This window comes from Amphiura filiformis, chromosome 4 (assembly GCF_039555335.1).
Source record: "Amphiura filiformis chromosome 4, Afil_fr2py, whole genome shotgun sequence".
NCBI lineage: Eukaryota > Metazoa > Echinodermata > Ophiuroidea > Amphilepidida > Amphiuridae > Amphiura > Amphiura filiformis.
In genome coordinates this window covers 47,803,489-47,873,656 of record NC_092631.1, presented here as the reverse complement: position 1 = coordinate 47,873,656, position 70,168 = coordinate 47,803,489, and the positions used below count along the sequence as shown (strand labels likewise).

Below are 70,168 nucleotides of genomic sequence, written 5' to 3'. Positions count from 1 at the left end.
TAGACGTGTGCATTGCCATAACGCTTAGCGTGTACACGCACACGCGCGCAGAAGTCATTGTAGCGCGTCAGGAGTCATTGTGAGTTATTAATGACCGTGCAATTAGTGCGCGGTCAGGCAATCAATATCTTTTGATTGGATCGCACTTGCTGCGTATATTAATGAGGTTATGAATGACAGACAGAACAGAATTTACATGAATAAATTTTATCCTTGACTAATTCTCTAAGGAACTTGAACCAAAAGCGTGGGCTTCCTCTTTAACTGATAACACCTATTTTTTAATAATTATTATTATTGCATAAGATTAGATCACAAATACACAAACACCTAGACTAAAAATTGTGATTTGCTGTTACCCCATCTTGAAACAAAATCTGTTGAAAAGCCAGAATGGCATGATGGTTTGTCAACAACATTTTGCATATTGCGCTATTCCAGTTGAAATCCATACACCCTCTATGGAGGACATGACCTTAATCTTCCACTCAGGGGGAGTAAATCTCAAATGGGGTTACGTGAATGGGTGACTCCATTTGAAATTTATACCACCTTGTGTGGGAGATTAAGGTCATGTCTTCCATAGAGGGTGTTTGGATTTCAACTGGAATAGCACATGAAAACATGTGATATCATCAACAAGGACGCTAAGACAACTCACTGAACATGCATTTTAATTTAAATAATTCGGAATGAAACAACATAATTATTCACAAATAGGTTTTTATCATAAAAGGGCAGGATGCACTTGTATTCAAAGACCAAATATACACTTTTAAATTCACTGCATGAGGATATTGGTTTATAGGCACATGTGTGTGTGATATGTACAACATTATTTAGGACATTCTAAATTTGCAATACAGACAACTGGTACCTTAATATCTCAATTGTTCCAACATTTTTGTAAATCTGGAAACGATATTTCTTGCAATATGAAGATGAAAATTCATATGAGAACCAGAATAATATCAGATCATGTAGAAAATGTGTTTTATACTAAAGTTGCAACAACAACCTGTTGTCTTCAATTGGTTTATTCCAGTTGAATACCACACACCCCCTATACAAGACCTGACTTCAATCTTTCAAACAGGGAGTGTGAATTTCAGATGGGGTTACCTGAATGGGTGACTCCATTTAAAATCTACACCCCCTGTGTGGTTAACGTTATGTCTTCCATAGGGGTGTACAGATTTCAACTGGAATGTCTCATTGTGTGTAAGAAAACAAGTTACTTGTTAGATCAGTCTAACATTTTAAATATTCCAGCTTTGTTATCCCAATTGGTCTTAACAAGATCTCTGTGCAATTAGCTTCTAATGAGGCCCATACACATTCAATCTTATTGATCAATATCAAAGACCCTAGATACAAGAGTGGATACAAAATCTAGCATTGAACACGCACAATGGTAGATTTTGTCACTCCTGCATCTAGGGTTCCCAATATTGATTAATATTTTGATCGTGTATGGGCCGCAAGGGTTTCAAATCTCGCCCCATATACTTGGTACAATGATATAATATTACATTATTCATTCTATTATATACAGTCATTTACTTCTTTTGACAAAATGACAAACATAATTTGACATTGACAGACACTAATCACTCAAATCTTTTAAAGCCAATCTAAGGATTGAAAACTGATACAAAAATGGGACTGGATGCTGTTTAAAAACTAATTTGCATTGTCACTGCAGAAAATTTGCATACACTGCAATAAACATGCTCTTTTGAAAAATGAAACCACAACATAAAATTCGCAAACATGACAACCCAGTAATGTATGCTCTAAATGAATCAAAGAGCTTAGACCCAAAGGTCTGTATGCACAAAAGAGTTAGACCGGGTCTAAAGTTAGACCTGGTCTAAGTGGCATTTAGTTCCATCAGGAATGGTCCTTTACTCTTATTTCCTTCCTAGAGTAGCTAGCAAGATTTAAATGCAAAGTTCAAAAATATTACAAAATAACTTAAGCAAATGTAAAGAAAAATGTCCTTTCACTGGGGACTAAATTCCACTTAGACCAGGTCTAACGTTAGACCCAGTCTAACTCTTTTGTGCATACAGACCAAAGAGAACAGACTCAGAATTGCCCTGTGTGTAACCATGGTAACACTACTGCAAATTATCGATATTGGTTTGTCTCACATGGGGACCAAAATAGTGTCCTGATATCAAAAGATAACTTGTGCCTTTAAGCTTGAGCATTACAAAGGTTTGCATGGGCATACAACACAAACAAGCATACACTTCAAATCAAGTATACTGAAAGCATGTATGGTAAACTATGCCCGGTGTATAACACTCTTTTGCCCTCCGTGAGAAACACACAAACATGGTGGAGCTGGTTCTCTGTGGGACTTATCTCTTTGCCAGGAATACAAAGACCTACATAACCCATTAATGTTAAGTCAAAACCTATACCTACTGTACTGACTCGAGTATAGTCCCACCCCGATTTTGGGTGAACATTTTTCAAAATTGGGGGCTGGGACTATACTCGAATTTCAAATTTTTTTTTTTTTTTAAGCAACACCTAGACCTAAATGCTGGGATCATTCATGGTTGATTTTTTTTTAAATCAACCATGAATGATCCTAGCATTTAGAAAATTTGGGGGTGGGACTTTACTCAAAGATGGGACTATACTCGCGTCAGTACGGTAATATAATTTGAAGACAATTTTGTGGGTACACCCAGATATAAAACCAAAGGTGACTAAATAAACATATCATATACAAATGTGCAAAGTCTACAGGAGTTCTGAGACTGTGTTTGTTGCATATTCATGGGGACATATTGCTATGTGCCTAATACTGTACTTTTACAGGGTTGGGAATCTGTGTGTGTAGGCAGAGAAATCGGAAAACATTTCAAATTTGTCTTGCACACATGGACAAATAGAGGTTATCCACTTCACTCATGTGTGACTTCTAACAAAAGGCACTGATTCCCGTAGTATTCCTCATTCAAACCAATTCAATACACGACCTCGGAGTTACTTGCGTGACTTCGGCGGGCTATTTTGAAACAGTCATGGTTGCACACGCAGGTACTTCTTTTGAAAGTCCTAAACAAGGTATAGCTGTCGCTGATAGGATATGCAGCTTATAGAACACGGATAACCTCTATTGGTTCTCACTTATATGGATAAGGGAGAACATTCAAGTGTCTGAGGTATCTATTCACTTATTCACACGTGGACAGAAGAAAATGAAGAAATTGGTTAACAATTAACAATAATAATGTCCAATTTAAGTTCAATATAAATAGCATCACTCTATTATAGCTGGTTACAGCCATCAAAATAATTGTATATCATTGTCAATTTTTGCGTAATGCCTAATATCAGTCTACTCTATATTGTTGGGTCTATTACATTTAGTGTTTTTCTATTGAACATACAGTATAATAAAGAGTCATTTCAGTTAGAGAATAAACTGGAATATTCCTGCTCACCGTGATTTTCTACTGGGCTAAATACCGGGTAAATACCCGATGCCGCTGATGTCATTTGCATATTTTCCGGTTGCCATCCCCCCACATCGTGATTAAACCATTCAAAGCTTCAGTACTCCACTGCACTGGCGAACCGGAATACAGAGGCTGTGGTTTTCTATTGACAAAAGCCGGCTCTCCTCTCCAGAAAAAATCCTAGTTTTGGAAGGATAAATGCTGGCGAAATAGTGGAGAAAATTTTGCCGGCATTCGCGGCCATATACCGGAGGACGGCATATTCCACTGGTAATCTTCAATCCCCAAACCGGATAAAAGCTGGCTTTTTACTCCAATAGAAAAACGCTGATAGTGACATATTGTGTTTGAACAATACACCAATTTTGTAATGGGATGTATCGCTCAATTTGATACCTCATTATTGTGGGAGTAACAGAACTGCAAAGGTTATTCATTGGTATGTGAAAATAGCTACATGCAAGTTTTAATACCTTTTGTCCAATACATCAACTACACATCACTCTGTGTACATAAATCCCTTTATAACAACAGGATTTGGCACCAATGAATTGGTTTTTGTATACAAGTAGTGGCATATTCAGTATCCGTCACTATGTGATAACGCGAAATATGTGCCACAAACATTTCCTGGAATATGTGTATCACATACCAAAGGATAGTGAATATACCACTATGAAAAAAATTACACCATTACATCATTTGTCAAATTAATTATCTACTAGTAGTAGTAAGAGTATGAGCGGCGCGAGCCGCGAATATTCTTACAAACTAGTAGCACCCACCAAAATGCTCTTATAAGTAGGGGTTGTGCTGTTACAGCCATCTGTTTTGGTCTAAAAGTTGTCATCTACTCCAATTTGTTTATCTATAAACCTGTCACCAACTCAGTGAACTGCAATTCCTTTTACCTTTGACAAGAGTTGATCAAGGGTCTGATGGAGCAAGGTACATGGTCATTTTATGTGTCTAGATTTATAGACTGCGTTTGACAGTTTCTTGTTGTGTGACAACCTTAATTACTTCCTATAGGGCCTACATTATTTTTCCTGTTTGCCTTGCTTTCTTTACTTCTTCCTTACTTTCTTCCTTATCTTCTTTCCTATCTTTTTTCTTACTTTCATTATTTCTTTCCTTGTTCCCATTTATTTATTTCCTTTCATCCTCCCTTTCTGTTTTCTTTCATTTTTCTGTCTTTCCGTACTTCTTTTTACCTTCCTTTCAATTTCTTTCTTTCTTTCTTTCATTCTTTCTTTCTTTCTTTCCTTTTCTTTTCTTTTCTTTCCTTCTTTCATTCTTTCTTTCTTTCTTTCTTTCTTTCTTTCTTTCTTTCTTTCTTTCTTTTTTTCCTTTTATTTTCCTTTCTTTCATTCTTTTTTTTTTTTTTTTTTATTCTTTCTTTCTTTCATTCTTTCTTTCTTTCTTTCATTCTTTCTTTCTTTCTTTCTTTTTTCCTTTTATTCTTCCTTTCTTTCACTCTTTTTGTTTTGTTTTCGTTTTTTTTTATTCTTTCTTTCCTTCTTTCATTCTTTCTTTTCTTCTTTGTTTTTTCATTATTTTTCCTTCAAAATCCAAACTATTAAAGAGTATCTTAGCTCATAGATTTTAAATATACTTAGCTTTAAAACTATGTCCTTCTCATTGAGATGTTTCAAACATCAGTCAAATATGGTACATATCTCTTGTCACTACTACTATAATTAAAAGGTGAAAATGATCTGGTTTAGTTTTGTATGTGAGGTGAAGGTCAGAGTAGTTGTCTTTGGAAATTCAAAATAAGGGTATTGGTCCCTGGGAATTGGTTTTACACCCACCTATGTTTACAACATCAATCTGTCTCAAAAATCTGTTATCGGTCAAGTATGCTACATATCTGTTGTCACTTACTACTATAATTGAAAGTGTTCTCTAATTGAAAGTTCTCTTTCATGCAGTTCATATTGCATTGTACAATTTAAATATGGGAAATTATAGCACTGCTGGAAAAGGGTACGGTGTGCTACTAGTCAATTAGGCGATTTGGGGCTTGGGACTTCGTAAATTTGAAAAGCCTGCTAGTTTATATACACTGGAAAAATGACCAAAAATCACAATAATGTTAGTATGTGATACACCTGACGATATAATAAACCACTTCATATACCGTATTCATTCCAATAACCACCCATGCCCCTATAAGCGCCCACCCAGCGACTTTGCAACAAACATGTCAATATGAAATTATTAACCGCCCATCCAATGTTGTCAAAATACTTCCAGTAAGCTTACCTGTCAAGTGACTTTACATGCATCATGTGGGAAATTGAGCATCAAACGTATCCAAAATGTGCACCAAAATTAAATTATGACCCTATTTCATAGTCGGCAGATGTATAGATATTACAAATACTTTACAATAACCACCTGCAAATGCTTTTAAAAGGCCATGTTTGAGGTGATTTTTTGCCGGCAGTCGCCATCTTTACTCACAGTTAGTGCGCCCTCAAAAAAATGGTGACATATGGACACATTTTATGAGGGCACACTAACTGTGAGTAACTAAATACTTTCAGATGGTGATTGATGACTAAAACAATGTAAAAAATAAGCGCCCACCCAAAATGACTTTGTTAAGCACCCTGGGCGCTTATTGGAATAAATACGGTACATGTATCCATGAAGTGTCTCATGACATTTTCCACACATGACGGGTAGCAACCATAGCAGAAATTGATTGGTACCATTACAAAATTGGTAAAATCACCTCTGCAATCATATAATACAAATGGATACATACATTTGGGTGTATTACAGTTGGGTGTATTTCTAAAATAATTGAATTGATATGTATTAATAGACGTAGATACTTGGAAAATTAACATGTACTCATATTTATACAATCATAAACCAAAAAAATGATACATCCACAGCAACATGGAAATGCACCAAATATGTATAAATCATTTCTCACAAATATTATCCTGCCTTAGATATACAGCAACCAAGTCATTTCTTGTGAATGTTTCAAGCTAAGCGCGTTAACACTGCAAAGGTCGTGTATACACACATCAGGTCAACCGGTCAACTATGGGATGAAAACAAAACTCGACCCGCGGATGACCGCCGGTTCCGTCCGGTTGGAGCCGGTTTGTATTGTTCTACACAATGGAACGCGGTTCATGGAATGCTGGCCGAGTTTTGATTTCATCCCTAAGGATATACATCAAAATAGATTGCATTATATGTTGCTTTATTATTACCAAAGTAACTTATTGCTTTGCGAATGGGTTAACGCATAGTGGTTCAAGGCAATAATGGTTTTCAATTTACTACTGTTTTACACTGCTTACTAGTATATAGCACTATCATACAATCACACATGCATGAATTAGATCATGAATATAGCTAAGCAGAGTACCTGGTTTAGACCAAATCACTTTTATGCTTTATGTTTAATAGCTCTAAAGCCTGTGTGCACATTATTCATAAATGTAACAAATTTCCTTATAAACTACACACAATAGACTTTTCAGGGTCGAGGAATTAATGCGGGAAACACCAATCATGCACAGACCATCACAACATAGTCAACTAATTAATTTCTGGCGATTTGAAGGAATATTCTGTCATGCAGTGGACACCACATTCAATAAGCCCTTTCGCAATTTCTTAAAACTTGGACTGCACATCAACATCCGGGTGCGTTTGAGAGATAAACAACTCAATCTCCTCCATTGACGAAGCGTGTGATGAACCGCGCCTGGAAGAGATTCCCTGATGATTTTGCTTTCCCGCATTCACACTAGCAGTTTCTCGCTAGCTCATCAATACTTTCATTGTCTTCTGCAAGTGTTCAGAAAACATTAAAACCAAACAATTTGCAAAAAACATGTAGGAAGTGTTTCTTACAAAGTGCAAAGCTCACCCTCATTGAAATAATGTGGCGAGTCCTCAATGTTTATCTTCCGAGCATATTACCCACAATGCACTGAAACTGCAAAAGGGCTTAAATACACTGCATCAAGTAAGAGCAATACCAGGCGGCGGATGACATGATCGAGCCGGCAACTCGTGAAACCGCCCGGCCATATGGCATTTTCCAATATAGTCGGTTAGTTTTGTGGGGTTCATTATCGAACCCCAACGGTTTTAGCTTGTATTTATACTATTTATCAACATAGGCCGATTTGTTTGTGATATTTCAAGTGTTTAAAAATTTCAAAATAATCCCATTCAATTACACGGTTGACGATGAAAATTTACTGAATTTAGAGAATGCAATGCGGCCACCACCTGAGCAATACGGTACATGATTGGTGTAAACAATCATACCATGCCATGCACTCATCAAGTGAAGATTGCTGGCATGACTTCAAATCAACACCAGCGGTGTATAAACCCCATCTAGCACAACCATTTTATGTCTTGTGAGAGGGCACCATGGCAAAGCATATGATTACTGGCTAGTATAAACTCAGGGTTATGGGTTCGAACCCCAGCAATGTCATGGTGTTGTTCACTAAAAACCCCCTTACCTCTATTTTCTCTCCAGACAGATATACAATTGTTGAGTGCTGGGAATGAGTGGTCAACCCCCACAGAAAAAGGAGATTGGCACTTAGGCCTTCAAGCATTACTCCTGAACGACCCTTCACCTTTCCACGTATCAATGCTTACCATAGAGGAAAGAGATAAACAGAGAAAGTACCACCAGTCAAAGTCCCTGTGTATTGTATATGGTGAGTTCTCGCATATTCATGAGGGCCGATTGTTCGATCGTGCCGTGTCTAACAATCACGCCAGCGCTGCGTGCCTTCGAGTATACGCGATAGAGCGTTGCGTGCTTTCGCGAATACGCGATAGACCATGAACATACGCGGTAATTGCGTAGCAGTCTCGCCTGTCGCATTTCATGGAACAATCGGCCCTCATTATCAGATGAGGCGGAGACTTTGACTGGTGGTACGCGCTCTGTAGTCCTTTGTGATGCTTACACAAGCAGGTGAAAGATATTTCAAGCAGAATAGCACATAAGAATAATGGTTGCATTGATGTTTTTGTAAGGCTTTATGGTATATGATTACCTCACACATTTCTGTATTCATCCTTGTTGAATGGGTTATTCCAGTTGAAATCTACACTCCCCCTGTGGAAGATTTTGGAAACACCTTCCACAGGGGGAGTAAGTTTTTCAAATGTAATTCGTCAGAGTTAATTATTTTGAAACTCATACTCCCCCTGTATATGGTTTTACCTACATCTTCCACAACTAGAGTGAGTATTTCAAATGGAAGTTACCCAATTGCCTATTCTATTCGAAACTTATACTGCCTCTGTGGAAGACTTTTGCTAAATCTTCCAAAGGGGTAGTGTGGATTTTAAATGGATTAGCCCAATCAAGCTGATCACCAGTGGCTCCCAGGTGTGGGGTCACTAGATAGACCAACCCAGGAGCATGGCCAAAAACAACATGTGGATCTACGTCACACCAACAGTTTGAAATCGGATTCCAACTATTTCTCAAAATCTTGCCTTAGCACCTCCCTGTCCATTAATGCTTAAACAGGAAGCCCCACTTGACCAGTTCACCACAGAAGAACTGCCTTACACCTGTTACTTTGATGACAGACAGAACAGAATTTACATGGATAAATTTCAACCTTGACTAATTCCCTAAGGAACTTGAACCAAAAGTGGGGCTTCCACTTTAACCCTGAACGAAACCATACTCATATGGACAGGCTTGTTGTTATTGCAGCATGGAATCAAAGAGATCAAATCCAAAGAATACCAACTCAGAATTGCCATGTGTGTAACACTATTGCAAATCCACCAACTTGGTTTGTCACGCATGGAGACTAAAATAGTGTACCTCCTGCATTTACTGGCATAAACCCGATGTCCAACAATACTTTGTGTTTCAAGATTGAGTGTTACAAAAGTTAGTGCCTGTATAATTAAAGACAGAGATAAATGCAATTTATCGCGTCTGATGTCACTGTCAATTACGATCCTTGATTGGTTTACACAGGTTAATCAGCGCGTAAAAGGAAGACCGGTCTATCTGGTGCTGATCGGAGAAAAGGAATAGCAGCAAATGGCGAAAAATTTCGTACTTTTACAAGGCAAAAAGCAGCTTTTCTAGGGATTGTGGACATGGTGCCTTCACCAAAGAAAGTTTCTTACTATAAAGCCCTTTTGAGATGGTTTGCATGTAATCCGCGTTCAGCAAGTCATCATCACGACACTTGTAAACAAACTGTGCTCAAGTTTGATTGACAGGTGACGTCAGACGCGATAAATTGTCTTTATCTTTGTCTTTCATTATAGCACTTTCCACAACAATCATGCACTTGAAATCAAAAGTTTATCGGCGAATTAATCCAGAAGTACACTATTTTGCCCTCCATGAGCGACATGCAAACATGGCAGAGTCGGTACTCTTTGGATCCAATCTCTTTGCATAGGATGCAAAGATGCAAAGAATGATAGGAGAAAATCCACTTTGGATTTCTAGCTATGATTAGGATTGGATTGCAGACTACACATGTTATACAAGATTCATCTATATTGTCCCACTGTCTGCAAAACTATTCTGTTAGAGGTACCACATCCATACATATTACTCCATACATAGTACTTTAATCAAACTATCCGATTCTCGATCATCTGAGCTCAAATGATAGGCACAGATATTTGCATCCAGCGTAATATCTAAGGACGATACACTATCGAGTAGGTGTGATCGTTTGAAAACTGACCAACCACATTCTTCGTATAGGGCTGCTGCTAGGCTAGGTTGCGATTGTGATTTGTACGCAGAAGGTATGTGCTCTCATGATCGAGAATTAAATATTTTGATTGTAGTGAACTGATGGTATTATACCAGGATACACATATTAGTACACAATTCCATATCCTGAAAACATCACATTATATAGCATTGTAATTTACACATACTGATGAATACCTGTTGATTATAAACCATCCCTATAGATGAGTTGACTTCTGACGTCAATGCCTGGCAGTATGCGCATGCATCATCACAATTTCCATTGTTTTTTGCCTGGCAGTATGCATGCGCACACATCTTATTTTGTTCAGGGCTTGTGTTTTTAAATCTCCCGCCACATCACAATAAGGCTATTGAACAATGTAGTGGTTGCATGCGGTTCACTCAAGCATATCGATATACCAGTCCCTTGCCTTTGTTGATAAACATTGAGGTCAACTCATCTATATAGTGGCCTGCATAATTTGCAGAGCGCAGGCAGCAACAATGCTGATACTATCGCCCTCTATAGTTATTACAATACAAAAGGTCCGGTTTACAGTTACCTGGGATTCATCAGTATGCGGTGATCAACGTGATATATTGGGCTATTCCATTTGAAAACCACAACCCTTTGTGGAAGATTTTGAAATTCCAATCATATTCAACGGCTGAAATTATTCCAGCTCCAAGCATTTTCATCTATAAAAAAATGCTTAAGCCTAATTGTGTGGAAGTTTTCAGAATTACAGACAAAATTGTCTACTTTTAGGCCACATTGTGCAATATTCAAATGTCAACAACTTTCAACTGGAATTTAACCCCCTAAGCACTACCTGCCGATATAATATTGCCTCTGATTGGTCAATTACATGATATCTTCATTTTAATCACCAATCAGAATGGAGCTTTGGAAATAATTCACCCCAATTTTTTTTTTGTGGTGAAATTATTCTAACAATGTTGCTGATTGGTCCAATTGATAATGAAATTTTCTTGTTAACCAATCCGCAGGTAGTTCTCATGGGGTTTATATAAAATTAGCAAAATTTTCAGCTGGATTGAACATAGACTCAACTGGAATTGAGATGGCAGTGAAATGTTCCACAGGGGGTGTAGATCGTAAATGGAATAGCCCCTTCTGAAGATGTTAACCTGGTCCATGTACAATGGCCTAAAATCTGCCTTGTATGTAAAAATCTGGAAAGTTTTTCCCAACTTTCCTAATAAAAATTAATTAATACTTTGAATTATATAGCACACAAATAATAACATCCTTAAATGCATAGTTTGAAACAAGTTTAAGCTGTAACAGGTAAGCTGCTCCTGAAAAATAAATACTAAATATAACTTTACACATATTTCATACATTACAGCACATTATATTTTTGGTTAGTACTTTACACTGTACAAATACTGCATGTAAAAGTAACTCGCATAGCATGTATGCGTTTTTAAATATTTTAGCATCAAAGCAGATTGTAGGTTTGTGTATTGGAATACAAACAACTTGCACACAATTCATTCAAGTTACAGAACATCTTGGTTTGCACCTCAAGGTTGTTCCTTAACTGTACCTGCCTGCAAGACAGAGGCAAGTTTTTTCACTTTAGACAGATAAAATTTCAAGTACTGCCAATTTGGTGGTTAAAAATTATGTCTGTCATGTGGAGCACACATAGGACAATAGTCTCACACATGTCACATATACCCGGTTGAGTCCCTGAATATGACCCAACTTGACCCAATGTTGACTAAGATGAAATTTACACAAAAGCACAAATATGATTGCAAAAATGAAAGAAACACAAGATAATTATCCATTGGAAAGCTCAGAACACTTCATCAGACCTGCTCACATGAAAGACAACCCCAGGATGAAAACATACAGGAACCCAGTTGTTTCGTGTTATGGAAACGGTTGTCACATGACATATATATGATACATTACAAAGAAAGGTACCTAATGACAGCTAGGTCATATACACTAGTTCAATATTGCTATCCATAAGTACAATGGAGTCAGAACAGGTACAAGTCAAAGAATTTTGTTGTTATTACAAAGACACAATGTCACATTTTTCAAACGACGGGCCCTTATCCACAGTTGTAGGCGAGACAAACATTGATGTGGAATGGGCAAAATTGGTAAAGAACAACCAAGACAATTATCCCTTCTATTGTGGGGTTTATGGTGGGATTGATGTACTTTTGACTGGCCTTATGAACAAATGATGCATATTATGCAGCAGAGAAAATGTACCTTTCATTGCAACATATACACAAAGACATTATACCCAAAGAGTACCAACTTAAATTTGCTCCATTTGTAATGCTATGGTAAATCCGCCATATTGGTTGTCGCTCATGAAGAGCAAAAAAATAGTGTACCTCCGGCATTTATTGGCAACAACCCAAAATCAAACTACAGGTTGCATCTTTCTTTACGCTTGCACGTTACAAAGTTTTGTGTATAGAGGACACACACACACTATTTTGCCCATCGCTGAGCAACATGTAAACATGGCGGAGTCAGTACTCTTTGGTTCTACCTCATTGCATAAGACATATGCTAGTTGACATTCTCTATAGCAAATATTTGCTGTGTATCACATTGCCATCAATGAGACAACTGCCATGGCAACACTTTCAACTGGCAAATGCCATGGCAACATTTTCAACTTTCAACTGCCATGGCCACTGGAAGGAAAATAGGAATTACACAAAAGAGAAATAATAAAACATAACATGGTTTAAATGAAAATACCTCCAACACAAAAACTCCTCTTACTTATAAACCTTGCAACCAAAACCACACAGCACATTTCCAATGATAAAAATATAAGAGCAAAAGAGATGCTGATTCATCGGCAACCATCCATCACGACACATGTTCCCCAAGTTGTGTATGACACAATATTCCACTTAAAATGATAACTGCTCTTAGAGAGTTCAAATGTCTGGTAGTGTTATGTGCCTTCCCTGCTGATGTACATATGTGCTAGGTACAGTTGTTTAAGATCTACTGGTTGGAAATCTGGAAATAAGAAAAGATAAATAGTAGTTGCACACATTATGCATAAAATGAAATTGTTTGTTTTGTTTGTTTGTCCTAACAAATAGAAAATAATTATACGGTTCTATCTGATACCGTTATTATTCATTTTTATTGTCTTGTTGCAAATATACTCAAATCACACAAAATATGCATATTGATCCTAACGCTTGAAGGGCTTTTTGGTGATTGGAAAGGAAAGAAGGGAGGAATAAATAGAGAAAACAAACAAAGAAGTTATTTGCTCTGGGTGGGATTCGAACTCCAGACCCCTTACATGCCAAGCACTAGGTCACCGACACTTAGCCATGAGAGAGACTGGAACAACCTTTTCCATAATATAACGGACATCACTAGCTCTGAACAGTTCAAACAAGCACTTCAAAGCTCCTTCAAAGCCAAGGAAATCAACATAAGAGACTAAAACAGAAGAAGAAGAAATTGAACAGTTAGGATATTCAAACTGATGCATGTCCTTTCGTTATGCTTCTTGAGAAATTTGAGTGATTTGATTGACACTGTGACGTCTGACCAATGAATTCGGCATGATCACCACCTACTACAATAGTGTATGTAAATTGTTTACAGAACTGATATTGACAATACAACAATAATTTAGAGTTTAAGATTTTTGGCACCATCTATTCACTACTTGCACGGTTCAGCCATTATGCACAATGTGCGAGAGCCTCGAACTGGCAGCACACATGAATGAACCGAACCAGTCATATTACATTGTGTGTAAAGTTATGCAATTATTCCTTTCATGTGATGTCAGTTTGAGGCTCCCCTTGCACATAGTATACAAATATTAACTGTCTATGAGTGTGATGGTGAAATATAATCACGAGGTGAAAGATGGATTGTTCCATTCCACGAGCCGGGCGGCGAGTGGAATGGAACAATACATCTTTCACCGAGTGATTATATTTCACCATTACACAAATTTAAGACAGTTAATATTTGTTTTATATCACTCATGCATAAATTCTATTACTAAAATACTATTTAAGGTAGGAAATACATTTTTCATCAACATAACACCATGTTTTGCCGTGATATACTTCACATTTTGGGGTCCACCCCATAATTAAATCGGCGAGTCCAAGAGTCAGCGCCGGCTTGGCGCAGGCGCACTCTGGCAGAGCACTATGATAGTAAAGACTATCACACGGAGAGGGTGATGGTAAAAATGATAAATGGTAATCAACCAATGAACTGTCTAGAATTTATGTATGAGTGATATAATACATATAATGGCGGAACCGTGCAAGTAGTGAATAGTGGACATAATAAAAATAAGTGATACACTTCTGCAGTGCAGAATCAGCCCTGGACGCAGTGCCGTGACCAGTACCCGCCGGGCGCGCTTCGCGCGGCCTCATAGTCCGAGGAACTGAGCCAGTTCTATGCAGAATCTGTTCAACTTAGCGCTTGTAACCAAAAAGGGAATTTTGAGAACTGATTCAGACCTACAAATTTTAGCACTAAAGAAGATGAGAGTCATGAGACCTGTTCCACAAAATGAGAGGAGAGTTGCACATCTTTATTTTTGAGTTATGCCAGATTCATAATCTCTGGATCATATGTGACGTGTCATGTCAAAAGCAAACACTTTTGGGCAGGATCGTAAATGGAGAAATAGCCAAAAATCTGCCGGGTGATTTTTTTCACAATTTGGGTTTGTTCTTGCGAATTTGTGATATTATTAATGTTAAAAATATTGTCTGATAGTTTCAGACCAGAATATAACTGGCATCTTGTATTTTTTGAGACATTTTTCAAGGTAATTCCTACTCTCAACATTGTCAATAATATTTTAAAGGCCGATATCTCAATTTCCAATTTTATATTACCATAACTTACAAACTCATTATCTTCGCTTAGGAATGTCCGATTTCATTGGGGAAAATGGCGTTATGGAGCAAAATATCTCTATATTTAAGATATGTAAAAACCTCAAAATTTATAACCTGCCCAAAAGTGTCTGCTTTTGACATGACACGTCACATATGCTTTAAAATGATATATAAAATGATATATACAGCGGTTCAAAAATCAAGAATTCAAAGAAGAATTCTTTCCGTTCATTTTGTGAGAACAGACCTGTCTCAAATTGGATGGACCTGGCCCAGTGATATCAAAACCTTACTTACTTTGTAGAGCTGGATGTTCGCCCCTTTCTACATATTCCACTATATTATATGAACTACCTGTAAAATTAAAAGAATGAAGAAATTATGGAATGTCACATAAACAGGGCAGGGTATATATTTCCTTACTATTTTCACTACTCGCACAGTATTTTAGACATTCTTTGTTAGGGCTCATATTGAAATACCCTACCACGCTTTCACACAGAAAGAAGGCAGGCTTCCCCTCGCTAAGCGCGCGCCTCAGGAAAGCTCGGTCATAAACCGGATGGATTATATGCATCAGTGATACACCCTGCCTTTTGAAGTGGTCTGGTGACAAGGATTATAATAAAAGTTTATCAAAGACTGGCAATTTTATTGATTGTTGAACTAATTGAACTAATCGGCTCATCGCACAACCCAGGAAAGCGCGCTCCTAATTTAAGTGGCTAATTGCAGTGTTACAATGTATAATCACACAGGATTTTAACAAAAGAAGGCTAGCACAGGAAAGCTGCAGGATGGCGCACACCTTCCTGTGTAAGGGAATTTCAATATGAGCCCTTAAACATGATATGCTTTCTATGAATCTACTTGGGTTGCTTATGTTATAATTCAAATATTTTGCTCCTTCAGAGCAGTACAACAGCTCTTCCAGGTACACTACTATACTTTGATCAGCTCTTACGTGGCAGGAATTATTATGCTTTTATCACTACGCCAAAGTAGACCCACGTTAAGAGTGATATACTTGATTTGCCTGGTCTATATTTAAAGAAAGTAGACAAAGTATAGTACTTCAATTAATAATTTGTAATACTTCTGGCGAGATGTCACAAGACCATTCTCCAAATAAAATGTATTGATATTAATCCATGCGATGTTATATGACCCGCCGATTCTGAGCTGATCAAACTGTAGATTCCTATTGTTGCCTCCCACAGGTACACTGATGCCGCACTCTCAAGTACATACATTGGAATCACATACAGTACACATTGTCGTTGGGCAGGAAAACCTCATACGTGCTTGTGGCCCCTGAACATGTATTTTTAAAACAAAACTGCCAAGAGGTTAAATAAGAGGTTTTGCTTTAAACATATTCAGGGGCCAATGACACATGAGTTTTTTCCGGCCCAAAGATGACATACTGGTCTTAGATTGGTACTACACTGGTACTTCCGAGTAGCCCCAAAGTAGCTGGGCGGCATTGTATCTCTGGGACCGACAGCAATAGGAATCTGGTACAGTCACAGAATTAAAACCAGAGAACCAGGACTCGACCGCCATCTTGATACAGGCATGGATCAAAAATTGGGGGTATTCGGTTTCCCTCGGAATGCGCTCGAGGCATTCGTGTCATAAAAGCGTGACATGGATGATGGGCGCATTTGAGAGACGCACTTGATGCGACCTGCACGCGAGTACCAAGACGCTTCAGATGAGGCGCAGAATTGTTTTCGTTAGTCTCCGCACATCGTCGGCAAGGACCCGAATACCCCCAATTTTCTCCCCATAGCTGATGGCGCGATTGTATGTGGCGGTATAGAGAGTCCCGGTTCTCCTTCTCCAATTCTGTGGGTACAGTAGTGAACACATGTACACATTCCTACCATTAATTACCACACACATTTCATACACCTTATTAAAAAGACACTAACCTTTTTTGGAATTTCTTGATTCACTAAGTTGTCTTTCTGTTTTCTTCCATGCTATATTAAAAAGAAAACATAATAATTTCAATATCAAGTAGTAACTGCCTTTTTAAAAAACTAAACATTACTTTATTTAAAGATTTCCTGTCTACCTAACACTAACATTCAATATTTTAATTCCTAGGCAAGTTTTTATAAACCCTTGGCATTGTAACTTATTGTAAAAGATGGTCTCAGGAGCAAATGGCAAAAGGCAAAGCCGTCCTATTTAAAAAAATTTACACAAAAGTACACAAAGTCTATGCACTATAACCCCCTTATTTATTTATTTTCCGGCTGCCGAATTTTCTTATTTTTTTGTGAATGTGAAACAATAATTGAAAAATAACACTTTGATGTTTTGCAAAAGTTCATGCTACAAATCATATACTTGAAAACCTGCTTGCTTTATTGTTGTTTTGGTTATGTACGTGAATACAAAAGTGTTGTTTCAGCCCTCTTTACAACATATTAACTCAAGAACCACAGGACCTACAAAAGTATATTTGAATTCTTCTATACACTCACTATGAAATGAAATGATCAATGCAACTTTTGCCAAAGCTCACTACCATTCGCAAGATGCTGTGAACTACCAAATCGCAACAGTTTAAAATAGTTGCTACAATCTTAACACTTTACTTTCATTCCTAGGACATTCATTAATCTGATCAATCCACATCATATAACCTGTTTACACAGTCAGATATACAGGTAGTTTAATCAGACAAGTTTAATGAAGGCCAAGGGTGACTACATGTACATTTAATAGGCCAAGAAAAATAAAAGGTCTGTTTGCTCTTTTAGCTCTAAATTTATTTGAGGTGGTACATGTAGGTCAATCTATTTTTTTTTAAGATCCAAAGTATTCCGTGGTATCTACGTACAGACAAAAATATGAATCAAATACTGGACTCACCAACGATTTTTTCAGTAACGTTGCGACCGTTCACGGGTCTTCATCAGACTAACAGAGACTTGACTGATGGTTTGGTCACGTGATGGTAATCGTCGTCGCAACGTTACTGAAAAAATCGTTGGTGAGTTCAGTATTTGATTCATATTTTTGTCTATTTTATACTACTGGATGACTCAAAACATTCATAATCTTGTATCTACGTACAGTTTGACATGGACCATTTGGTCAATGACAAACACTCAAAGTTACTAATTGCAGGCACAGGTTGTTGTGTAAGACTTTCAGCGAAGAGTTCTAGGTCTTGGTCAATAACACAGCAACTTTAAAAGAATGTACATGAACTGTATGACAAGAAATATAGCATTTGTTTTCAATATTGATAGGTTTGAACGCGAATTACTAGTTGGGAGATAAATTCGGAAAAATAATGCACGCGCGGCTTGCGCGCCCCGAAGGGGGGAGTGCATTAGACGCATCAACATTAGCGCAAGTGCATTATTTTGTCTAATTTCTCGAACAACAAGTAATACACGCTCATTAACATATTTCATACACGAGAAGAATAAACATGTGATTTTTGCTGTTTTTATAACAAAATTATCACTAAAAATATTGGAAAATAGAACCAAATATAAATGCACCAACCCTCCCGAAAAATGAATCAAACATATGTGACGCGAACGTGTGCGAAAGCACTGTGCATAGTACACGGAGTGCACATTATACACAATCCATGCATGTTTTGGATTTTTCTAACGCTTGCTCTGATTGGTTCTCGCTATCTGAGAGTGTATGAAACAGCATTCATTGACAATAGGTGAATATATGGGGTCCACACCTTTTAAGATCTAAATTTCACCAATGTTTATGTTTAGTGGTGCAAACTCCATCAAAATGTTAAAAGTTACATTTCCACTTTTCAAAAATTCAAAGGGCACAAAAGGGCAATCAAAACTTTTTTAGGCCTTATATCAACCCACTGGGACTTAACTCTTGAAAGCCACAACTTCTTATCTTTGGTCTGTGCAAATGATAAACACATCCCACTACCTGTATAAACACCAGCACTCACTAACTTGTGTGGATTTCTGATGAATGTGTTTGCACTTTTAAGAGATGGTCAACTGTGCAAAATTTACAAACTTCTTACAATATAAATATTTTTTGTTTGACAAAACCAAGTGAATTTTTACTCACTCACTACAATATTTCGTCCTTCACATTGGCGGACTTCATCAGGTATGACTGATATGGTCATCTGATCCACTTTCTTACAATATTTTATACAGATATATTAAGGGGGTACTACACCCATGTGGTAAATTTGTGACTATTTTTGCATTTTTCTCAAAAAACAATTACACACTGGTAACAAAAGTTATGTATATTATTGGGGCAAGGAATCCAATTACTACACTGAAATTTCAGTGACTCAAGACAAGCGGTTCAGTATTTATGATAGGAAGCGAGGTACATCCTAGTGGTACCTTATTTCTGATCATAAATAACAAACCGCTTGTCTTGGGTCACTGAAATTCCAGTGTAGTAATTGATTCCTTGCCCCTATAATATACATAACTTTTGTTACCACTGTATTATTAGTTTTTGAGAAAAGTGCAAAAATATACACAAATTTATCGAGGGGTGTAGTACCCCCTTAAAGTGACGATTGATGAAATATCAAGTATCCATGAAAACTATTTATTTTTATATTTAAACAATTGGCTAAAATATCAAACAAAATAAATAAACCAAACATAAAATATTTGAATCCTTGTTCTGTTTCTGATTGTGCGAGTGTTTGAAAGCATTTTAAAAATGGACCAGACTCTTCCACCTGTTGATATACATGTACCTTACCTTCTTCTAACATTCTAACAACTTCTAGATGTGATTCACTAAATCTACTGGCAGGTACTGCATTGTGAGATCTCTTCCCATTGATGTGACTATTAAACACTGGTCTGGGTGATATTTGGGCACTGAGAAAAGACACACACACAGATCAATCATAAGTTGAAATTTAAAACATTTATACATGTTTGATTATATGAATCGGATCAAGTTCTCTTCCACAGTGTTACACAGATACTGTCACTTGTGTTCCCTAATCACAGGCCTAAAGTGTCCCTAAAAGTGACCAATTATGGCAAATGTGGGCTCGTTACCCTGGTAACGAAACACCAGAGATTTCGCAAACTATTCGTTGGTTACAATGTTTTATATAAATTGAAAGGAAAGAAAAGAAAAGAAAAGAAAAGAAAAGAAAAGAAAAGAAAAGAAAAGAAAAGAAAAGAAAAGAAAAGAAAAGAAAAGAAAAGAAAAGAAAAGAAAAAGAAAAGGAAGAAAGAAAGAAAGAAAGAAAGAAAAAGAAAGAAAGAAAGAAAGAAAGAAAGAAAGAAAGAAAGAAAGAAAGAAAGAAAGAAAGAAAGAAAGAAAGGAAGGAAGGAAGGAAGGAAGGAAGGAAGGAAGGAAGGAAGAAAGAAAGAAAGGAAACGAGATCTGATTATGTTAGCCTGCGACCATGAAAGCATGCACAGCCAGCAGTGACAAATGAATCTGTGAGAACCGGAAGTGATCCCTTAATTACCTTTGACCCATAAAAATATTACATAGTGCTTAGGATGTCATAAGGAATATTCCTGGTGAATTTCAGCTTAATCGAACTTATACATGGATTTTGATTTTTTTTAAATTTATGATTGACCTTTTGACCCCCCTTAATGACCTTTGACCTCAATGAATAAAAAACCTTATGTACATCGACAAAATGCATTGTTCCAATTTTAATTAAAAAATTCTACTATGTTTAGTTGTCGAGATAAAAATTCTTGCCCGGACTTATTTAGCTAAAAACAGGAAGTGACCCCTTAATGACCTTTGACCCCCAAAATAAAAATACCATGCATACATCAGGTAACACTGATTCATGTATGATGATTATATTACTCTGGTCTGTTTACATTTTGAGATAAAAATGTTTTTAACTTTTTTGATAATTTTGGTTTTTGACCGGAAGTAACCCCTTAATGACCTTTGACTCCAAAACTGTAGGCATCCTAAAGATCCTAGCTAGTAGCGATGCATGTGTGCTAATGGCGACTCTCTGCTATGTAATTTGTAAAGACAGTGATTTTTTGAATATTTTTTACAAATTTTTCAGACTTTTACCGGAAGTGACCCCTTAATGACCTTTGATCCCAATTCTGTGAACAACTTTTAGACACTGGATATAGATGATGCATGTGTGTAAGTGACGTCACGATGCTATGTAATATGTGGGAGGAGTAGCATTTTTAGTGAAAATCCAAGTTTTGGCCATTGACCGGAAGTGGATGACATTTGACCGGAAGGAGATCATGTGACATCTGTGGCACCACCAAACGGTTCTACTGACCAAGTATGGTCAACATGTCTGAAAGCATGTGGCTACGATGGCTGATCATAGTGTTGACAGAAGAAGAAGAAGAAGAAAGAACGCGGTAAAAACAATGCACAGCACCAAGAGCGGCTGTGCAAAAAGAAAGAAACTATATAATGAATCATTTTGAGCAGGTATTTTGCAATCCTGAACATTTTCTTTCAGGCAGGTTGGTTCTGGGGGTAATTTGATTTACCCATTAATTTCCTGCTTCATTTCATTTCTATGTTCTCATTTCCTCAATTGATTGTAATCTCAACTAGCCATTCCTATGCCTACATCCCTTGAAGAGGTAGTTGCCAATTAGCCAATCCCAAGTATGACCTTCAGGAATCAGCACCATGATCACAATGCCATGTGTCACAAACAATACACTCACTGAATAACAAATGAACCAGTAGTCAACAAATTCAATGCTTCAATCAAAGATCTTTTTACTTAAATGTATTGTTTTCTTTGTTCATTTTCACACTTCTTTGAACATGTACAAATGTACATGGCTAAACAAAATGTTATAAAATAGGAAATGCATTCATCAGAAGTTTTATCACTTGATTTGATTGGTCATCATTTGATTGATTGATTGGTCATCACTTGATTGATTGATATATTGACTATTTGTTATTGATTGATTGAATGCTTGATAACTAACTGTTAATGGAAATTTTGACATCAGCACCTTTAACATAATTACAAGGTCAGTGCGAACATAATTAGTACATGCATAGGTCTGGGATTTGCAACTGGTAGCGGTCACAACACTTGTGGTGGACTGTTGTATTCCAAACAGTGCAGAGCAGCTAAATAAGGGGAAGAGATGTTTGTGTACCTTGACTAATCAAGAAATCATGTTTAAGGAGAGCCATTCTAAGCCATAAAAATGCAAAACTCCAAGGGGTGCTGGTACAGATCCACTGAAAAGGGCCCTTTTTAGGGGGGTACTTACTATTATCGAATACAGAGGTGTAAGAATTCCGGATATTCCCAGGATTGGATGATGATAATTCGTCATAAAAAGAGCCAAAAACAAGCCCCCTTGCACTTCCGGAAATTTGGCGAGGTCCTCGCCTTTGGCTTGCATGTTTTTCAGGGAGTGGATCGTTACCTCACTTACACCTCTGCAAATAACCTTTTGAACTTACCTCATTGTGCCATTCACAAGTTCTTCTCTATCTGAACTTGTGTCAATTTGTTGCGGCAATGCTGTATGCAGAATGAAATAAATAGATCACAAAAATCAATAAGATTGTGCAAATTTTGAACACAACTTTTGGCCAAAAATAAGTGTCTACAGCTGTGGCGTATCATACAAAACCCGATGTACCGTATTCATTCCAATAAGAGCCCAGTGTGCCCAAAAAGTCATTTTGGGTGGGCGCTTATTTTTTACATGGTTTACCTAATTTTTTCCTAACAGGAGTTTATTAGAGACAAATCGATGTACGTTATAAAACAAAAGGGTCCTGAGACGTTCTAGTAGCTTTTTTGATGCAGAAAATGTATTGTAAGTTTACACATGGTCTGGGACTTCTAATCCCCCAGCTATTTAACTGTATCAACGTCTATCCGTCACTTCAACATTAATGGTAGCCCTTCAGCAAATTGAAAATACCCTGGTTGGGCGCTTATTGGGGCATGGGCACTTATTGGAACGAATACGGTACAATAAGCAGGGGTTTTTTCACCTAAAACAGTGGTATGCAGGATTTTTTTTTAGGTCCTTCGCTGCATTTTTGGGCAGAGATAAACACTAGATCCTCTGCTTTGGGTAAAATATTAGACTTGTCATTAAACTTAGGTGGAAATGGGGCTTTAAACTTGCAGGGGACAATATTAGCTTGTAGTACAGTGTCTCACTGTCTATAGGCCTATATCACAACTCACTACTCAGTGACAATAGGAGCAGAATTTTTTCGGGATGGGGGGGGGGGGGGGGATTGAATATATGGGGGTGGGGCAAAATTAATGAATTTTGCGCAAAATTGCCGCAAAATGTGGAAATTTATGTAAATTTGGGTACTTTTCCTCAAAACTGGGGGAAAAATAGGGGGGACAAAGTAAAACAATGAGGCGAATGATGTCGCGTGTTATATGAGACGATAGATGCATGACAGCAGCTAAAAACAATACCTTTATTCTTATTCTTAAACATTTCAATGAAAATAAATATATTAATCATTGTTACCAAATTTAAATCAAATTAAATCCTACAGTTGATTTTATGAAGCACTATAAATCAATTTAAAACCCTTCCAAATTGTGCAGAATGGGTGAAGTTTCATGTGTATCTTGTAATTCAAAGTACCAAAAATCATGATTGTACATAAATGTCCACTCCTTTACAGCATTATTCTATCTGCAATATATTTTTGTAGTTTGGTACCATGTTTTTAAATTACATTTTTAATAGCTCAAGGTGCAACTATTGTAGGGATAAGAAACAATTTTTGAAATTCACTATAGATCTTTTTCTTTTGCCACATCATAAAATGTCCCCTCCTTTTCGGTTTATAATACAAAATCATGACTTTGTCTTAGAATTTTATATACATATGTATTCCCACACTGATAGAGTGGTGAAAACTAATGAAATTCATAATAGGAACTGCTAATGATAATTAAGTGTGATTTGTGGAGAAATAATGTGTTATTCCAATTTTAAGATTTCAGCGTGTCAAAAAAATGTGTCCCCTCCTTTACCATCAATGGTTTTTGCATTTAATTCAAATAATATTGTCTTTGTTTGAACTAAAGAAAGGTGAACCTAGGAATATGGGTTGGATACAAACAGACATAAAAATAGCAAAATCCACTTGGTCAATGTTATTATTTTAATTTTATGCTCCAAATAGTCAACAAAAATATGTAAAGGTGGGGACATTTTTTGACACATTTTCCTCATATCTCAAAAACGCAAGGTAGTATGACCACCAAACTTGGCATGAGACAAGATACTAACCCACTGCTTCATGTAAATGCATATAAATTTTACTTGTTTTGGTAAACTTGCAAGTAACTTCTCTTAGTCAAATTCAATATTTGAACCATTTCCATCAGTTAACATGATTCTGCGAAAAATTGATGCTTAAATAATATACAATCTGTATATATCATTTGAAAGCTATATTTGTCAGCAATTAATATTAGACAACTTTGGAGTTGAAAAAAGGGAGCATCAAATCAGTGTAATGCTGTTTGTAAACTTTGGTATTTAGCCATTTTCCTTCATATATCCAATTAAAAAATAATATTAAAAAAAAACCAGTGGTTAAATGGCTAAATAATCATTAGAACTTGAAAATTTAATATATTTAAACCACTTTAACATTTAAAACAATCACATTAAGATACTCTGATTTTGAACCCTCGTGAAACCCACTTGTGTACCCTGATTGTGAAACAGCCCAAACGCGTTTGGAAATGCATGAAACGCTAGCTGTTGAAAAACGAGGATTCGCTGTATGCCTGGTCGAGCACCCTCACAGACCCGAACGTAGTGAGGGTGCTTGGTATATCCGCCATGTTTCAAATCCATGGATGGCCAGCATAATGTCCCGCAAATTTAAGCTCTATGAGAAGCCTATTTTGATTGCAAAATGAGAACACAGAGTGGCTTATCTTTAACCCACATTTTCAATCTCTCATGCCAGAGGTTAAAATAAAACGATCCCTAACTAATTATCAAAAGATCGTAAATTTAATTTCTTGAAACGTGCCGGCGAAACGATTTGTTTACAAGTAACAATCCTTGTTCCGACACCGATACCGTTCATTCGGCTTCATTCGGCAAACCACGTGATCACTCAGGTGAACTAGGATTGGACGATAGATTGCATTAAATTTTATCCAGGTTACCGGGCCATGCATAATGGCGATACTCGCGTCTTGGAAATATTTTTCAACCATGTTGCAAAATGATCGGAAATACACCATCAAGGCGACTCGATCGGTAAGCATCATTGAAACTAAGCAATATTTAGTATATTTCTTCTTTTGATTTTTTCGATAAAATTGTAGTTTACAGTTTTGATTAGTTTGATGAGAGTGGATTTCAAAACCAGTCCACTAGTAGACGTTGTAATTGACAGTTTGACATTTCTGCGGAGGATAATGTGAATCCATGATAAGATGTGGCGATCAATTTCACGATTAAAATCTTTCCTTTGGGGCGATTTCCATTTCTTGCTATCATTTAAAGGCTGAAAGCATCAATACTAAAGATAGGCCATCAGTTAGGTATGCTAGGTGAATTCAAATTTGCCATCAAACTGCATCATTTTATATATCAAATTAAAGCCCTTGAGTAAACAAAGCCAAAACTGAAAACCTTTTTTTTCATAGCACTTTCCGTAGCAAAGGTACATCTTGTCAAAGATTGACTTTCATCAAACAAAAACAATGTCAAAAAGATTCAGCTAGCAAAATTCCCCAAAACGGCATTTCGGGGCTGTTTCTAGATCTTAATCTCATGACATGATGATAGCAGCTTTTTTTAATGGAACTGCTATCAAAATCCCTCTAAAATTCCATGTGCGAGTGACTTATCACCATAAAAAATCATATATTTGGGTCAATTCCAAGTGAAGTATTATAGAAAACATATTTATGTAGGTTTCTTTCTTCGGCCAGTTGTTTTAAATTTCTATGTAAAAATGCATTGACATTGTCGGCGAATTTGGCTGACTAGCAAATGTGTTTGCCTGGCATACCAGAGAAGATGTAATAAAGAGGAGGTTGATCAAGCTATCCTCAAACAGAATATGTGTGAGACCGCTCACTCAAAGTAAATGATGAATCACCCTATTTAGCTGCTTTACAATAGAATACCACAATAGGGTTTGAACCGGGATGGGTGTGATACACAAGCTGCAGCTAACTGCTTTTAGGGATAGGTCAGTGTGTGCATGTCATAATGCCATACACACCATGCATGCAGACCCTGTCATCTTGTCAGATTTCAGATAAAATATGACTGAAGTTCCATGGCAAATTATAATTTTTGCTACTTGTTGCCACTTTCAGACTCTATTATTTATGATAAAGAATGTTATCAATTATCAGAATATCTTTATTAGGTTGGCAGGAAATGACAGGAAAATACATAAAATAATAAAATAGAAATGATCAACAATCATCACCTCTCTAAAAAATCCTAAAAATTCTTCTTTAGAAATTTATATATTTACAAAAAACGGTGGATTTGGGGGGAAATTTTACAGCACTCGATTTCTTTCTTGTATTATCCACATGTGGTATCCCATCCAAGCAGCAGGTCCTTAGCACACGCGTTTCATACTTTTTAACAATTTCTCTATAGAAACATTGGAAATATTTTCAATTCTGAAGTGAAAATTGGTCAACCATGGGCGGTCACACACATAACATCATAGGATATTTCAAGTGGATGTCTAACTACTTGAGAATAAAGGACTATGAATAGATGCGACAGGATTACCTACGGGATTATCTCAAGGATATAATTCCGTTGACCCTCCTCTTTATTACATCTTCTCTGGGCATACCTACATCAGTCGCTTGTGCAGATATGTTAACATTGGATTCCATTTCTTGTTTTATTGTTCACTGTATGGAAAAGCCTGTTCTGTCTTATCTTGTATTGGTTGTATTTCCGACGCATAGATTCGCTGTACTATCAGTATCATGACTATCACGGCAATTTTTGGCACAAAGATATAGGGATGATGACGCTGTGTATGGGTTCCCTTAGACTCGCTGAGTCTCATGGACGCCGTTCCTATGTCCATCAGACTCGTATTTCCCATTTTGGATGTCAATGGGAAATACACACTTAACGCTTTGCGCCGGTTAAAAACTTAAAAAAAAAAATCTTTAAAATTTTATCAATGTATATAAAAGTGGTACCAACCTTATTGTGCTTGCTAATTTAAGACTCGGTTGAAACAAAATTAAGGATCGAATGCATTTTAGTGTCCAAAAGGCAAAATTATCGTCAAAGTTCTGCGAAATCGGCACCCTTGCGAAGGGTTCAGAATTGAATCGAAGCGAAAATATCCGATCTTTGCGATCAAACACACAACATTACAACTTTAAACATACTATTGGCAAAAGACATTATTGCCAAACAATACAGAATAGAAAATTTGACATCATTTTCTCAAAATATTGAAAAAATTTGCTCACTAGACATCGAAAAAGTACGCAATCCAATTCCCGTTCAAACGCGTGGGAAACTGAAAGTGCGATAATCGTGACTAGGTTCCCTGTACTACTAATTAAGTACTATGCAGTTTCCATGCATGCAATGCATTGGCATGTGGATTGTGGTGATCATGACATGATGAGTATCAAGCATGCTGTTTTACTTTGATTTTCTTACCTCTGCGATTTTGAACGTTAAACTTGCTGGGTCCCTTGGCCAATTTGTACATGTTTACAAATTCCACATTAGCTACGGCGAAAGCATCCGCTGTTGGACGTACTCACGTTATTATGGAATTTCTATGCGACACACGATTTTCGATCGCAATTTCGAAATGTGACTTGTGTTTCTAAAACAAAAAATAATTTGGATAAACTACTTGTGTAAGTAAGATGTTATTTTCTTTCAGAGTACAAACTTCAATCTTAAATTGCTCAAGTTATAAAAAAAGATACACTAGTTGTATGTTAATACCAAGTATATCTAGTTTTATTGTGATTATTTTAACACGAATGTTGAAGTTCTAGAATCCATACCCGCACGAATTCCCTTTAAATCATTACGCATAAGGTTGACATTATAGGGGCGGTTAGTATCAAAAAGTGTATGCAGAATGTAAACTCAATGTAAAATGAGTACAGGGGATCTATAAATCAGAAAATAACGTGATATTATTGTGAAAGAATATTGTATAAAATCAATTCTACTTACATATAAAGTGTACACCGCTCATGTAATTATTTTTGTAACTGTTATGCAAGAAATTACTTTAAATGGTATAAATATTTAAATTTTTACTATTATTTGTTTGTAGCACTGCTGGTGTAGTGGTATCATGCAAGATTCCCATTCTTGCGACCCGGGTTCGATTCCCGGGCAGTGCACACTTTTTTGGCTTCCTCATTAAAAAAGTCTAACAATTTTGGCGTTGTGTATTTCGTTTTGAAAAATAATTATTATCTTACCGCATTTTGTTTTTTTATTTGAGGAACCCAGAAAAATTATATTTTCAAACAAAAATGATGACATTTTTCAAAAGATTTGTTTCTCATTTTCTTACAGCAATCAAATATTGTAGTAGGATATCACTGAATAATACCTTGATTCCTTGAAAATCATGTAAATTGCCCTAAAACCTCTAATTCCCATATCCAACATACTTTCACTGTACTGATTTGACAAGTTTATGAGTTGAAGAAGATATTTATAAGTTAATACTCATATGAGTGGTTTTATTCAAATTGACTACTATGCTTCAACGTGTCTCATTGCTTTAATATAATTTTTGTTGAACCATGAAATGGTCTCAGCCTATATTATTCTTTGTTACTTCCTTGCTTCCTTAATCAGCAACCTTTTGGTCTTAAATGGACACTGCCAAGAAGCCTAGACCTCAGAGTGGTGTCATAAGTAAAGAATATATGGCCTATTATAAAAATATTTTCCCATCCGAAACCCGGGTCATTCATATGGGTCCTTTTCATATCTTGTTAAAAATTTATTGTTTAATAAATTTGTCATTTTCATTAGTAAATATTTTTGCTAAATAAAAGGCTTTTATAAAACATAACTGAATCCTAATCATTTAGTAAGTTCTAACTGGCAATAAAAGTCCAATTTTAAAGTATTTGCCCTATGTTTGAAAATATAGGGCCAAAAACATGCGGTTTTTTTGTAGCCTGTGACAAGTGTTAAGGGAGCGATCGTTATTTATGGCAGGGGGGGGAATGGGTAAATTTAGGGGGAATACGAAATTTTTTTGTGGTCTTGAGGGGAACCTGAAATTTTAGTTGAACCAGTAGGGGGATTGTTAAATTTTAAATGGAGAAAATTGGGAAAACAAGGGGACGCGAAAATTTTGAGCGGATAGCGAGGGGAACGCGAAATTTTTGTCAATATTTTTGCCAAAACACCCATTCCCCCCCCTGCCGTAAATAACGATCGGTCCCTAAAATAGGCTTACTATTTTTTTTCCAGGTTGTGCATTCTAATTCTTAAAGCACATTTTCTAATGTAATAATTTTTAAGCAGTTATCAAATTTAGCATAAAATACCTTACTATAAGCAAATCATAATACTATTAATAGCCTGTACTGGCAAATTTTGTGAATGCTTGTGCTAAGGGGTGCCAAGTGTTTGAATTTTGTGACTGAAAGTTAAGAAATCGTGCAAAACTGCATGTTTTTGGCCAATCCCCCGCCTCCAACTTTTGCAAACTATTAAAATTTGATTTTTATTGCCAGTTAGAAGTTAGAACTAACCGCTAGTTTATATGTTTCATTTGGCAAAACAGGATTTTAAAAATGCGCCGAAAGTGGAAAAAGTATTTGATCAGATTTGGTGTTGTGCGCCCGTAGGTCTTGTGCTGACACAACCTTAAAATGGCGTCCTGGACAACCGGTTACTACGCAAGTTTACTGTCCGTATTTAGTGTGATCATTGGCTCTACTTATGGTATAAACATTTGTTTTGTTTCTAAACCTCTTTAAAAATGTTTGTTGAAGTTGTTGACCATAACTGTTCTCATTGATTGTCAGGAAAAAAAAGACGTGTTGGGGTCGCAATATATGGGCAGACCAGTCACACATACATGACATATTCTCACACATATTTGATACACACACAGTGCACTGCGGAAGATTTGTAGAGTTTGTATTTATTGATCAGTACTATCGCTCGAGTCGAGGTTTCATACTTCATACTTGGACTCTATCATATACTGGGATACCTTTGGCATGTTTAAGATTATAGGCCTTATACATCAAAATAAAAAATAACTGGTTTAGTTGGTACATGGTGTCAGGGGTGGGATTTGGACCCAAACTCATGATAGTATGATAGCTCATGATAGTATCTGGTTTGCTGATAATAACATTTAGTTTATGAGATTAAAGGAACAGTCAGTGACTTGTGAACCAGGACAACCTCATGTACATATTTTTTTTTTTTTTTTTGGGGCTTTGGGTAAAAGGGGCCGCAAAAAAGAAGGGGCGATGGAAGAAGAAGGGGCGGCAAGAAAAAATATTAAAGAAAAAGGGCAGTGTGGTGCAGAAGGGGCGGCAAGAAGAATTATTAATGAAAAAAGGGCGGAAAATTATGGAAAAAGTTAAGTTGTGCAAAGAAGTACAAATGTATGAAACTATACTTTTATTAGGTTGCCAGCAGGGCTACCGCTCAAGGGGGTGAGGGTTATCCACCCCACTTTTTTTTATTCTTGAGCACCATCCTGGCTGGAAAAAAAATTGGGTCAACCTTTTCGGGCTGTTGCTGTAGGGGACGGCAAAATTTACCTTTTCTGTAGCCCCAGGATAGGAGAGGCCACGATACACCACTTCATTTGGAAACAACAGTAATCTAATTCAGTCATAATCATTTTGCCAATTACAATTGCCTGTGCAAAGACGTTGATTGAAGAGAACCTTAGTCAATACCAGTTAATGTAACAACGCATGAAATTGAAGAGTTATTTACTTGGAAGGTAGAATAAGTTAATTGGCAAAATATATTGAACAGAAAATCTCTGATTTGCCCTTTAAAAGTTTAAGGCCTATATACTCATTCAAATAACCAATATTTACTGCTTTGGTGGCAGCAGTGGGATTTTAAAAATACAACAAACTGGTTTAGGGTAGTGGTGGGATTTAGGTTCCAAACCATGGGCCAACTTTGGGGCAATGTTTGGGATTAAGACCTAAACTGCAAAACTTTTCAAAGTTAGGTGGCAGTGGTGGGATTAGATTCCAGTGATTCCAATTCAAAATTTAAATTGATGCTCCTAAAATCATGCTGCCCATTCTGCATTCATTTTTATACTTTTTTTTATATTAGAATTAATTGAGTCCCCCCCCCCTTTTTTTTTGGTAGAAATCTGCCATGCTTGTTGGATTCCTTGTGTCATTTCCTTTCTGAAAATGTATACTTATCATCATTACAATATACAATACAAAATAATGTTTAAAATTTCCGACTTAGAGTGATCCTGCGTGCCCCCTTAAATTGCGCTTCAAAGGTGGATGATACATGATTATACCATTGATCACTCAAGGAGGAGGGAAAGAGTAGCTGTCAATCATCTACCTTTTGATGGGCGTGCCTTTGACTTTTCTATTGCTAATTGTTTGATCCTCTTCAGGTTCAGGTATCAATGACTGGCACTTTCCTACTTGTGTAGTAGCAGATGAAAGTGATGGTATTTGTCGAAATGTCTTCCTTCGCTCATCTACCAGCCTACCATCAGCTAGATATGGTGGTGATGTTGTTCACCATGAGTGGCTACGCTACCTGGACCATGTCTACGATTATGATGACCAAGATGAAACCGACTGCAGAATCCGTAAGTTAGTTAAATGAAAAGTTTTATTTTTTAAGTGAATTTTGATCATAATAATAATGCTAAATATCGTCAGCCTGCTACAATAATTGTTTAAGTCATTTTTTTAAAATTTGAGAATAAAGTACAAAATATATGGTTCAAGTATGCATCTTAATTAATTTAATCATCCTTTATTTCTGATTATTGTCTCAGTATCATTTTGTTCTTGAGCAACGATTGGTGAATAAATATGGTTAAATGCATGCTTGAACCATATTTTGTACTTTGTTCTCAAAATTACACAAAAATAATAACAATTATCAGCATGCTGACGATATGCACTCAACCTGCCAAAACTAACGATCATTTAGGCAGATGGATTTATTTCTCTGGAAGAGACTCAATTACCCCAAAATATCTTGGAAAATCTGAATGAGAAAAATTCAAACATATTTTGTCAAAATCTGGGAAAGTCAGACCAAAAAGAACATGATTTTTTGTATTTGATAGGCCATGCAGTGTGCACGAAACATGTAAAATTTTGCAATTTTACCTTATTTTGATTTTTCTGGCTATAAAGAAAGATGTACAGGGAATTTATTAGTGGCAGTGCCATGGGAGGGGGGGGGGATGGGGAAAATTCCCCCAGTAAGAACTCTTGCCCCCCTGTTGGCCCCCTGTAAAACCAAAATTACGAAAATCTCCACTTTTGACGGCAATTTTATGCTTAAAATTTGTTGATTTTGCCCCCCCTGAAATTCTCTTTGCCCCTCAATGCCCCCGAAAAAAAATTCCTGGCAACCGCCACTGGCAATTATTGCTTTCAATCGTCTTCTGTTAGAATTTTTAGGGGGGATGTTCCCCCATGGAAAAAATTATTGGGGACATGTCCTCATCACCAACCCTGCTTCTGCTGCTTATGCTGAACAGGTGCTTTTTTGTCACCTTAGAAAAGAAACAGGTGTTTGTTTCAGAAACATATTGGCATAAGTGATGGTGCAATGAGGGGGGGCAAATGCCCCTGTCAGAACTCTTTCCCCTGTTGTCCCCCCAGTAAAAACCCAAAATTACGAAAAAATTGTTTTGCACAATTTTGGTCAACATTTGTTGATTCCCCCCTGAAATTCACTTTGCCCCCACCCCCCCAAAAAAATCCTGGCATCGCCACTGTTTGGCAGATAATAGCCTAGCTGGCTCAAATAAGGACCCATGTTTCAAAGATTGGTTGAAGGGATTTGGGTTCAATGGGTTGTTTTTCTTGCACATGTTGGTTGCAGAAAGTAAAATAATTGGCATACACATCAATATGCTATAAGTAAATTACAAAAAATATTCACTTACTCTGTGAAGAAAATCATATAAATCTTTTTAAATTTTTATTTTTCAGGTCGAAGGTCAATTAACCACAAGGACTTTACCAACATGACATGGACCCAAGATGGCTTCTCGACCTGTCTCTATGAGGATGTAATTCAGTTCAATACTTGGTGGACTAGTGTGTGCACACAGGAATACTGTGGGCTGGATACAAACTGCTTTAGATATGCCACATATTTAGGCTATCACTTATGGAACAACTGTAATTGGAATATAGTGCTTGATAGACCTGACTATGATATCAAATTACCATAGAATCAGTGGCGTAGTGTGGGTCATCCGATTGGGGGGCACCGACCATGATTGGGGGATTTTCTAAAATTTGCAATCGATTGAGGGCATGTGGACCCCTACCCCCGCCCTATGGCGCTACGCCACTGTACAGAATGCCTGGAGAATGCAGAGCTTCATAGACCCAACTCCAGCTCCAACAAAACCCAGAACAAGTCGCCAGGCATGTTTTTGAGTTATAAAGATGACATTCCCATTTTAAAAAAGAAATCAAATTTTGGAATTCTTAATTTCATGAAATTTGACCTTGTGACTGAGTGAACTTTCATATCCTTGAAAATACTTATTAAATGTAGGCATGTTTAATCAATAATTGACAGTTGAACTATGATAATCCCTGGATTCAATCCTGTGTAAAGCAGGGAACTAATTAGTCCATTACTCAGATTAGCAATTTGGCAAAAATATCAAGGTATTATTTACAAAATTATCCATATCTTGAAAAGTATTGATGCTATGTATATAATTTTGGTATCATTTTGAAGCTTATTGTCCTGTGCTTACATTTTTATTCAAATCATGAAATCTTATTCCTTGTTCCTGGTTTTGTCAGAACAGGTTACATAGAGCTTGATAGACCCAACTTTGATATTAAAGTGCCATAGAATATGTTGGTTTACCATCCTGTAATATATAGCCTATATAGAGCTTGATAGACCAAACTATGATATCAAGTACCATAGAATGTGTTGGTTTTGCAAAAAAAATAAAATATTGGTTTTCATTTGAGCATTTCTACGATAGTTACAATGAATTTATACAAGAATGTACAATAATGTTGTACCTACTGCTTTATGCATAATTTCATCTTTTGGCACTGGTACAATTATTATAAAGTCACATTTTCAGTAGTATTGATATCATTACATTTTTAATCACTTTATATTTATAATGATTGACTTGTTTGAATGAAAAAGTATCACTTATATGAAATTAATTATTTTACCAAATTTTGCTGGTCCATTAAAAATATTCTGGGAAAATGTTTCTCATAATATGTCATATTAAATGTGTTTCAAATTCATATTTATTAGTATACATCACAAATGCATTGTCAAAAGCACTATTAGTGATCCACTTAATCACAAAATCGCAGACAACCAGATATTTACATATATATATAAGTGACCAGCTCCAACATGAGTTCCCATTAAAAAAATGAAATTTTGAAATTCTTAATATCATGGTATTTGACCTTGGGACCAAGTGGACTTTCAAATCCATGAAAGTACTTATTAAAAAGAGTTTTATTTAATCAATAATTGACACTTGAACTATGATAATCCCTATTCAATCCTGTGTAATGCAGAAAACTATAATTAGCCCATTACTCGAATAGCAATTGACCAAAAATATCAAGGTATCATTTACAAAATTATCCATATCTTGAAAAGTATTGATGCTATGTATATAATTTTGGTATCATTTTAAAGCTTATTGTTCTGTGCTTACATATTTATTCAAATTATGAAATGTCAAAATGCGACTTGTTCCTGGTTTTGTCAGAACATGTTACATATTTGTAAAGAGTATAGGTTTGCTAACATGATATCCTGAAGTGATAAAAACTGAACACAACCTAATAAGGACAAAATGTCACATTTTAGTTGATGTTCAATGAGTGATTAATATGAATTTTAAGCCGATCCTCTAAAAAAAATATTTTCACTCATTTAGGGATCACTGATAGTATCTTTAATTTGATTTGTATTTAATTGATACCATTCTTTAAAAAGTCCCATTCAGTGACCCCAGCGAAAGTGTGAAAATTTTATATAAAAAACTACATTACTTAAAAATGAAGGATAATTCATTAAAAGGTATTTCTGAAACGAAAAATTTGGCACAAAAACAAGCACATGGCATTATTGATCAAGTTGAAACCCCATTAAAATACATGTCAGCTAATTTCTTCACTTAAAGGAGTATTTTGTGATCCTAGCATCCTCTTTTTATAACATTTTTCAGTAGATATCCACGAAAAAAGCTTGTTTCCAAAATTTCACTTGATTCCGATTTTGCATTTGCGAGTTAAGCATGATTATGTGTATTTACCTGCTCCATAGGCAATGTGTTGTAATTTCGTTCTAGTATACCAGAACGAAATTCAAATTTCATGATATCTTTGCTAAACGAATTAATCTGCAAGAAATATTTTGTACATAAACATTATATAGCCAGAGGTTTCCAGTGATATAAAAATCTCAACTTTTTTTTAGAAAAGTGGGGGATGATGCTGTGGATCACGAAATGCCCTTTCAAGTACAGCAATGACAGATTAATTTAATTAATTAATTTATTTATTTATTCATGCAAAATGTTTTATTCTGTCTTTAAGGGGGTACTACACCCCTGTGGTAAATTTGTGACTATTTTTGCATTTTTCTCAAAAATGATAACAAACTGATAACAAAAGTTGTGTATATTATTGGGGCAAGGAATCCAATTACTACACTGAAATTTCAGTGATTCAAGACAAGCGGTTCAGTATATATGATAGAAAATGAGGTACATCCTAGTGGTACCTTATTTCTTATCATAAATAACGAACCACTTGTCTCGGTCACTGAAATTCCAGTGTAGTAATTGATTCCTTGCCCTATAATATACATAACTTTTGTTACCACTGTGTTATTAGTTTTTTTTTTTTTTTCAAACATAGACAACAATTTATGGAGGTGTGTAGTACCCCCGTAACCGGTTTACCAGTTCAGTTAACCACTAGCAGGCTATGTTAGCACATCTATGACACTAACAAAAATGCCAAAATTTTGATGATTTTTATGATCCTCCGGATGAGCAAATCACTGAATTGGCCTTTAAATGTCATTTGTTTGGTTTCATTCAAGTTAATATTTATATAATAGCTTGCAAGATATTCATTGGTGATAGTGTACCATTTCATTATGGCAATTTTTCACACAATACTAGCAAAATTTGGTAAATTTTATTTTTTTATGAAGTATGTAAATATAGATATGTTGTAGATGAAGTATTGCTATTTCAAATAATGTTTGATTTGTTTTGTCACTATTATTATTTTTAGATTTCAATGGACCATAACAAATCACATCAACGTGCCCTTGCATTGAATGACATACACAAAACCAATACCAAATTGATTTGTTTTCTTGTTAAAAATAATTCTCTGATTTTGAAAGTTGTGACATCTCAAAGCCACTGCTGGATGCATGTAATTTAACATTTGAGATTTAATTGACTTTTAAAATATTATTAGCTAAGCAATTTTTATTCTTTTATTGAAGTACAGCGTAGAGTGGGCTGCATAAGTAGTTCCCACATTGTAACTATTGTTATACTAGTAGTTCAAATGTATTGACTCAAATTGAGAAAATATTTCTTGGATCCGAGTACCCAACTGAGGAAAATTAATATCTGTGCAGGGGCAATGGGGAAATTTGCAATATATTTGGACAAGGAATTGTGTATTCTCCCCCTAACTTTTGCGCAAACATTTTGTGTTACTATTTATGCCCCCCCATTAGAATAATCTAACCCAGTGAAATTTTTTTGGAAATATATTCCACTAGGGGAATATTCACATGAACCAACTCTATTTGAAACTCACCCTGTTTAAGAATCATGTTGAATCTTTCTCTGAGAATGTATGAAATTAAAATGGAGCTACCCAATGTGTTCATTTTATTTGAAATTGATAGTCCCCTTGTGGAAGGTATTTCCAAAATCTTGCACAGGTGGAGTGTTGATTTTAAACCGAATACCCCATCCAAGCATACATATCGACACATACTTTTTTGGAAATTGATGTTTATATTATTGGTGTTCAAAGTTTTGGTGGAAGACAACATACTTATCTATATAGCATGCACTTTTCAAGTCATGTAAGGTATAAGCAGGGGTGTGAGAGACCAGATATTTATCTGTTTTCAGATTATTTTTTTTCAACTTTCAGATATTTTTCTACACTTGTTGTGTACAAAAGTATGTATGGTTTAAATAATTTCAGATTTTTTTTAGCTAAAAACAGATATTTTTTCAAAGGCACACTCTCAGGCCTGGGTATAAGTTTGTATGTATAGTGTATCTGAGTACTGTTAACTTTGTGTGTGATAAAATACTATTTTTGTAAAATATTAATAAATTACAACAAGCAGAAATAATCTGACAACTATACACAGAAATATTCTCTGATATGCTATTTTGTCACTGAGTAAGGACTTGAAAAGGGGTGTTAGTGGAGAGACCATATAACGGAAAGGGGGTCCTACTCCTATTCCAGAAAAAAACAGCACTAATTTTTTGGGATTAAAAAATATTATCAAGTTCTGTCAAATCAAACATATTCAATCCTAATCATTCATTTAGTCCTAACTGGGATAAAAGAAAAAGTTCACTATTTTACTAATTTCTTGAAAAAAGAGCCAAAAACATGCATTTTTGGCATGTTTTCTGACAATCGAGTCACAAAATTCAAAGGGTTGGAACAAGTCTAAGCATTCAAAAGTATATGCCGAAATTTTACTCTAATTTTTACTTTTTTTGTGTTACTTTAATTAAATGGTTGGTTATTAGATTGAAACATGTCTTTTCCAAAATTAGAATGCATAAACTGAAATTAGTCTTAGTACAAGTCTTTGGGCTTGATTGTCACAGCATTATGAAAAACACTCTAAAAACGCATATTTTTGGCCCTTATTTTTAAAAAATGGCCAAATATTAAAATTTGACTTTTATTGCTAGTTTGCTGTAAACAGTATGTTTGTGTGCTGATATCAGCGAGTAGATAGCTTGCATATTGCTATCAGCAGTAGGTAGCTTATATTGCTTTCAGCAAGTAGTGTATATTGCTATCAGCAGTAGATGGCGTGCATACTGCTGTCAGCACTAGATACTCAGCAAACACAAAGTGCATGCGCGTATTTGGGGGGTGGGCTTTGGGGCGCAAGCCCACCGGGGTAAAAGCAGGGGCGGCGAAAACGAGGGGCGGCAAAAAAGAATTAGTAAAGAAAAGGGCGGAAAAATTTGAAAAAGTATAAAAAAATTGTGAAAAAATGGTACTATACATCAAAATGTGTTGCTAGCGCCTATAATCCTTTTTTTTTTTTTTTTTTTTTTTTTCTTTTTTTTTTTCTCTTCACTTTTTCAAACCAATTGGGTCAACCACTTCGGGCTGTTGAGGAAGGGGCGCCAAAATTGAATTATCTTCAGCCCGCCCCGGGTAGGAGCGGCCACGGTACGCCACTGAAGTGTTCTTAAAACGTGTATTCATCAGGTTATACGAGGGTCATTCAAAAAGTTCTACCTCCATCATCGTTATACTCTTACATCTTGGCTACAACATGAAAGTTATTTGATGAAAATGTGATTTTCGGTTGTTTAGATGTGTTGGTTAAAGCGAATACAGATTTGGTATGTCGGAAACGGTTAAAAACTGAAGCCAAAAGTTAAGTAAGCATCATATTGTAGCTTTGGATAATCTCCATAAAATTGTTTTTAAGATGCAGTTGTCCAACTGCTTACTCAGGATAAATATTTTGTTCTTATTTTAGCTCCCTGGCATACCTTGGGACTTCAAAGCAAAATAAAACACGTTTTATATGAGAAGATATCATCGAGGGCTCAACAGCCACACAAATGTTAGTGAAATTTGCCTGATTTCGACTACACCATGTTTAAGGGTAATTCGTAATTACGTCCTTATTTTAAGCAAAGGTGCATCTTGACGTGGAAATAAGATGAACATTTTGTTGATAACCTTGTACATACTTACAAAATACAGAAAATGTGTATAAAACTTATTTGATTTTAACTTATGGCCCAATTAATACGACTTGAACCAACAAGTGCTCATCCGATCGAAGTCAACAACCTATGGAAAGGATCAATATGAAGGCTATCCTGTACATGTATCGGGTTTGTTGTGCAAAAGACACGATACCCAGTAAAACTACTACCTGCAAGCATTAGATATTGATTAAATTATTACAACAAAAATAAAGCAATTTAATCATTTTCATAAATAAATCTGTAATGATTTCCACATACATGTGGCCTATACCTTTTTAATCAAAATTAGCCTTTCTTTTCAGACCGTTTCCGACGTACCAAATCTGTATTCGCTTTAACCAATACATCTTAACAACCAAAAATCACATTTTAATCGAACAACTTTTATTTTGTAGCCAAGATTTTAGAGTATAATCATGAATAATTTCAACTTCCTGGTTCCTAAGAGCTAGTAAGATAACAGAGATATGACGACGGAGGTAGAACTTTTTGAATGACCCTCGTATAAAGATCATGAATACGTGTTTTAAAACAATATTTAGTCAACTGTTATATAACATTCTATTAGAATGTTTTGCATCACGTCTTCAAAAATATTTAAGAAATGTTATTAAAACGTTTTCAAACTATTTATATAACCCGACATTTAAACCTTTTCTATAAACCATATGTTCGCTGGGTAGCTTATAATTATTGCTTTCAGTAGTAGATAGCTTACATATAGCTATTAGCAGTAGATATACCGTATTTGCATGTTGCAATCAGCAGTAAAGCTTATATTGCTTTCAGCAGTAGATACATTGCTATCAGCAAATAGCTTGTATATTGCTATCAGCAGTAGATAGCTTGTATATTGCTATCAGTAGTAGATAACTTGCACATTGCTATCAGCAATAGATAGTTTGCATATTGCTATCAACAGTAGATAGCTTGTATATTGCTATCAGCAGCTTACATATTGCTATCAGCAGTAGATAGCTTGTATATTGCTATCAGTAGTAGATAACTTGCATATTGCTATCAGCAATAGATAGCTTGCATATTGCTATCATTAGTAGATAACTTGCATATTGCTATCAGCAATAGATAGTTTGCATATTGCTTTCAGCAGTAGATAGTTTGCATATTGCTATCAGTAGTAGATAACTTAACTTGCATATTGCTATCAGTAGTAGATAGCTTGCATATTGCTATCAGCAGTAGATATCTTGCATATTTCTATCAGCAGTAGATATCTTGCATATTTCTATCAGCAGTAGATAGTTTGCATATTGCTATCAGCAGTATATAGCTTGTATATTGCTATCAGTAGTAGATAACTTGCATATTGCTATCAGCAGTAGATAGCTTGCATATTGCTCAGTAGTAGATAACTTGCATATTGCTATCAGCAGTAGATAGTTTGCATATTGCTTTCATAGTATATAACTTGCATATTGCTATCAGCAGTAGATAGATTGCATATTACTATCAGCAGTAGACAGCTTGCATATTGCTATCAGCAGTAGATAGCTTGCATATTGCTATCAGTAGAAGATACCTTGCATATTGCTAGCAGCAGTAGAAAGCTTGTATATTGCTATCAGCAGTAGGCTTGCATATTGCTATCAGCAGTTGATAGTTTGCATATTGCTATCAACAGTAGATAGTTTGTATATTGCTATCAGCAGTATAGATAGCTTGCATATTGCTATCAGTAGTAGATAGCTTGCATATTGCTATCAGTAGTAGATAGCTTGCATATTGCTATCAGCAGTAGATAGCTTGTATATTGCTATCAGCAGTAGATAGCTTGCATATTGCTATCAGCAGCAGATATAGCTTGCACATTGCTATCAGTAGTAGATAGCTTGCATATTGCTATCAGCAGTAGATAGCTTGCACATTGCCATCGGCAGTAGATATCTTGCATATTGCTATCAGCAGTAAATAGCTTGCAAATTGCTATCAGTAGTAGATAACTTGCATATTGCTATCAGCAGCAGATAGCTTGCATATTGCTATCAGTAGTAGATAACTTGCATATTGCTATCAGCAGTAGATACCTTGCATATTGATATCAGCAGTAGATAGCTTGCATATTGCTATCAGCAGTAGATAGCTTGCATATTGCTATCAGCAACAGATAGCTTGCATATTGCTATCAGTAGTAGGCTAGATAACTTGCATATTGCTATCAGCAGTAGATACCTTGCATATTGCTATTAGCAGTAGAAAACTTGCATATTGCTATCAGTAGTAGATACCTTGCATATTGCTATCAGCAGTAGATAACTTGCATATTGCTATCAGCAGTAGAAGGCTTGTATATTGCTATCAGTAGTAGATACCATGCATATTGCTATCAACAGTAGATAGTTTGCATATTGCTATATCAGCAGCAGATAGCTTGCATATTGCTATCAGTAGTAGATAACTTGCATATTGCTATCAGCAGTAGATAGCTTGCATATTGCTATCAGCAGTAGATAGCTTGCATATTGCTATCAGCAGTAGATACCTTGCATATTGCTATCAGCAGTAGATATCATGTATATTGCTATCAGCAGTAGATAGCTTGCATATTGCTATCAGTAGTAGATAGCTTGCATATTGCTATCAGCAGTAGATAGCTTGCATATTGCTATCAGTAGTAGATAGCTTGCATATTGCTATCAGCAGTAGATACCTTGCATATTGCTATCAGCAGTAGATATCATGTATATTGCTATCAGCAGTAGATAGCTTGCATATTGCTATCAGTAGTAGATATCATGTATATTGCTATCAGCAGTAGATAGCTTGCATATTGCTATCAGTAGTAGATAGCTTGCATATTGCTATCAGCAGTAGATAGCTTGCATATTGCTATCAGTAGTAGATAGCTTGCATATTGCTATCAGCAGTAGATACCTTGCATATTGCTATCAGCAGTAGATATCATGTATATTGCTATCAGCAGTAGATAGCTTGCATATTGCTATCAGTAGTAGATAGCTTGCATATTGCTATCAGCAGTAGATAGCTTGCATATTGCTATCAGCAGTAGATACCTTGCATATTGCTAACAGAAGTAGATATCATGTATATTGCTATCAGCAGTAGATAGCTTGCATATTGCTATCAGTAGTAGATAGCTTGCATATTGCTATCAGCCGTAGATAGCTTGCATATTGCTATCAGCAGTAGATACCTTGCATATTGCTAACAGAAGTAGATATCATGTATATTGCTATCAGCAGTAGATAGCTTGCATATTGCTAACAGAAGTAGATATCATGTATATTGCTATCAGCAGTAGATAGCTTGCATATTGCTATCAGTAGTAGATAGCTTGCATATTGCTATCAGCAGTAGATAGCTTGCATATTGCTATCAGCAGTAGATACCTTGCATATTGCTAACAGAAGTAGATATCATGTATATTGCTATCAGCAGTAGATAGATTGCATATTGCTATCAGTAGTAGATAGCTTGCATATTGCTATCAGCAGTAGATAGCTTGCATATTGCTATCAGCAGTAGATACCTTGCATATTGCTAACAGAAGTAGATATCATGTATATTGCTATCAGCAGTAGATACCTTGCATATTGCTAACAGAAGTAGATATCATGTATATTGCTATCAGCAGTAGATAGCTTGCATATTGCTATCAGTAGTAGATAGCTTGCATATTGCTATCAGCAGTAGATAGCTTGCATATTGCTATCAGCAGTAGATACCTTGCATATTGCTAACAGAAGTAGATAACTTGCATATTGCTTTTATGTAACTATTATGCAAGAAAATTACTTTTGATGATAGAATAAATATTTAATTTTTGCCCACAAGATGTGCATAGCACTGCTGGTGTAGTGGTATCATGCAAGATTCCCATTCTTGCGACCCGGGTTCGATTCCCGGGCAGTGCACACTTTTTGGGGGCTTTCTCGTTTTATAGGCTATAACAATTTTGGTAGCAATTATTTTACCGCGTTTTTTATTTATTTGAGGAACCAAAATTTTTTTTATTTTCAAGCAACATAGTGTACTCCGCTTATATACTGCGCCAATAAAGTATCCTTAAACTTGGAAAAATAATCATAATTTCCAAACTGAACAATATTGGGGTAAATTTGTTTTTAATAGATGCACTATCTAATTTTGCACATTATGACACCACATTGAATCCAATGAGACTTCAAGAAGCAAAGTTACAAGCATTTAATTAGACGAAGGTCCAGTTTTAAAAGTGACAAACTAGCCTATTCAAAACTCCACACACTAGCCGGGCACACTAGACATCTGGTTTGAGAGTTAAGTGTTAAATGGCTAATTTATGCATTTGGCTTTAATTTAAAACAAAAGGAACAAAAGAAAACTGAAACAAAATAACTAACAAATAAAGTGAAAGTTATGAAAAGTACAGAGAAGTAAAAACTGAAACAAATACTGCTTTAAATAACGCTTCAATTAAGAAACTGTGTTGTCTCTTTGTTTCGCTTGTTGGAATCTTTTTGCGCCTTGTATAGGCCAGATTGTCACTTTTAAAACTGGACCCTCGTCTATTCAATTGCTTGTAACTTTACTTCTTGAGGTCACATTGGATTCAATGTGGTGTCATAATGTGCAGGATTAGATAGTGCATCTATTAAAAAAACAAATTTAACCCAATATTGTTCAGTTTTGAAATTGCGATTATTTTTCCAAGTGTAAGGATACTTTATGGCGCAGTATATATATTTATTATGTAACTATTTATGCAAGAAAATTACCTTTGATAGTATAAATATTTATATTTTGCCCAAAACATGCTCGTAGCACTGCTGGTGTAGTGGTATCATGCAAGATTCCCATTCTTGTGACCCGGGTTCGATTCCCGGGCAGTGCACACGTTTTTATTTTATTTTTTGGCTTCCTCATTTTATAGGCTATAACAATTTTGGTCACGTGCATCATTTTTGGGAGCAATTATTTTACCGCCTTTTTTATTTCAGGAACCCAGAAAAATTATATTTTCAAGCAAAAAATTATATTTTTTAAAAGATTTGTTTCTCAATTTGTTACAGCAATAAATCTCACTAAATATTTTGAAAATCATATATAATTTTCCTAAAACTTCCAATTCCCATATCCAACCTACTGTCACTAATTTGACAATAAAATGTTTGTGATTTGAAGCATATATGTTACCATACATTCCTAGACTCATTCCAGAGTCTACTAAACAGTACCGGTAAATAAAAAGTAAAAACGGCATTTTAAGCAAGTTGCAATATTAATGCTAAAATGGAGGAGGGGAGCAAAATAGGAACTACTATGGCCTAAAACCTGGCCAAGAAAGATTTACATTACAAGTTATTCCAAGTTGATCTTTTTTTTTTTTTTGTAGTAAAATTGTTTACTATTATTGTTATTTTTTCGCTTAACAGTTTGACCCCAAGATCATGGGCTAACTGATAACTCCAGCCCTGCACATGTCCCAAGTTACACATATTTTGCATTATATACCTCATATATAGATTCCTGTCATCTGATTGGTTGAAAGTGCAGTCATTGAATTAACTATGCCCGCAAAATGAACTATGGACCGGTCCATGGAAATGAACTATGGACCGGTCATGTGCGTCACGATGAAACTGCGCGTTTTCCCAGCGTAAAATGATATTACGCACGCGTTAATGTTTTCACGCGCTATAATTACGCAGAAATCGTAGATTGTAATATGTGTGCCGTTCGCATTGAAACTACTAATTTCTCTTCCCAAAATCGATGCTTTTAACCAAACAGATGACAAGAATCTTAAGATTTGGTATATAAAACAAATATTGACTGCTTTTTATTCGGGGCATGGTTAAAATTATAGGCCCGCAGTGATCTCAAAACCATGACTATACCCCTCGGCTACGCCTCGGGGCATAGTCATGGTTTTGAGATCACCTTGGGCCTATAATTTTAACCATGCCCCTCATAGCAGTCAATATTTGTATATTCAGCCACATATGAGTTATCAGATAACTTGCACATTCCTATCAGCAGTAGATAGCTTGCATATTGCTATCAGCAGTAGATACCTTGCATAAAGGGGCCCAACTCCATTTTACAAAAATGAGTTTATCATATTTTAAAAGACCTTTACCGTTGCCATTGCAACATTTTATCATTTCACGTGTATGCTATAATGTACGAGTGTTCATGTACCAGTACTAAAGGTCCACTGAAGATGAAAACAGTCCGTCTCTTTTAAAAAACTTTTTCAAATATTGTGTTTTTTGTTAAAATCTGAAAAAAGTGTTGATGGAGTTGGGCCCTTCTTCCACTCAGGTATTCAATTTGATGTTATTGAGATATGGGGTAAAAACATAATTTGGAGCAATATTGAAACAAATACCCAGATAATTTGATGTTTGAGTAGTGGTACGTATTAATGGTAATTAGTAACATATCAACAATTGACTTTGAACATAGTGACCAATTTGCATAAAATCATCAAAATTAGGCAAATTGGGCTATTCCGCGTAAAATCCACACTACCTCTGTGAAAGATTTACGAAATATCTTTCACAGGGGGAGTATGAATTTTAAATGGAATTAACACACTAGGAGCTCTATTTGAAACTCACTCTCCCTCAGAGGAAAGATTCAGGTTGAATCTTTCTCAGAGAGTGTATGAAATTCAAACGGAGCTGCCTAATGTGCTCATTCCATTTAAAATTCATACTCCCTCTATGGCAGATATTTCCAAAATCTTTCACAGGGGTAATGTGGATTTAAAATGGAATAGCACATTGTCTGTCCAATACTTCCTTTTGTGGTGGGTTTCTGTAGAGTGTTCTATACTGTGTGTGTACACTGTACACACATTTTGTCATGGCAGGGCAGCCGAGTAGCTTGTATATTTCTTTCAGCTGTAGATAGCTTGCATATTGCTATCAGCAGTAGATAGCTTGTATATTTCTATCAGCAGTAGATAGCGTATATATTGCTATCAGCAGTAGATAGCTTGTATATTGCTATCAGCAGTAGATAGCTTGTATATTGCTATCAGCAGTAGATAGCTTGCATATTGATATCAGCAGTAGATAGCTTGTATATTGCTATCAGCAGTAGATAGCTTGCATAATGCTATCAGCAGTAGATAGCTTGTATATTGCTATCAGCAGTAGATAGCTTGTATATTGCTATCAGCAGTAGATAGCTTGTATATTGCTATCAGCAGTAGATAGCCTGTATATTGCTATCAGCAGTAGATACCTTGCATATTGCTATCAGTAGATAGCCTGTATATTGCTATCAACAGTAAATAGCTTGTATATTGCTATCAGCAGGAGATAGCTTGTATATTGCTATCAGTAGTATATAGCTTGTATATTGCTATCAGCAGTAGATAGCCTATATTGCTATCAGCAGTAGATAGCTTGTATATTGCTATCAGCAGTAGATAGCTTGTATATTGCTATCAGCAGTAGATAGCTTGTATATTGCTATCAGCAGTAGATAGCCTGTATATTGCTATCAGCAGTAGATACCTTGCATATTGCTATCAGCAGTAGATAGCATGTATGTTTCTATCAGCAGTAGATAGCTTGTATATTGCTATCAGCAGTAGATAGCTTGTATATTACTATCAGCAGTAGATAGCATGTATATTGCTATCACTGAGCAGTAGATAGCTTGTATATTGCTACCAGCAGTAGATAACTTGTATATTGCTATCAGCAGTAGATAGCTTGTATATTGTTATCAGCAGTAGATAGCTTGTATATTGCTTTCAGCAGTACATAGATTGTCCATTGCTATGAGCAGTAGATAGATTTGCATGTTGCTTTCAGCAGTAGCCTAACTTGCGTATTGCTATCAGCCATAGATAGCTTGGATATTAAAAGCAGCAGTTGATAGCTTGCATATTGCTATATGCATTATAAATTAGCCCCGCATGATGCAGTCATGTCTACAGTAGAATTCATCTCGACCTTTGCAGGACTTAACCCCATTAAAAGCTATTAAACCAAGATAACACTCATTGAAACAGCTCAACTGATTAAATCGGATCTTCTCTGGTTGTGCACAAGTGTCTGTTTTCATGTGCGATAGCGCAATAAAGCTGGTATTATAGCTTCAGTTGGGTAACCGATTATAAAGGAAACGAAAGGAAACAATGGTATGTGTACCTTTGTTCACGAAATGAGACAATGGTCTGCTTTTTGTAAACCAGCATTCTTGAAAATGAGCAACATAATGATTGTTGACTTAACACGGTTTTGAAATAATTTCTTCATATTTTTGGTGTTATCTGTCGTTTACATATCCTTCCTAAAACACAAAAGTGCGACCCTCTACAAACACCTAAATTAGCTAAAAATTTAGGAACTGTTACAAAACTATATTGTCTAGAATTTTAGAAGAGTACTTTTAATATTGGCCGGTTATTTTTCACACAGCGACGTTAACTAGGCAATGTACTATTACCTATAACATTAACTAAAACACCAAAGTACGAATATTTCCAAACATCTAAATTAGCTAAAAATTTAGGACATGTTAAAAACTATATTTTCTAGAACTTAAGAAGAGTACTTTTAATATTGGCCGGTTATTTTTCACACAGCGACGTTAACTAGTCATATCCCCATACTTTTAACGTAGGGCTATTTGTAGAGGTCACGCGTCAATGGGAAAGAGCACTGTGTATAGGAAAACGGATGGATAGAGAGCAGGGCCTGATGAATGAGGGAATTTAAGGGTAAAGATTACACAGAATGTAAACTCAATGTCAAATGAGTAAAGTGGATCTATAAATCAGACAACTATTACGTGATATTATATAATGAAAGAATAATGTAAAAATCCCATACATCTCAAGTGTGCACCGCTTGTATAATTATTATGTAACTATTATGCAAGAAAATTACTTTTGATAGTATAAATATTTAAATTTGGTTTAAAATGTGCGTAGCACTGCTGGTGTAGTGGTATCATGCAAGATTCCCATTCTTGTGACCCGGGTTCGATTCCCGGGCAGTGCATTTTTTTTGGTTTCCTAATTTTACTTACATAGGCTATAACAATTAGGAAGAACTATGGCTTAAAACCGGGGCAAGGAAAATTTACATTACAATTTATTCCAACTTCATTTTTTTTTGGTAGTAAAATTTTTACTATTATTGTTATTTTTCCTCTTAACAGTTTGGCCCCAGTGGGCCCTAAAATAGAGCCTACTGTGCCCTATTAGGGCACAGTACTATTAACTCCAACCCTGCACATGATGTCCCAATTTACACATATTTTGCATTCAGCCAAATCCATTGTGCTTGTCGGACTACTACGGACTACTATGTAGGATAACAGAGCAATGTTGAATTACTGACTTAATAAGACGTTATCTGCATATTGTTATCAACAGTAGATAGCTTGTATATTGCTATCAGCAGTAGATAGCTTGCATATTGCTATCAGCAGTAGATAGCTTGCATGTTGCTATCAGCAGTAGATAGCTTGCATATTGCTATCAGTAGTAGATACCTTGCATATTGCTAGCAGCAGTAGAAAGCTTGTATATTGTTATCAGCAGTAGAACGTTTGTATATTGCTATCAGTAGTAGATAACTTGTATATTGCTATCAGCAGTAGATAGCTTGCATATTGCTATCAGCAGTAGATAGCTTGCATATTGCTATCAGCAGTTGATAGTTTGCATATTGCTATCATCAGTAGATAGTTTGCATATTGCTATCAGTAGTACAAGATAACTTGCATATTGCTATCAATTCAATTCAATTCAATTCAATTCAATTCAATTCCCTCAAATGAGGGAAATTTATTCAGTATATAAAGGCCTCCGGCCCTAAAATACATTGTAAATTACATAAACAATATTAACGTATTATACATCTCTTGACGAAAGTATATATCTCTCTTCTTACATGCATTAAATAGATATTTACACACATTTTTCAAGATCCTGCTATCAGAAGTCTGCATGAATTGGCAATACTTCAGTTCAGATGGGTTTTCACGATAGTATCTAGGAATACAACGTTGCCGCTCATTAATAAAAATAATCACACACTAGAACAAAATGCAGTTCATCTTCGACCAATCCAGACTCACATAATTTACAGAGACGTTCATCGCGTGGTATACCTTCATATCTTCCTAAAACTACTTCCAAATTCAAACTACCCAGTCGGAGTTTAGTCAACAAAATCTAAAACATAACATTTTCAATTATAAATAAATACTTTTCACATAATGATCTCAGTCTTAAAGACTGGATAATATTTTAACTTAGAATTAGTCATGATGCAGTCATGTCTACAGTAGAATTCATCTCGACCTTTGCAGGACTTAAACCCCATTAAAAGCTACTAAACCAAGATAACACTCATTGAAACAGCTCAACTGATTAAATCGGATTTTCTCTGGTTGTGCACATGTGTCTGCATGTTTTCATGTGCGATATCGCAATAAAGCTGGTATTATAGCTTCAGTTGGGTAACCGATTATAAAGGAAACGAAAGGAAACAATGGTATGTGTACCTTTGTTCACGAAATGAGACAATGGCCTGCTTTTTGTAAACCAGCATTCTTGAAAATGAGCAACATAATGATTGTTGACTTAACACGGTTTGGAAATAATTTCTTCATATTTTTGGTGTTATCTGTCGTTTACATATCCTTCCTAAAACACAAAAGTGCGACCCTCTCCAAACACCTAAATTAGCTAAAAATTTAGGACATGTTACAAAACTATATTGTCGAGAATTTTAGAAGAGTACTTTTAATATTGGCCGGTTATTTTTCACACAGCGACGTTAACTAGGCAATGTACTATCACCTATAACATTAACTAAAACACCAAAGTACGAATATTTCCAAACATCTAAATTAGCTAAAACTTTAGGACATGTTAAAAAACTATATTTTCTAGAACTTTAGAAGAGTACTTTTAATATTGGCCGGTTATTTTTCACACAGCGACGTTAACTAGTCATATCCCCATACTTTTAACGTAGGGCTATTTGTAGAGGTCACGCGTCAATGGGAAAGAGCACTGTGTATTGTGTATAGGAAAACGGACAGTAACTGCAGTATGTACGCATAGACTCAGCAAAACGTTGTAGTTATCAGCAGTAGATAGCTTGCATATTGCTATCAGCAGTAGATAACTTGCATATTGCTATCAGCAGCAGATAGCTTGCATATTGCTATCAGTAGTAGATAACTTGCATATTGCTATCAGCAGCAGATAGCTTGTATATTGCTATCAGCAGTAGATAGCTTGCATATTGCTATCAGTAGTAGATAGCTTGCATATTGCTATCAGCAGTAGGTAACTTGTATATAGCTATCAGCAGTAGATACCTTGCATATTGCTATCAGCAGTAGAAAACTTGCATATTGCTATCAGCAGTAGAAAACTTGCATATTGCTATCAGCAGTAGATAACTTGCATATTGCTATCAGCAGTAGATAGTTTGCATATTGCAATCAGCAGCAGGTAGCTTGTATATTGCTATCAGTAGTAGATAGCTTGTATATTGATATCAGCAGTAGATAGCTTGCATATTGCTATCAGCAGTGAATAGCTTGCATATTGCTATCAACAGTAGATCACTTGCATATTGCTATCAGTAGTAGATAACTTGCATATTGCTATCAGCAGTAGATAGCTTGTATATTGCCTCTCAGCAGCAGAACTTGCATATTGCTATCAGCAGTATATAGATAGCTTGCATATTGCTATCAGCAGTAGATAGATTGCATATTGCTATCAACAGTAGATAGCTTGCATATTGATATCGGCAGTAGATAGCTTGCATATTGCTATCAACAGTAGATAGCTTGTATATTGCTATCAGCAGTAGAAAGCTTGTATATTGCTATCAGTAGTAGATAACTTGCATATTGCTATCAGCAGTAGATAGTTTGAATATTGCTTTCAGCAGCAGAACTTGTATATTGCTATCAGCAGTAGATAGCTTGCATATTGCTATCAGCAGTAGATAGCTTGCATATTGCTATCAGCAGTAGATAGCCCGCATAATGCTAGCAGCCGCAGATAGCTTGTACATTGCTATCAGTAGTAGATAACTTGCATATTGCTATCAGCAGTAGATAGCTTGCACATTGCTATCAGCAGTAGATAGCTTGTATATTGCTATCAGCCGTAGATAGCTTGCATATTGCTATCAGCCGTAGATAGCTTGCATATTGCTATCAGCAGTAGATAGCTTGCACATTGCTATCAGCAGTAGATATCTTGCACATTGCTATCAGCCGTAGATAGCTTGCACATTGCTATCAGCCGTAGATAGCTTGCATATTGCTATCAGCCGTAGATAGCTTGCATATTGCTATCAGCAGTAGATAGCTTGCACATTGCTATCAGCAGTAGATAGCTTGCACATTGCTATCAGCCGTAGATAGCTTGCATATTGCTATCAGCAGTAGATAGTTTGCACATTGCTATCAGCAGTAGATAGCTTGCACATTGCTATCAGCAGTAGATAGCTTGTATATTGCTATCAGCCGTAGATAGCTTGCATATTGCTATCAGCAGTAGATAGCTTGCACATTGCTATCAGCAGTAGATAGCTTGCACATTGCTATCAGCCGTAGATAGCTTGCATATTGCTATCAGCAGTATATAGCTTGTCTATTGCTATCAGCAGTAGATAGTTTGCATATTGCTATCAGCAGTAGATAGCTTGCACATTGCTATCAGCAGTAGATATCTTGTCTATTGCTATCAGCAGTAGATAGTTTGCATATTGCTATCAGCAGTTACCATGACAAAAGGAAGTAATGGACAATAATGTTATTGGGATATGGGGAAAAACATATTTTGGGGGCAATTTATTCAACAAATATTCAGATAATTCAGGGTAGTGGTGTTAATGTTAATTAGTAAGATATTAACAATTAACTTTGAACAATAGTGACTAATTTGCATAAAATCATCAAATTTAGGCAAAGTTGTCTGTCCATTACTTCCTTTTGTGGTGTTTCTTTTTGTAAAGTGTCCTATAATTTGTGTAAACAAAATTTGAGAACCAAATATTCGTTATGATATTCGTCATTTTGAAAAATATGTCTATTACTTCCTTTTGTCATGGTAGGGCAGCTGAGTAGCTAGTACATTTCTTTCAGCTGTAAATACCCAGCAAACACAAAAACGTTTTAAAAACGTTTTAAATAAGTTATATTTTGGCTTTTGGTTTAGGTAAAAACGTTTTTTAACGTTTTTAAAACATTTTGTATGAAAACACACTACAACAATATTTTTTAAATGTTTTCAAAAATGTTATTGTAAACTATTTTTGCAAACATTTTTGCCAAATATTGTGTCAATACTTAAATAACATTATGTTAAAATATTTGAACCCAGCAAACACAGAAATGTTCTTAAAATGTTTTCTTCAAAACCTTTTAATAACATTTAAATGTCGGGTTATATAAAGGTCATGAAAATGTTTTTAAAACGTTATTGAAAATATTTTGGGCAAACATTTTTCGCAAAATATTTTTCAACCCTAAAATAACATTCTGTTTGTTTTGTATCAAGTTTTCAAGAATGTTTTTGGAATGTTATTAAAACGTTTTTATACCCTTTATATAACCCGACATTTAAACGTTATCTGTAAAACATTTTTGTGTGCTGAGCAGTAGATTATCAAAATATGTGTTTTAAGATTATGAAAATGTTTTATACTCTTAATATACCCTTTATATAACCCGACATTTAAACGTTTTCTGACAACCTTTTATAACCTTTTGCGAATGATGTCGAAAACGTTTTGTGTTTGCTGGGTAGCTTGCATATTGCTATCTGCAGTAGATAGCTTGTACTAGTATATTGCTCTCAGCAGTAAATATCTTGCATATTGCTATTAGCAGTAAATATCTTGTATATTGCTATCAGTATATTGCTATCAGCAGTGTAGATAGATTTGCATGTTGCTTTCAGCAGAAGCCTAGCTTGCGTATTGCTATCAGCCATAGATAGCCTGGATATTGAAATCAGCAGTTGATAGCTTGTATATTGCTATCTGCATTATACATTAGCCCCGATAGAGAGCAGGGCCTGATGAATGAGGGAATTTAAGGGTAAAGATTACGCAGAATGTAAACTCAATGTCAAATGAGTAAAGTGGATCTATAAATCAGACAACTATTACGTGATATTATATAATGAAAGAATAATGTAAAAATCCCATTCTATTTATACATCTCAAGTGTGCACCGCTTGTATAATTATTATGTAACTATTTTGCAAGAAAATTACTTTTGATAGTATAAATATTTGAATTTTGTTTAAAATTTGCGTAGCACTGCTGGTGTAGTGGTATCATGCAAGATTCCCATTCTTGCGACCCGGGTTCGATTCCCGGGCAGTGCATTTTTTTTTCCTAATTTTACTTACATATGCTATAACAATTAGGAAGAACTATGGCTTAAAACCGGGGCAAGGAAAATTAACATTACAATTTATTCCAACTTCATTTTTTTTTTGGTAGTAAAATTTTTACTATTATTGTTATTTTTCCTCTTAACAGTTTGGCCCCAGTGGGCCCCTAAAATAGAGCCTACTGTGCCCTATTAGGGCACAGTACTATGGAAACTCCAACCCTGCACATGATGTCCCAATTTACACATATTTTGCATTCAGCCAAATCCATTGTGCTTGTCGGACTACTACGGACTACTATGTAGGATAACAGAGCAATGTTGAATTACTGACTTAATAAGACGTTATCTGCATATTGTTATCAACAGTAGATAGCTTGTATATTGCTATCAGCAGTAGATAGCTTGCATATTGCTATCAGCAGTAGATAGCTTGTATATTGCTGTCAGCAGTAGATAGTTTGCATATTGCTATCAGCAGTAAATAGTGTGTATATTGCTATCAGCAGTAAATATGTATATTGCTATCAGCAGTAAATAGTGTGTATATTGCTATCAGCAGTAGATACCTTGTATATTGCTATCAGCAGTAAATAGTGTGTATATTGCTATCAGCAGTAAATAGTGTGGATATTGCTATCAGCAGTAAATAGTGTGTATATTGCTATCAGCAGTAAATAGTGTGTATATTGCTATCAGCAGTAAATAGTGTGTATATTGCTATCAGCAGTAAATAGTGTGTATATTGCTATCAGCAGTAAATAGTGTGTATATTGTGTGTATATTGCTATCAGCAGTAAATAGTGTGTATATTGCTATCAGCAGTAAATAGTGTGTATATTGCTATCAGCAGTAAATAGTGTGTATATTGCTATAGTGTGTATATTGCTATCAGCAGTAAATAGTGTGTATATTGCTATCAGCAGTAAATTGTGTATATATTGCTATCAGCAGTAAATAGTGTGTATATTGCTATCAGCAGTAAATAGTGTGTATATTGCTATCAGCAGTAGATAGCTTGTTTATTCAAATAAAATAAAGCGAAGGAAATAAGACGAAGAAGAACCGTGGAAATAAACATACGCGAACAGGTTAATTGGCGCATGATAGAGAAACACTAAAAATCGATTGACATCTACCGTTGTATTCCAAAGAGGATGATCACCACATGACCACAATGCACCATGCTTTTGCAAAAGATCCTAAAACTGGTTCCTGATGCATGCCAGTGCCCATTGAACATATTCATGAAGGAGGGCTTTACAGCAGCATTATCGCAGGGCTCTTAGGTTTTGGATGGTATGGTATAAGAAGCCCTAAAGTTGAAAATATTCTTTGTGTCTTCATTCTCTTTTAAACTTGATCCCATTTTGGAAAGCTCATGAGTTATTAATATGATTAATACAAAGTTACTAAAATATGGAATTTTCATCGTTTCATGTACCTACTTTCATGAAATTGTGGCCTGCGATCGGGGGCAGGCGAAATGTTATAACGGTCTTTCTTGTAAAGAAATTACATCAAATGAGTTTATATGCTTTGAAGTCAAAATTCATCCTGGAAAAATAATCATTGACATATTAACTTACACGATATCACAACACATGAAGCGACCACCGCACGTCCGTCATTTTGGAGACTATAAGAGAGATTGCGATTTCCAAACGTAGGTATCGGACGTACGTTGATCTATTCAAAACCACTCTCCTGTATCGAAGCGAGGTCACGTATTTAGCCAGTTTTGAAGATTTTCCACATGCAAAATAAACGTAGATACATCGTTAAAAATGCACAAAATTTGTCCATTTCAAAATATGTTAAAGACAGTCAATGATAATGAACATACGAAGGAAAGTCTAATTATTATTAGTATAAAACGCAGATGCTACGTTGAAATATGCTGATTTTACCTCATGTCGAAGTTCATGCAACGCGCCCAATTTTCAGGACGAAAAAGTCTCATTTTGAAAGTAAAGTCATGATATATGGATGTAGTGATCTTTAATCTACCAAAATATATGTTTTTGGGCAACTATAATATTTGGGGAGCACAAAAATAGGCCTACAATTAAGTTTAAGCAGCATGCGAAGTCAAAAATTTAGTCAAAACCAAAAGCGGGCTGTTTGTATTAGGCAGAAACTCAGTAGCCTGCGCTTACTGTTAATTTTTCAATCAATATGCCCTCTATCGACCTACATTAGATTAGGTCAGATTTATAGTCTTTATTCCAGCCGACTTGTTCTCCTTCATGACGAATGAGCACAATCCAGTTTGGAACCGAGACTAGCAATATTTAACACCGTATTAACGTACGTAAAAACGTACGTGAAAACGTACGGTCCACGTGCTGCGTTTGGAACAACGCAATCTCTCTAATATATTCGCAATATTCCCAATCCTATTAAATTACAATGAACAACTAGTAGACATAAAACTAAATCAAAGCAAAAATAAGCACGACAGAATTAATTAAGTAAATAAGAGTTTTTATAATTGGGACCAAGTTTGAAAAAGGATGAAGGACAAAACTTTGGGGCTTCTTTTATGACTGTAACGACTGTAAAATAATTATCGTCAGAAGCTATCCTCCTGCATCTATAGCATTGTTAATGCCACCGTCAACATGGTCAAGTCAATACAGGTTCGGCGTTACCGTCTTGAAATGATTCGTACGGTACACAACGTAGCTTTCTTGAGGCTGTGCTGTGCACTCACAGCTCTCATAGATGCATGAGTAAAAGTGTCATAATTTCTTAATTATTGACGCAAGACACATGAAAGCATGCATTATTTAAAAACAAGCAGTCAAGAAATCTAAATAATATTATGCATATAAGCACAGATTTGCTGTAAAAGCACCTATTGTGGAGAAGATCACAAAAACGTATAACATAACAATAATAACTCGCCATTAATATATACAAAAAACTAAATTCCCATGAAAGATACGACTTCGAGAGTGCACTACGGTGTTAAGACATCATAGTGTCACTAGAATAGTGCAACGTTTTAAGTTCAATGTCCAATTTATTAAATTTATAGAGTTTCGGAAAATAATTTTATAACTCGATCAAGTTAATGGTCGAGCAAACCCTATAAAATAGAAATTATATCATTTTATACATTAATTCCAGACACTTCATTTATTGATCGATTACCATCATTAATACACACGCAGCTTAGGTTTTACCATAACGATGTCAGCCAGACACAACGATGCGTGTCGTTCAGTTTTAGAGATGGGACTGTTTTTTCAGCGTGCATTATTGGTAAATGACTGGAAATTTGATTATTAAAAGGTTTAAGGATTGGGCTCATTAAAGTAGCGTTCTCCGAAAAGTTTTTCGATAAATTCATTAATTTCTCAAAAAGTAAAAATCTCAGTTTAACAAAATGGTTAAAATGAAAACCATTATTTGGGGGCCACATTTTGGGAACTAAGAACTGATTTTCGGGCAAAATAGGGGCTTGAAGAACTGAAATTAGGGCCAAATCAAAATTTGAGCTTAAAGAGCTACAATTGTCAGAGTCTGAGGCTCAAAGAACTGGAGCAGATCCAAATGTGGGGCTTAAGGAACTGTCAGAGAGCCTGAAAAAGGGACCCTTGACCGCCGCACATACCCGTACCACCTTAACATGTGAGTGCCCCCCCCCCGGGATAAGGGGCCGGGTGGTGTGTGTTTGTGTCACAGTTGTTGTGTGCTGGGACAGTTTTCTATACTGTCTGTCTATTTCACGTTGGTTTAGTTTATCACTATGTAGAGCTCCAAGATATAGTTTAGTGCGTTTTATTTTTATTTTTATCCCATTATTTTGGCTTAAGGGTAAATGCGATTTTCATTGTCTAAATCAATATATTTGAGGAAAATGATACCTTGATGTTTTGCAAAAGTTCATTCTGCAAATCATATACTTTGAAAACTTGCTTGATTTATTGTTGTTAATGAGTTATGTATACCTTTTACAAGTGTTGTTTCAGCCCTCTTTGCAACATAACTCAAGAACCACCGGACCTTCAAAGGTATATCTGTGGTATTTTATCATTATAATAGGTCTGATGCATGTAAACATTTGTTCACAATCATTTTACGCTAAAACTGTTTTTTAGAACAAGTCTTCACTATTCACTTTTTTGTTCTGTATCGGAGAAACCGTTATCAGCTGGTGGTAGGTGAGTGTTGACTGGTTAATCCTTTACCTAATCTGGACGTTTGTGATGTCGTAGATATTTTCAGTAGAGAATCATATAGACGAATCCAATTTCACGCATTCCTACACCTCAATGGCAGCCATTAGCTGGGTCCCCGTCGGCTCTATCTCACCTAAAATGTGAAATGATGCAGCCTTGGAGGGTATTTTAAACTGCATTCTATCACCCGTGTTACACGTAGACAAACGAATGATGACAGTTTACAACACAAAGGAATCTAACATCGACTTTTAAGCGGATTTTAATCCACCCGATTGGGCACTCACAACACCTGTTTGGTGCATGCGGGGACCCAAGAATGGCCGACCAAATCCTGACCATGACTTGGCTCGTTGGATTCGTCTATACTAAAAGTATTCTTGAGAGCTCACAGAATACTTTTCAATCATGTAATCATGGTAATGGTCGAGTAAACCCTTTAATATAAAAACAAATTATATCACTCATATTAATTCCAGATACTTCATTGATTGATTACCATCATTATACATATTCAGTATAATGTTTTACCATAACGATGCCAACAAGACACAACGATGCGTGTCGTTCAGTTTTAGAGACAGGACTGTTTTTTCAGCTCGCATTATTGGCAAATCGTTGGAAATATTATGATCTGCTTGAAAGTGTTAGATATTCTTGAAACGTAAATAATTTATTGTCCAAACTCGATGACAGATGCTAGGTGTGCTGTCCAAAATGGAATGAAGTAAATAGCCCACCTTACTTTAAAAACTAAAAAAAAAATTATTGGTATAATAAAACACGCTAAATGAAATAAATGGTTACAACCTTGGCGAGAAAAAAGAAAATGAAAAATAACCCAATCTTGAGAGCAAACGTCCGTACCACAAAATCGATTAATTTCGGAAAACATTGCTTTTCCATTTCTGACAAGTTCCATTGTCACATAGTCACCGGTGTTTGAAACTATTAAAATAACAGTCGCCATCATTTAGATTCCACGCCAATACACCACAAAATAAATCTTGCCTGATCTCCGGTTTAAAAAAACCCAGTTTTTTTTAATCACAACTACACCCCTTGAAAATTTTTTGATTATTTTTGCATTTTTCTCAAAAATTAATAACACACTGGTAACAAAAGTTATGTATATTATAGGGGCAAGGGATCCAGTAACTACACTAGAATTTCAGTGACTCAAGACAAGCGGTACGTTATTTACGATAAGAAAAGAGGTACCGCTAGAATGTACCTCATTTCTTAACATATATAATGAGCCACTTGTCTTGAATCACTGACATTTCAGTGAAGTAATTGGATTCCTTGCCCCTATAATATACATAACTTTTGTTAAAAAAATGTTAGAAAAATGCAAAATTAGTCACAAAATTTATCGGGGTGTAGTACCACCTTAAGGCGAGTAGGGTAGCATGAGCCATATTTGTCAAGTTTTAACCATTTAACTAACAAAATACTGTGGTGAAATTCTTAATATTAATGCATTGATCTTATAGGAAATGAGTCAAGAAAACCAATAATCACAATTTATATATCCATAGGTCTTGCTTGTTCCATAGTTAACAGTTAAGGCCAAAACTGATGATTTTATAAAATGAATTTAGGATTAGTAGTGATTGGGAAATTTCAAAGCACTTCGTAATAAATGTTATATCGTAACAGATATCTTAAAAAGAAACATTGTACTAATGCCATTAATGTTAATATAAATGATCCCAAAAAGTTATGGCAAGCAATTAAGAACGTTGTTCCAAGTAAAGTCAACGTAAATGTCACTAATATAGATAAGAATGGGACAAGTTTAAATGCTACTGATACTGCCAATGAATTTAACACTTATTTCACATCAGTTGGCACTACTCTTGCAAGTAATTTTGATGAAATTAACGAAGACATAGGTGAATCATGCTCGTCTTCCGAGGTTAATTTTCACTTTCAGTACAATTACCCCCCGACTTTGTTCATGAACAAATTTGTACGTTTTCAAATGATAAAGCAACAGGTCTTGATGGTTTTCATATACGGTATATAACTTCTCAAGTTAGCCTCTCCTATTATTTGTGAATATATTGCTTATATTTGTAACCTCTCATTTTATTCATCAACATTTCCATCTGATTGGAGAGAGAGAGCCAAGGTAACACCAATATACAAAGATGGCGATAAAGGTGATGTTGGCAACTATCGCCCTATATCAGTTCTACCTATTATTTCAAAAATTATTGAACGTGCAATTCATAATCAACTATAATATTATGACTATCTCAGTGTCAAATGCATTCTTTTTTAATCTGGTTTTCGTCTTAATCATTCTTGTACCGTTACTTTACTTGATGTTCAAGATTATATTTTGAAAAATATGAATAATGGTCGTGCCATAGCTGCTATTTTTCTTGACTTGAAGAAAGCATTTGACACTGTAAATCATAATCTCCTTAGTATGGTGTTAACGGGTATGAACTTGAATGATTCAAATCTTATCTGAGTAATTCAGTGTGTAAAAAGTAACCCAGTTCTTTCTGACTTTAAACCTGTTAACATAGGTATACCTCAAGGGTCTATCTTAGGACCACTTCTCTTCATAATTGTTGTAAATCCTTTAACACAAAGTGTATCATGTAAATATGTCATGTATGCTGATGACACTATTCTTCTTTGTTCTTCAGAAACTGCATCCCAACTTCAAACCGATCGTGAAAATATTTGAATAGTATTGCTGATTGGTTTAAAAAAACCCACTTAACTTTAAATATCAAAAAGACTAAATTTATGATATTTGGTACATGGCATGTTCTTTCTTAATTTGATAGTTAAGTTGTTATGTGATCAATCTATTGAAAAAGTTGACCGGTTTAAATATCTTGGTGTTATATTTGATTCAAACTTCCCATATCAACTATTTGTGGGATATGCTTTTACGACGTGAATTCATAACAATTAGTGGGTTTTTTAGCGGGTTTGCCGTCGGACAAGTTTAGTACTGTCAAACTTTCGTCAGGAGTAGCTCTGACTTCTTCAGGACAAAGTACCTAAGAATGAGACATGTAGGCCGCCCCTTGCCTACTGATGGCTCTGAAAAGAGCCGTTCACTGAAGACTGGCCCTTGTCGACAGAGAACAAGCAGATGTCGCATATCTGCTAATTTTAAAGGTTTGGTGGCTCTGAAAAGAGCAAACTCTCTCCAAATCCTTCAGAACAGACTTGTAAGAATTATTTTGTCAGCTGGCATTAGAACACCAACAGATGAAAAGATGGATAAGTTAAGTTGGATTAAGCTCGACAAAAGGTCGTATAATCAGTTGTTTTTAAAATGTATTAAAGATCAAGCGCCTTCATACTTATAAAAAAACCCACAGTGGACACGACTCTACGTGTGTAGGACCAGTGTATAATAAAACAAAGGAAAAATAAATAAATATATCCAAAACGAACGATTCGCACGTTTTTCCCTTTCCGAGAACAATCACGTGGCGGAAAAGAAATCTGTTATCAAGCGTCCTTTTAAAAAAACCCATATCCAATCTTCTTTGCACTTCCCTGGTTTTATGTAGTTGTCTCAATATTTGAGTGCAAACACAACTAGGTCATGCTTCCTTCTCGACTGGTTCTATTTTGGGAATATGTGCTTATTTAAGCATCAACCGGCAAGTTTGCTTAAAACTGGCAACCAACTTATTTTTGTCATTTCGAGTATGCTGAATTCGAATATTTTGCCACTTCGCGGTCATATTTCACACACCTTGTGCCCCCCACACACACGATCAACATCGGATTGACGCCCTTGCCAAGGTGTATTTGAACGCTGTGACCTATAAATGAGCCAAAAAACCCTATCAGGTCATATGGGGCAAAAATTAAACATGTTCTAAATTCACTAAAGAACATATCAAACTAATCGCAACCATCAAATGGGCCGACGGATCACAAAAATGTAACACATGGGTGTGTAGGAAATTGAATCCGGTTGAATCCTGCAGCTTTTTTAACTCTTTGCTTTGTAACATACTAAGCTATACTAACCAGATAGTGCAAACAATTCTTTTTCTGAATCCTCTAAGCTAGACGAACAATTGGCAACTTTGACTCTGGATCTGTGGGGCTATTTTGGGTCTTTTGAGGATTATTGCCTCAAAATACTGCTTGGCAGACATCGGATTCGAGTTGAGCGTACCCGTACATAAGTTGATTGCCAGCTTTTACGCAAATTTGCCGATTACAACGTGATTTCGTGATCCACAGCCGGCCTCATCCCCCCCCCCCCACTTTTCTATTAAAAAAAAGTTGAGATTTTTATACCACTGGAAACCTCTGGCTACATAATGTTTATGTATATACCAAAAATGTCTGCAGATTAATTCGTTTAGCAAATATCGTCAAATTTGAATTTCGTTCTGGTATACCAAAACGAAATTACACTTATCAAATCGGAATCAACTGAAATTTTGGGAATAACCTTTTTTCGTGGATATCTACTGAAAAATGTTAAGAGGATGCTAGGATCATGAAATGCTCCTTTAATAAAGAACACGAATGCAAAAAATAATACAAAAAAATGTTTAAGTGTGGGGGTGTATTTTGTATATTTTGTTTGTATGTTTGTTGGTGGGTGTGTGTGTGTGGGGGTGTTTTCAATTATTTTATTTATACAGGTGTGCTCTGTTTACTTTAAGAACTGATCATTATGCTGGAATAGTAAATACTCCCCATGGTCTGATATTGGGCTGGATATTTGAGAACCATTCTCTCTCTAAATTCAGGCCTTAAGCTGTTTATAAACATGATAAATTAAATCCTCCTTTTGCTCTGTTAAATTTTCAGACCCCGCTCCATATTATTTTCCACCCCTTCTCACCAAAGTACTACCAAACCGCTGTATCAATATCGCTCAAAACATGGAATTGGATTGTTTGGTATTGTGTCTCTATGTAGCTCAATGTACAAGATAGAAAACACCATAGGAAAAATCGTACCACCCACCTTTAATTATCATCATCCTCATCAGTGTATTGCCCTCGGTAGCCTAGGTAACTGTTTAATAAATGTCATATCACTATCACTGGTATAATCATAATACATACGCACCTTGAATACTGCATGGAGAAGTCTATGGATTGATATGCAGTCACGAAATATGACTAAATTTAGCACTGGACTATACATGGTTTATTCAGTTTATGAAGCGGTTTTTTTTTAAACAGATATGCAACACGATAAGTATCTGTAGTTCCATGCATCCTATCCTCGAAATAAAACTAGTTTTGCACCCATGGCGATTTAATACTACTACAAACACACCACCAAATCACTTGTGGTGATAAGAAGAAATAAAAGAAGAAATAAAACAAACAAACAAACAAACAAACTTGTCATAATCGTGGTACTATCCTTTGCGCGCTCTTTATGCCTTAATGCTTGCTCTAATAAAAACAAATCTACGGACAATGGACTTCAACCTGGTATGTAGGTTAAAAATAGTAATTTCCTTTTATATTTAGAAAAAAATACGGTGAAAATCACATCAAAATTTATTCTTGTGTTGTACAATGGTACTTTAATATGTTGGTACATATCTATTAATTGGTACACAATATAATACTGTATTACATTATTTTATTATAGAAAATGTAAAGGATTCGCGCAACGCCCTTTTTTGCAGGACATATTACAAAAATGACATCAGTATCGTACAGGGTGTCTCTCAGAAACTTTAGTTTGGGGCTATTTTAATGCTCGAATCAAATTTGACACGAATACTTTTTGCATTGGTACAGTAACGTAAAACCGCTTTAAAAAAAATACTCTTTGAAGTTTAGAAATAAACCATTTTGTTCTTGAGATACATGACATTTACGAAAATTTTCTAACCGTTCCTTAGAATTTTAATTACTATACTTAATATTTAAAAATATCAAGTATAGTATTCGGAGCAAGCAATCACCTTTATTTCAAGGGGACGTTTTAAAATTTGAAGCTCAAATTGTATAATTTAAAGGTGGGTAACCTGATTGACAATCTCATCCTCACTTAACCTCATCAAAATGCTGAATTTGATATCAGATGAAAGCTCATATTTTTCTCATAAACATATTGAAATTTGGCGTTCCAAATCGGTATATTTCCGAAGAAATCATCAAAAAACTGCCGAATTAGGCAACTGCCGAATTAGGCAGTTTTTTGATGATATCTTCGGAAATACACTGAGTTGGAACTTCTAATTTCAATATGTTTATGAGAAAAATATGGTCTTTCACTTGAAATCAATATATTACATGATCATGATGATTATCATTAATAAAAACACTGTAGACTACCAATATCACGCTGTATAAATGTCGGTAATTCCATTAGGAATTAGTCACATTTACATAAAACATTTACATGTTCTTTTTGCATGAGTGCTTGAAAGGGATGACAATTTATGTTATACATAAGTTTTAAAGAATTTGATTTTCCAAATAGGCCTATATCAGGTCACCTTCCTTTAAAGGACAATGTCTTATTAGCGAATTATTGCATGATATATACATACACCTCTATGCTTGAACAAATAATGTGCAATTTTATGAATAACAAAACGATTGTTTGCAGTAGCATAGCAGTTAAGGCTAGCAACTATTTTAAACTGTTGCGATTTATTAGTTTATTACAGCATCTTGTGAATGGTAGTGAGCTTTGGCAAAATTTGCATTGATCATTTCATTGATTGATATTTGAATCCGTGGAACGGCCCGGGATTAAAAATGAGTTTTTCGTAAAATTCTTATATTTCAAGAGCAGGTACGGTATGAAAGCTGTTTTACTGTGCCAAAGCATTAAGGGGGTACTACACCCCTCAATAAATGTGTGTCTATTTTTGCATTTTTCTCAAAAACTAATAACACAGTGATAACAAAGTTATGTATATTATAGGGGCAAGGAATCCAATTACTACACTGAAGTTTCAGTGACTCAAGACAAGCGGTTCATTATTTATGATAAGAAATAAGGTACCGCTAGGATGTACCTCATTTCCTATCATGTATACTGAGCCGCTTGTCATGAGTCACTGAAATTTCAGTGTAGTAATTGGATTCCTTGCCCCAATAATATACATAACTTTTTTTTTACCAGTGTGATATAATTTTTTGAGAAAAATCCAAAAATAGTCACAAATTTACCACAGGGGTGTAGTACCCCCTTAAGTATTGAGGCATGTTTGATAAGTAAAATAAGTCAAACAGTAAAGTGTCTGATGGTTCAGAGACACTCGGTATTAGGTGGTAGGTTCGGTATAGCATTCATATCTGCATACTAACAAAGTATGATGTTTTGCATAACTTTTATTTTGCATAAAGAAACACCGCGCGATGTGTGTTGTAAGGGTGCATACCACCAAATTAATGTCCCTCATCATTTACTAGACATTAGGATAATCATCCCTGAAAACAGAAACATACAGTCATGCAGCGTACTACACGTAAGTGTGAAACATGTGTTTGAACCTGAGGTATACTAGTCTCATGTTTGAACAAGAACACTAATTTATGCAGGATACACCCCACGCAGGTCAAGGCCGTGTAGGCCCTATGTGTTGTTCTGTATCGGCCGCTTTGGGGGCAGAATGGATCCATACGGTCACTGTTCTAATATTCTCTACTTTCAAAGAATAATTTATATTATATGTAGCCTAATACTTTAGGATTGTGGAGACAGGTACAGATATTGCGAATTCATTTGTTACATACACAGTCCGCTATATTTTGCCTTTTAAAATATAAGTTACCAATCATTGTGACATGCGCCCTTATTCACAAACACGAACTGCACGGGGTTTCCCAGCAAAACTTGTATTTTTTCATAGTGACCGTAAAGTATGATATTTTGCGTATGCAAAACTACATATTTTGCCGAAGTATGTAGTTTTGCATATGCAAAACTACATACTTTTGGAAAGTATGTAATTTTGCATATGCAAAATATCATATTTTGCAAAGGTATGTGGTTTTGCACGCAGCATCGGCGGACGTATTACAAAAATCGCCCTTCATTGCGTCACTCACCATTATAAATTTAGATATGGATGCTTGTCGTAAATAAATGAAATAAGCAGTAGACAATTTTTCATTATTTAATAAAATTGAATAGATATTATCGTATTAAGAGAATACTTAAGGGGTGGGGTATGAACGTTTGGACAGTATTTATTATGGGACATTAGAGCACATCAGACATATCGAATTGCATTCTGAATACGAAGAATGTCCTTCTGATATCAAATAATTTTGATTTTTTGAAATTCGCAATGTAATATACATTTTATGGCAAATGATTAAAAATTGATATTTTTGATATTTAACAGTACTCGAAGTAAACTTAATAAATCTGAGGATTTATACTTAAAGTGTATGTAGGTGGGATGAAAAGCCGACGATCAATTACAAATTTTGACCTTTCGTATTGAAGATATGGATTTTTTCCCCAAACACCAAAAAAAAAATAGGTCTTTTTGGGAAAAAAATCCATATCTTCAATATGAAAGGTCAAAATTTTCAATTGATCGTCGGCTTTTTTTCTCCCAGCTACATACACTTTAAGAATATATCATTAGATTTATAAAATTTACTTCGAGGACTGTTATATATCAAAATGTGAAAAATATCAAATTTTAATAATTTGTCATAAAATTTGTATTATATCGTGAATTTCAAAAATTATCAGAAATGCATTCTTCGTATTCAGAATGCAATTCGATATGTCTGATGTGCTCTTATGTCCCACAAAAAATTGGATTGGATTGATATTTTATTTTATTGCCAATTCGTGGCCTGTAGGCCAAATGACATACAATAAATTACAATATAAAAAACACACATAAGAACAATTAGAATTAAATATTTAGGCAGGCATTGCACAAGATATAAAACACACAAAAATATACAATTTGAATTAACATTTAGAAAATTGATTATAAAAGTCACTAAATTCGTATTATGAAATATTGCACTTTTTATATATATATATAATGACATTGAAAGTATAGTATATGCAGAACAATTCTGGGTGGCAAAGCAAAAACACAAACTATTTATTTAGGAGATCAACGAAATATGGAAGAGGACTATTTTTAAAACGATTTGTCCTAGTCCTAAACTGAGAAAATTTGCTGCAATTACGTAAAGCACGACCATGACACTCCTTCCTGGTAGGAGGGATAAGAGAACTTGTTCGATTTGTTTTGGTAAGCCCTTCGGCGAACCTAAGACAGTGGTCCTCCCTCCTATCAGAGAGGGTGTCAAACTTGCAGATTTGAAGCGCGTTACTATAAGATAAATAGTGCCGACCCCAGTGGCGTACCGTGGCTGCCCCAACCCCGGGGGGCTGAAGAAGCAACAATTTTGCCGCCCCTTCCTTAACAGCCCGAAAAGGTTGACCCAATTTTTTTTCACGGTCGTTTGAAAAGTGAAGAGCAAAAAAAAAAAAAAAAAGGAATTTAAGCGCTAGCGCCCTAAAAGCAACCTTTTTTCCAATTTTTCATGCTTTTTCAATTTTTTGCGCCCTTTTTTCTCTTTGCTAATTCGTTTTGCCGCCCCCTTCATTTTTGCCGCCCCTGTTTTTGCCGCCCCTTCTTCTTCCGCCGCCCCTTCGTTTTTGCCACCCCCTATTTTGACCCCGGGGGGCTGGCGCCCCCAAAGCCACCCCTCACCCAGAATTGTTCTGCAGGCACGTTTTTGGATGGCCTCTATATCTTTGGACTGTTTATAGCTGAGATTCAAGAATGCCACACCACATCAGCGTACTCAAGAATTGGCCTGACATAACCACTATATACGACACCGAGCTCTTGGTTGGTAAAACCAAAACGCTTAAGGGTTCGTAGCATGAACAACCGGGAATTAGCCTTTTTCAACATCGCGTCCATCTGGACATTCCATTTAAGGTTGTTCTGTAGCCACAAACCAAGTACCTTGGCTTCGGTGACGTATGATAGTGGTTCAGTGCCAATTCTTAAGTCGCGATGTGGCGGCAATGGATTAGAAAAAGCAATTTGCATGGCTTGACACTTGCTGGGATTCAATTTCATGTGGCTGTCACTAGCCCACTCTGAGAACTGATCAAGATCACCCTGAAGTGGACTAGCACAACCACCGGAAAAATTCTCAGCAAATGTCAAGTCATCAACATATTTCCAACACCGACTACCAGCGTCTTGTGCTGCTTCGTTAATAAGAATCTGAAACCCAATTGGGCCAAATTTTGTACCCTGGGGTACACCACCATGAAGAGTTGTATAATCTGAGAGCACACTGTTGTATCTGACACACTGTTGACGGTTACGGAGGAAATCGCAAATCCAAGGAACAATGGACCTACGGACTCCCATATCGATGATCTTAAGAAGCGTATGGTCGACGAGGTCGAACGCCTTCGAGAAATCCGTAAGTACCACCGTTCCTATGTTGCGACTTCTCTCCGCTCCCTGGAAAAGAAAATGAACAAGAGAAACTAAATAATGAGAAGTTTACACTCCTTTTACATTACCATATTGGCGGATGTCAATATCATTTTGAATATCGTTTAGGACCCAATCAGTAATGAAACCTTCAGCTATTTTGGCAAAATTGATGTGAGCGAAACAGGTCTCAACTTATCAATACTTGGTGGATACTGTTTAGGAATAGGGATGACAATTGCTTTCTTCCACTGCTCAGGAACATAACCCTCACTATAAGAATTATTCAAAATATCAGTAAGCGGCACACTTAACTCATATGCAAACTCTTTGACCAGTTTGGGTGGAACTTGATCAGGACCGCAAGATATGGCAGACTTAAGTTTACGTAACTCAACATAAACTTCCCATGGGTATAACTGAGGGACTGGTTCTTCAGCAGGAAGATAAGATGGTAACCTGCTACAGTCGAGAGGATCTAAACAATCAGACACATGAGCGAACTTGGAATTAATAGCATTGGCAATGCCTTTTAAATCTTTATCCTCAATACCCTGGATGTTTATCTTGAGATCAGGTTTGCTGGAGTTTGTGACAGTTCTAATTTGTTGATGCCATTTTCAAATACTGTCGAAACGCTCAATCGCTCATTCTAGATCCCTTAAAAGTATTCCCCAACAAACGCGATGTTAAGTTCGCCAGTTTGTGTATAGCTAGTTTATCAAAATAGCAAAACATTGATATTTTGATTTTGACCGAGTACAGCCTCGTGGCTGTAAATTGTTCGATTACTTCTTTTCTTTTCAGTATTGATTGTTTAATTAAAAAGGAAATACCAAGCTATCTGATAAAATATCAATCAATATTCTTTAGCATAGAATCCCGCTGCATGCTAAGAAGAAAAGAAAACACCCTTTAATATATAAATACCTTTAGGTAGTATGGTCTCAGATAAATACTGATCACAGAATCATGTTTTATTGAAGTGTTTATCGCGAAAATAAAAACCCAAAAATAACAACAAGCCTTGACGTTTGAATTTTTCGATAAATATTTCTACAAAATTAATGATGTTAGAGAGTTAATCGAGAATTACTAGTTCAGCAGTGAAATGGCTAACACAGCGCGCCACTTAATCCACGGTCATTAAATTCACCTTCACTTAACGCAGTGGACGGCACAGCGAGCAAGCCATAAGTCAAACCACGCTGTGGGTTGTACTGTAGCTGTGTTCAGTGATGATAGTACATAACTGGTAGGCTTCAATTAATTGAGTCTTTGCTGTCGTCACTCGTCATCACTATTTCACGTGGTCTCTTAACCCATTGCATGCTAACAGAAGAACTTATGAATATATACGTTGAAAAATTAGTATTTATTGTATCCTTCAGCTGTTGATGTGTTTGTGTACGCCCTCTTTCTTTAATTATGGAAGTGTACGTGTATAAATTGCGAATGAAAACTTTTCTGGGTGGTCCTCGAATGAAAATTAACAATTTGATTTGCTAAAATTTAAAAGTATAAGTGTATTGTGATTGTTGGGGTGTGGGGTGGGTGGGGGTGTGTGCATGTTTATAGGGGTGTATGTATGGTGTGGTGGGATGAGGTGTGGAGTGCGTAGGTGTGAGGGTGGATGTGGATTATCAGACCGATATTGACTTTCCAATTAGACATTTTGAACAGCTGATCACATGCACTTCGGTATTTAGTCGCTTCTCATCGCGTGGAGGTCCAGTGCCTGGAAAGTCTACACTGATAACAAACTTGTATAGGGTGTATTAGCTTATTTATG

General features: G+C 35.8%; 2 protein-coding genes and 5 non-coding genes across 7 annotated transcripts; 6 read left to right on the top strand and 1 right to left on the bottom strand.

The window, feature by feature from the left end:
- Positions 1-12,938: 12,938 nt before the first annotated feature.
- On the bottom strand, positions 12,939-27,996 carry LOC140150976 (mapk-regulated corepressor-interacting protein 1-like). The gene is made up of 6 exons (XM_072173151.1): positions 27,816-27,996; positions 22,600-22,660; positions 19,897-20,018; positions 17,085-17,135; positions 15,445-15,501; positions 12,939-13,270 (listed from the first exon to the last, which is right to left on the bottom strand). The coding sequence occupies exons 1-6, from the start codon at positions 27,865-27,867 to the stop codon at positions 13,203-13,205; spliced, it is 411 nt and encodes a 136-aa protein (XP_072029252.1). The 5' UTR covers positions 27,868-27,996; the 3' UTR covers positions 12,939-13,202.
- Positions 27,997-28,451: 455 nt separating this feature from the next.
- Positions 28,452-28,522, top strand: Trnag-ccc (transfer RNA glycine (anticodon CCC)). The gene has a single exon. It is a non-coding gene; the product is annotated as a tRNA-Gly (tRNA).
- A 1,479-nt stretch (positions 28,523-30,001) lies between these two features.
- On the top strand, positions 30,002-33,612 carry LOC140149845 (uncharacterized). Its single transcript, XM_072171876.1, has 3 exons — positions 30,002-30,092; positions 31,771-31,971; positions 33,338-33,612. The coding sequence occupies exons 1-3, from the start codon at positions 30,020-30,022 to the stop codon at positions 33,580-33,582; spliced, it is 519 nt and encodes a 172-aa protein (XP_072027977.1). The 5' UTR covers positions 30,002-30,019; the 3' UTR covers positions 33,583-33,612.
- Positions 33,613-43,209: 9,597 nt separating this feature from the next.
- On the top strand, positions 43,210-43,280 carry Trnag-ccc (transfer RNA glycine (anticodon CCC)). The gene has a single exon. It is a non-coding gene; the product is annotated as a tRNA-Gly (tRNA).
- Positions 43,281-44,168: 888 nt separating this feature from the next.
- On the top strand, positions 44,169-44,239 carry Trnag-ccc (transfer RNA glycine (anticodon CCC)). Its single transcript has one exon. It is a non-coding gene; the product is annotated as a tRNA-Gly (tRNA).
- Positions 44,240-48,303: 4,064 nt separating this feature from the next.
- On the top strand, positions 48,304-48,374 carry Trnag-ccc (transfer RNA glycine (anticodon CCC)). The gene has a single exon. It is a non-coding gene; the product is annotated as a tRNA-Gly (tRNA).
- A 5,304-nt stretch (positions 48,375-53,678) lies between these two features.
- Positions 53,679-53,749, top strand: Trnag-ccc (transfer RNA glycine (anticodon CCC)). The gene has a single exon. It is a non-coding gene; the product is annotated as a tRNA-Gly (tRNA).
- The last annotated feature ends 16,419 nt before the right edge of the window (positions 53,750-70,168 follow it).

Bases quoted from the DNA above. Each gene is read 5' to 3' on its own strand.
- LOC140150976 (XM_072173151.1), bottom strand. From the start codon at position 27,867: ATGTACAAATTGGCCAAGGGACCCAGCAAGTTTAACGTTCAAAATCGC. The intron at 22,661-27,815 runs GTAAGAAAATCA...TTCTGCATACAG, and splicing joins TAACGTTCAAAATCGCAGAG to CATTGCCGCAACAAATTGAC. The intron at 17,136-19,896 runs GTAAGGTACATG...TTTTTAATATAG, and splicing joins TGTTAGAATGTTAGAAGAAG to CATGGAAGAAAACAGAAAGA.
- LOC140149845 (XM_072171876.1), top strand. From the start codon at position 30,020: ATGGCGTCCTGGACAACCGGTTACTACGCAAGTTTACTGTCCGTATTT. The intron at 30,093-31,770 runs GTATAAACATTT...GATCCTCTTCAG, and splicing joins GATCATTGGCTCTACTTATG to GTTCAGGTATCAATGACTGG. The intron at 31,972-33,337 runs GTAAGTTAGTTA...TTTATTTTTCAG, and splicing joins TGAAACCGACTGCAGAATCC to GTCGAAGGTCAATTAACCAC.